The sequence below is a fragment of the Amaranthus tricolor genome, chromosome 9 (assembly GCF_026212465.1).
Source record: "Amaranthus tricolor cultivar Red isolate AtriRed21 chromosome 9, ASM2621246v1, whole genome shotgun sequence".
In the NCBI taxonomy this organism is placed as follows: domain Eukaryota; kingdom Viridiplantae; phylum Streptophyta; class Magnoliopsida; order Caryophyllales; family Amaranthaceae; genus Amaranthus; species Amaranthus tricolor.
In genome coordinates, this window is record NC_080055.1 from 20,939,262 (window position 1) to 21,005,751 (window position 66,490).

Consider the following 66,490-nt stretch of genomic DNA (forward strand, 5'->3'; position numbering starts at 1 on the left):
TAACAGGTGGGTGACTATTGCTTCAAATCTACCAGGAAGAACAGACAATGATGTGAAGAACTATTGGAACACCAAACTTAAAAAGAAGATTTCGTCAGGCGAATTCAAGAAGACTAGCATTCATAATCCCGTTTACAATACTATAAATTATAATTATTATTCTGAGATTTATAGGGCACAAACTAGACAAACTTTAGAAAATTATAATAATAATAATAATAATAATAATAATAATAATAATAATAATTGTCATGGTATTATTTATTTATTTATTTATTTAAATTATTCACGTTATATTACTTAAATACCCTTTGACCTTTCGGGTTGACTTTGACTTCCGGTCAATGGGCCTTTTTCTGAATCCCCCACCTTCCTTGAATGGCCCATGGGCTAGTTACTCCCAAATACCCTAACTTCCTGTACATAACCTCCTATATGACCTAACTTCCCACTCTCCCTCATTGGTTAGTTATCCTTCTTCCATGAGTAACAACTGCCCACTGACATACTTCCCATTCATCCCACATTCCATGGTTCTCCTTTCCTAGTGCTGATAACCGCTCACCACTACCCCCATGATAATCAACCTCCTCCCTGAAATAACTTCCCTTCCTCCACTATAAATAGAGACAGCCATCAAAAAGGGAGGGATCCATCGAATAACAGTCCTTAAAAAGTCCTCACGACCTTCTAGCCTACAAAAGATATCAGCAACTTTTACCCTCATACACCTATTCTGGTGGTTGCCATCTCATTCTTATTCATTAATTTCCTAATTTACGTTCTAACTTGAGCGTCGGAGGGGTTTTCCGGGAGATCATCCCCCGGACAAGGCTAACGTGTTGTCTTGCAGGAATTCGAGTCGCTACCTCTTGCGAATCGCCGTTCCCGATAACACTTCCAATCTAAGTATTACAGGTGATTTCCACCTCCTCGTTTCATCACCGAAACAGTTTGGCGCCGTCTGTGGGGAGAGAATAAAAAGTTATGGCTCCTAAAAGAAATCCCACACAAACCGCAACCGTGCATAGCACAGATACAGACACTTCCGCTGGTCACGCTAACAATCAAGCCGTGACTCGTCGTGATCTGGACATGCTAACGCGCAACCTCACTGCCGCCTTTTCCGAACAACTCCGCGCCTTCATGAATGGCGGACCAGATTAAAAATCTTCGTGAGAGAATCGAACCCCAAGAGTTGTCTAAATCCCGCGGATCTCAGGATGGAAACTCGAGGATGTCACATTCCAGCAGACGCAATAAGAAGAGGCGGGAGAGATCGAGATCCCGCACAAGTTTCAGCAGGAGTAATCCACAAGATCGCGTATCCAAGACCGCCTCCCAAGATGCCCGGACCTATCTAGAAAGCAAAAAGCAGAAGGCATCCGAAAGCGTCCAATCGCTGGTGGATAGAAGGAGGCAAGAGAGGAAGAAGGCGCAGCTCGCAGGATCTAGCCATCCCGGGAGTCCTGTCACCATGCCCCGGAATGAGGTCGAGGTAAATAACCTCCCTGAAGATCCTACGCTAATAATCTCCCCGTTGGCTCCAAAAATACTAAATACCCCCAACCCGAGGAGAATAAAAATCCCAAACATGACGGCATTCGACGGCACGTCATGCCCCGAAGAACACTTGATGGCTTACAAAAATTTGATGCTGCACACTACCAACCCATCCTTGTAGTGTAAATTCTTCCCAACTACTCTTACTGGAGTAGCCTTGACATGGTACACCTCCCTTCCGGGAGGAAGTATCCATAACTTTGCCTAATTAGAAGGCAAATTCCTAGGTCATTTTGTGGCATCCAGGAGGCAGGAGAAATCAAACTTCCATTTGCTTAGCATAACGCAACTGGAAGGGGAATCCATATCATCTTACTTGAAGAAATTCCATGAGGCAGTACTGGAGGTGACGAATTTGGAAGAATCAGTCGCCTTGAACGCCCTAATCAACGGAATGAAGGCTCAAAGACTGAAGTTCCAGTTGGTCGAAAGTCAGGTGAAGACATACGCGGAGGCCATGAAGCAATGTCAAAGTTATGTCACGGCCTCCGAGATATGTCAGGCACATGACCCAAAAAGGCGAAAGTCGGAAAATTAAGATGTCGCATCCTCCCATCAATCTTTATGGAACAGAGAGGAGCATTCGTCAAGGAGGGACAGGAATTACATGCCGCGTCGTCCAGAGCCCCCGTCAGACATGGGACCTCCACGATCCCGGCACGTATATATCGCGGAAGGGGAGTCCAGGACGCGGAATTTGCTAGACGGAGGTAACGACTCGATGTTCAATCGAAACAGGAAGGACATTTTCTTCGCTGTTCGAGATAAGTTGCCAACTCCACCTCCTACTACCACTCCTTCCGATAGACGCAACTACAATCTGTGGTGTGATTACCACAAAGAGCACGGCCATACTTTGGCCCAGTGCCGCGAACTCAAACGTATCCTACATCAATTGGCTGATGAAGGAAAACTGTCGAGGTTCGTTAACCGAAGGGACTATGACGCAAGAGGAGAAGCGGAAAGAAGGCAGTGGAATCAAAGACGCGGATCCCCCAAGAGGGATGAGGCAAGGCGTGAAAGTTCCAACACACAAGGAACTATCAACGTAATTTTCGGAGGATACACTGAAGAATATCCTACCATTCGAGCCGCGAAGGATAGCGTCCATACTCTGCTGAAAGGACCTCTAAAAACCGTATCAAAGGGACCGATCATGAGATTTGATGCCACTACTTCCCAACTGTTGCAACAACCACACACTGATCCTTTAGTGGTTACCATCAAGATTAGACAAATGATGGTGAGGCGAGTATTGGTGGATACCGGAAGCACAGCCGATCTTATAATGATGGAATGCCTAAGAAAAATGAAATTCGAAGAAAAACACCTGCAACCCCTTGATAAACCTTTGATTGGGTTTGGAGGAAACCAGGTCATTCCAATGGGAACAATCATACTCCCTGTGCGAGTAGGGGAAAGAAGCGGAAGCAGAACAATGCCCGTGCGATTCACGGTGGTAGATCTGGCGTTCCCCTACAACGCCATCATGGGACTCCCACTCATCAACAAGATCAAAGCGGCAATCTTCCCTCACCAACTCTTGTTACAGTTTGAGCAGGACGACGGACAAGTGGGCATCCTCAAGGGAGACCAGGTAATGACCCGCCGATGTCTCATCAACACCATGAAACGAGGAACTTCCGTCATCCCTTCTAAAAGAGGAAGGGGAGAAAAGTCTCCTTCCGTCATGAGTATAGATGGACTATAACCCTTATTCATCAGTCTCAATTTCAACTAAAAGCAGCGTTAGTCAAATTAGAAAATAGCTCTCATTCATTAGTTACAATCGTTTGTCCGTGACAATTTCAATTTCAATATAACAGAAGTTTCAACATTTTATTCATCATCCAATGTCAAGTTCCAACGTTTCCAATTATTCAGTGTTATATTCTACTTTCTCATAATTATCTAGTCTTCAAAATGAAGAGTTGTCAGACGTACTCGACATCCGTTCACACAGCCTTAAGTTATCAAGTATCCGACGCCTACTGAACTTCCTTATTGCAAATCTTGTTAAAATCAGTGTTTTCCATAGACTCGGCAGAAATCAGTGGCATCTGTAAAGTAGGATCCCAAAATAGGTCTTAAAAGCTAAGAACCTTGGGATAAATCCAAGTATGAAAGGATTGCTCATAATTCGTCTGACTTATAGACGTGACTGGTTAGTTGCCGCATCATCCATACTAGCTGTGGAATGTGTTGAGGTCACATCATCCTCGTTAACGTTGCACTTTATCACAATTCCTTCAAGCGCTGATCTAAGTCACGACCAACATGGTAGGCACCAACACGCCCAATCCGTGAAGTCGACAAATCGGGCCCCTTATATTTGCTAACGGAAGCGTTCACCACACATCCGCGGAAGTATTCTGTTTTCCACGAAGTGCCCGACAATTGCAAAAAGTAGTTGAGGCTTCTGAATTGAATCTTTAAAACTTGTAAAAGATATCACGAAGAAGCTGCAATGGCTATAGATTTTCGAGAATATTGGTCGTGTCTGCAGAGTCTATAAGTCGGACTCTATATATGACCAACTTTCTTGCAATTTTCCTAAGTTATGAAGATTCCGCAATGAATCCATGCAGGTATTATTTATTCCGCGGCAATGTTCTATATAGCTGAGATCAATTGCCTGGGTGTTGCCCTACAATTCTTATAAGGCATGAAAAATTATTGTGAAAGATGTCCGTGTCATCGATAAGTCGGACCCCCAAAGAAGGGTCAATATACATAATTTTTCTTATTTATTTAGCTGTATCCGTGGAGTCGATAAGTCAGATTCCGATTAGAATGGAAATATAGACAATTTTTCTAAGTACCTAGACACTTGAATGTGTCCGGGGAGTCAATAAGTCAGACTCCCAAGGTGTGTGAAGATGTCGATAATTTCTCTAAGTTATCAGGCTTCCTCATGAAGCCGGAGGGTCGATAAGTCGGACCCTAATTTAGACCCAAAAAGGTAAAAACGTTGGGAAAAATCTAAGCATGAGGATTGTTCATTCTACCATCTGACTTATAGATGTGGCGGATCTTTTGCCGCGTCACTCGTGATAGCCGCGGAATAAAAATGAAGCCGCGTCATCCTCCTCAGCGTTACAAACCCCTACATGATCAACTTCCAATTTTTCAAAGTTCCAATAAATCCGTGCTCATTGTGGAAAGATTTTCGTATTGTCCGTATGGGTGAAGACGTGGACCCTTACATTTATTCCGCGGCATAAATAATATGAGGCTTGTCAAGAAGAGAAATCTTTCAAAGTATTTGCTCATTTCGCGTCATAGAAGAATAAGGGACTTGTTAAGACGAGAAAAATTGTGAGTATTTTTATTGTTCCGCGATGTTGATAAGTCGGACACCCAAAGTGTGTGAAAATATTGATAATTTCTCTAAGTTATCAAATTTCCTATCGACGCCGTAGAGTCGATAAGTCGGACCCTAAATTACACTCCAAAGGAAATATAAAAAATTCTAAGTATGGAGATTACCCATTCTACCTTCCGACTTATAAATCTGGTGAATCCTTATTCCGCGTCATCCTCCTTAGCGTCATATGAGCAACTTCCAATTTTTCAAAGCATTCTTATTAATCCGTGATATCGATAAGTCGAACCCCCAGATGCTCCTAATAGATTTGGAAATATTCCAAGTATGGAAGGATTTTTTATGTCGAATGTGCAGTTGAAAACGCGGACTATTAGTTCGCGTCATGATTAAATCAAAGACGCAGAAATATTCTGAGCGAAAGTCTGAGCCGCGTCGTCAGTTGCTCACGTGATTTATTACTATGGATTTGAGACATATTTATGCCGCGACATATTACCCTCCTAAGACTCCACGACATAAAAATAGCGAGAAGGAAGATTTAACAATAAAGTTAGTATCTTGTCCGTGGGGTCGACAAGTCGGACCCTCCTAGGTGGTGATTTCGCGGCCTTAATTATAATATAATCCGAAACGGAAGGGAGGAAACCGTCATATTATCCGCAAGATAGACAAGTCGGACCCCCCTTTGGTAAGCAAATTCCAAAAAAATTCTAAGTCATGGGATAGCCGCAAAATTAAAGTAGCACAAACTGGGCTGGGAGCATCAAATTATAAAAATCCGCGACATGCTACATAAGTAGAAGGCTGTCTCTCTTGGTTCCAGGTGCTGCATGTTAAATTGGAGGTCGCGGCATCGAACCTCCACAACTTCATTTTTTGCTGCTGGAAGGTAGAAGCTAAACTGGAGGAATTGAAACATTAAATGTCCGTGCAAAATGTTACATGTTGGCAATGTTGTCTCAGTTGGTCCCAAGTACCGCACGTTGTATTGGAGGACGCGGATCAAGCCCTCATCTCTACATTTTTGCTGCTGTATGGTATGGACGGCTGGGGCTGTTATCCGTGGCTTGAGTTATTCTATTCGCTTTCCTCTTGGATTTATTAAAAAAAAAAGAAAAGAGAAAAAGAAAAATAATAATAATAATAATAATAAATAATAAAATAAAATAATAATAAAAAACAAAAATTGGTGTGATCCGCATAGTAAACAAGTCGGACCCCTATTGGGGGCGATCTTATCTCAAAAATTCTAAGTATTGGAGTTTCCACTTTCCACGGCATTATAGTATTATAGGCTGGGCTGGAGTTGCTGAAATATAAAAAGCACGCGCGAAATACTAGATATGGTTGACGCTGTCTCAGTTGGTTGGAATGCCTTTGCTATGCTTCTTTGGTCGCGGGATCGAACCTTCACCGTTACATTTTTGCTGCCTGGTGATATAAGACAGCTGGGCTACCTCATGGCACGCTACAAGCCGCGAACTTCGGGCGATTTATTCCGGGATGTCAGGTAAAGATTCTTCGTGTTAGTCGACAAGTCGACCCCATTGTGTGGGTCCAAACTCGAAATATTCTAAGTACTGAAAATAGTCACGTCATCCAAGTATTCAAAGCTAGGCGGGAAGCATCAATTTAATTATTAGTCCGTGCAAGTTATTACTTAATAGCAAGGATATCTCAGTTGATCTCAAGTGCTGTCCGCGCTACTAAGGGTTGCAGGATCAAACCTCCATAACTACATTTTTGCTAATTGTGTGATACGGATGAAGGGAGCTATTCCGCGGCATACGTCAAGCCGCGGCTCGGTTGGCATTACTCGTTCCTCTCTAATTCGGAGCGTTTTTCACGATGACTTTAAAAAGGCTATAACTTTTTCGTTATAACTCGAAATTCGACGTGTGAACTGTCGATTCGAAGCTTACGAGCCAAATTTTCCTAATCCGTCAGAAGGTCTGCCAGATTGTGGCCGTATTACTCCTCATGAGCTTTCGAGTATTCTCTACGATCATGTTTCTTCATTAAACCAAGTCCGACGGACACTTATTTTTTCCGCATAAAGGAAGATGTTTCTGATTGTTGGGGCTATTCCTCACATCATCCTTCATGCGTGGGGCTAAATGTCATGGTATTATTTATTTATTTATTTATTTAAATTATTCACGTTATATTATTTTAATACCCCTTGACCTTTCGGGTTGACTTTGACTTCTGGTCAATGGGCCTTTTTCTGAATCCCCCACCTTCCTTGAATGGCCCATGGGCTAGTTACTCCCAAATACCCTAACTTCCTGTACATAACCTCCTATATGACCTAACTTCCCACTCTCCCTCATTGGTTAGTTATCCTTCTTCCATGAGTAACAACTGCCCACTGACATACTTCCCATTCATCCCACATTCCATGGTTCTCCTTTCCTAGTGCTGATAACCGCTCACCACTACCCCCATGATAATCAACCTCCTCCCTGAAATAACTTCCCTTCCTCCACTATAAATAGAGACAGCCATCAAAAAGGGAGGGATCCATCGAATAACAGTCCTTAAAAAGTCCTCACGACCTTCTAGCCTACAAAAGATATCAGCAACTTTTACCCTCATACACCTATTCTGGTGGTTGCCATCTCATTCTTATTCATTAATTTCCTAATTTACGTTCTAACTTGAGCGTCGGAGGGGTTTTCCGGGAGATCATCCCCCGGACAAGGCTAACGTGTTGTCTTGCAGGAATTCGAGTCGCTACCTCTTGCGAATCGCCGTTCCCGATAACGATTCCAATCTAAGTATTACAGGTGATTTCTACCTCCTCGTTTCATCACCGAAACAATAATAATAATAATAACATAGAAAAAGCGGAAAAATCATATGTTAAGATAGACGAAAGCTTGATCATTAGCATGAATTCGTCATCAACTAATTCCGTAGATTTTAATGGAAGTAGCTCTTTTCCTCGTGGCGAAGAAAACGAGTTTTAGCTGGAGTTGTTGACTTATTTGTTTTTAGATGGTTTGATGGCGGATCATGTAGCTTAACACGATATTATATTTATTGTTATTAAGGATGAACTCAACCGAAAGCTTACAATCAGCTTGACTACTTAAAAATTATTTTATATAAAAGATAGATATGACTGTATGGGTTATTGAATTGAATTTTTAATATGATATTAAAAAATTATTTTAATAATAAAAAATTTTATGTTGAAAGTTGAAATAAGGTTATTATATATTCTCTCCGGTTTTAAATGTTCTTCCCATTTACTTTTTGCAAGTTTTCAAAATAAATTTTAAGCATTAATATCTCTAAATACGCATCATAAAAATTATAAAAAATCTATAATAAAAAGGTATACATTAAGACGAATCTAACAAGATCTCACATAAATATATTTTATCATAGATATATGTCTTAAAAATCTTAATCAAATTTCTCTCTCCAAAATAGAATATTCTAAACAGGAAGAATATTAGAAAACAGAAAGAGTATTATTTATTTTTGTAACAACCCGACTTAACGTTGACTGAGTAAACAGGGTCATCACGGGGTTTATTTCCCAAGAAAACTGAAATCACACTTACAAAACTTGAGTAAAGGGGTCACAAGCTCTTTAACATGACTAACTCAGTTAAATCTCAAAACAAACATCTAACTAAAACACAAGATAATCATACAATTCTCTACAAGTCGAATATAACCAACACAACTAAATCTAATATACATTTATCCAAAATTCTAATACAAATCTACAAATTCCTACGTGTTCAGCTCATTATACATCTTTGGAATGCTATTCAACACCGCTAACCCATCGTTCCCGAGCGGTTCTGATCTGTTAATCAAACTAAAAGATGAAAACAACAGAAGGTCAGATTAAACTGAATGAGAAGTAACAATCCAAAACGACAAAACACAGTAAATCAAATCATAGGTTTAAAAGCAACATCAATTTCCTAGATCTATGTGCGCACAGGGAGTCTAGTTGAGAGGAACACCCATAGCTCTAAGGCTATGTCACTCTCGGGTGAAGCTAGTCAATATCTGAATGACAATTCGCTTCAAAACAGGGAGTATGGAACAATGCTCCTCAACTCCGTCAATAACCAGTTCACAAGCCCGATCCATTGACCATATCATAATATCAACATAAGCAGTCACAACAACATTTGTCTCAATCAATTTTCAATTTCAAAAGAACTTTTATAAAACTATTTTACACGAAAAGTAGTCTGGCCAGACCCTTTGAGGGACTGCTACTACTCACCAACAAGACACTTCAAAGAGCCGTGATCAATTTGCAGCTATCAACTAGAAAGGTTCCTCAATGACGTCGCTTCCTGAAGCATAACAAACATAACATCAGAACAAAGCGTTCGATACTACAAATTAGGTTCATATAGCTCATTGTATCTCCTCGTAAGACCGCATCTTAGTTCCATCTTCTATTCTAATATTTCTAATTTCAAAGATTGCGCAAGTTATAACTCTAACCCCCAAAAATCATGAGAAAATATATAACCTTAATTAAAACTAGCTTATATTCTTGTAAAGATCGTACGTCTCCACAATTCCCTTTGTATTCCAATTCAAACACTTCCATGTTCATCTAAACTCAAAACCAAGAAACTAAACAAGATTAACAAACTATCCAAAAGAAAGATTCAGCTAGTTTATCCATTCAACTAATAATTTCCACACAAACCCTAAATACGCTCAAGCACAACCAATCATATAATCAAGAGTTATATCCAACACTTACATTTATCCAACTATTTGATTAATAAGAACAACAAGATTTATCCACTATTAGTAATTTCACGAGAATATCCTAATATTCAAGAACATCAAATTTCCATAATCTTTCTACATTTAACATCCTATCGATATTCTAATCTTTGTAAATTACGTACTAATTAATAATTCCAACAAATTGTTTCAATATTCCACAATCTACCATCTATACATCATAAAACCCAAATTACATTTGATTTTAGAATTCTTCCCCAAAATTCCTCAATCACAATCTCTTATATTCACATATCAATCATCACTAGATTCATTTAATTTAAAGTAAACACACACATATAATTATACTTGAGGTTTCCATTATTTTCATGGTGACAAGATTCTTGAATGTATTAACACAATAATAAGGTTCAAGGAAAGAACAATAGAAAATTGATTCAATAGAGTATTATAAAATGGCAAGGGAAAGGCACAATTTCAAGAAAAGCAAAGGTGTTACACCCGACTGATTTTGTGAAGGAGATATAGGTTAATTGGCTACGTTTTTCCCCAGAAAAAGGACACCAAAAATCGACCGGAAATGGCCTGCTGCCACGGCTATTGTCGCCTGTTTTGAGGAGAAGTAACCACCGAGAAATAGTGATGGTTCTTGGGCACACGATCTTAGGGACCAAGAGAGGAAAGATCGACTTCTTGCTTGCAGAATTTTAGTAAAAATCTGCCATTTTCAGAGGGAAATGGCAAGAGAAGGAGGAAAGTGTTTATGGAGTTCTGATTTGTTCAACTGTGAAGCATGGTTTTGCTGATTCATTGGGTTTATTCGAAATGAGAGAAAGAAGAAGAATTTTGGGTAGTTTAACCAAATTAAAAAAGAATTACATTCAGACTATATATTTATATTATGTATATTTAAGGTCATACACGTATTAATAATTCTCTTAAATTCACTCGTCTTAAATTATTAATTTCTCAAATGTTACAATTTTAATTAAATAAGATAAAGTTATTGAGGAATTAGTTTTTTTAATGTTTGTTCTTGGAGATACCATTTAATTAAACATGGCACACCCAAGGGTTTAATTGATGATTCAGATAAAATCTGATCTCTAATCTTGATCTAGTTATTTTTATTTTTCATCAATTATTCCACTTAATTAGGGTAGACTCTAACAACACTAAAAACTCTAACAATCTTTTACCAAGTCTATGAGTATTTAAAACATTTTAAATCTTATTTTCTAACACTCCCTCTTAAGTTTAGTAATGGGATTTTCAACATCCAACTTGCACAAATATCTTCAAAAACTTGTGCTCCAACTGCTTTTGTTAGAATGACATTTAGTTGATCTTCTGACTTGACAAAAAAAATATTCACAATCTTAGCTTATAACTTGTGTTTAATAAAGTGTCGATCTACCTCAACATGTTTAGTCTAATCATGTTTTACTGGATTCTCCAATATGGTAATTGCTGCTTTGTAATCACAAAAAGATCACAACCATCTTTGGAGGAAAACCAAGTTCAGATTAAAGTTTTCTTAACCACAAAATTTCAGTTATTTCCTTAGCTATTTCTTGAAATTCAGCTTCAACACTCGACAAAGCAACAACTTTCTGTTTTTTACTTCTCTAAGTCACAATATTTCCACCCACAAGAGTGAAATATTTTGATGTAGACTTTCTTCTGCCTTTGTTTCCTGCCCAATCTGTATAAGCTTTCATATCTAGATGACCATTATTCTTGTAGAGAATTCTTCTTTCAACAGTTCCTTTGAGATACCTCAAAATTCTATAAAACGCTTCCATATGTTCAATTGAGAGTTTGTGCATGAATCGACTAACAACTTCAACTGCATAAGCTATATCAGGACGTGTATGAGAAAGATAGATTAACTTCCCCACGATTCTTTGATATTGTCCATAATCTGCTAGTTTCCCACCATCAACCATTTGCAACCCATGATTAACTACCATTGGTGTCGCAACTAGTTTACAATTTAATAACCCAGTTTTAGTAAGTAAATCCAAAACATATTTCCTTTGAGAAAGCAAAACCTCTATTCTTTGGAAATATTTGAGTCTCCTAAGGTCTTTCATTTCAAACTCCTTGGATAATTTTGTTTCTCACAATTTTATTTCTTCTATATCATTACCAGTAATAATCATATTATATACATATATAATAAGACAGGTAATTAATTTACCATTCTGTTTCAGAAAGAGAGTATGATCAGAATTACTTTGATGATGCCCAAACGTTTCCATAGCAAAGGTAAATCTTCCAAACCACGCTTAAGGAGACTATTTTAACCTCATATAATGCCTTTTTTAACCTACACCCTTCTGTGGTCGAAAAACATTTGAAAAACCCAGTGGAGCTTCCATATAAACTTCCTCCTAAATTTCACCATGAAGAAACGCATTCTTTACATCAAGTAGATGAAGGGGCTAGTTTTGATTCGTTGCTATAGAAAATAAGACTCTGATAGTATCAATTTTAGTTACTGGAAAAACGTTTTCGAGTAATCAATTTCGTATGTTTAGGTATATCCTTTTGCCACCTCACGAGCTTTATATCTTTCAATAGTACCATCTGCTTTGTACTTTATTGTAAAGACCCATCTATACCCAACTGTTTTTTTACCTTTAGGAAGAACACATTTCTCCCAAGTTTTACTTTTTATAAGAGCATTAATTTCTTCTTGCATAGCTTTTTTCCAATTTTTATTGTTTACGGCTTCCTCAAATGTACTTGGTATTTTTGTTGAATATAAAGCAATATTGAACGTCTTAGCTACCCGTGACAAATTTTGGTGGTTTATCCTGTTGATTGGATATTTTGACCTTTGATTTTCATATGCTGGACCATATTTTCTAGGAGGAATTCCTCTTGTGCTACGTGGAGGAAACGAATATATTTTGTTAGAGTCTTCTATAATAGGCTCAGTACTAGAAACATCATTTATACCTTTATTACCTTCATTATCCAATATGAGCTCATCATTTATATTTAGCATATTCTGATTATTTCAGTTAGTAAATTTATCAGATATATTTGATTTGAAATTAGTAATATGATCAGATCTTAAGTGAATTACCCTTTCAGCTGCATGATGTTCAGACAAGATTTGTGGTAGATGAAAGATTTGATATATTTGATTTCTCGGAGAAGGTGTTTCAGTAGCATTGCCTACTTTTTCTTGTGGATCTAAGCAGTTTGGCACTAAAGGGCTAGTTGGACTGGTTAACCAACTTAGATTTTCATACTCACTCTCCCCCTGACATCTAAGGTGGTCATAATAAAATTCATTTTCAAAGAAATCACAATCCACAGTAGTATAAATCCTATTGGTTATAGGATCAAAACATCTATATCCTTTCTGGTTGACTCCATACCCAACAAATACACAATTAATAGCATGTGATTCAAGTTTGTTTCTTGTTCTTTTTAGACAATGAACATACACAGTACAACCAAATATTCTTAGCGGTAATGAGTGTGAAGACGGGATTTTCTGATGAGTTTTAAGAGTATCTAAAGGAGTTTCACAGTGAAGTGTTTTTGTGGGTAGTCTATTTATGAGATGATTAGTTGTGGCAATAGCTTCAGGCCAAAGATAAATAGGTACACACGATTCTAACATAAGAGCTCATGTTATTTCAAGTAGAGTTCTATTTTTCCTCTCAGCCACATTATTTTGTGTAATTATTGAGGTTTAATTTTTCGAATAGATATATTGTTTGGTTATTTTGTAGTTCGTTTATTGGTTTATTGAGTTTCTGCGGGATTTACAAGAAACCTTCCATGGTGAAGGGTATTTTGGTTATTTCTGTTTCAACTGGTGTTTCCATAGTAAACGAAGATAAGGTAAAGGAAACTTTACTGGTAAGAAAATTTGGATCTGATACCAAGAAAAACTCTGAACACTGATCTTGATCAGAGTATTTTTATTTTTCATTAATTATTCTGTGATACATGAGTACTATTTATATAGAAAAAGTTCCACTTAATTAGGGTTAACTATGACAACCTTTTACCAAGTCTAAGAGTAATTAAAACATTTTAAATCTCATTTTCTAATTTTCTAATAGATTCAATGTTTTGTAAACTGAGTAACATGATCTAGTAGTAGTATATATGTTAAATTGAAAAAAAATAGATGCATGGATCACTGATTCTACTACTTAAATATAGATTGCATGCAATGGATGAAGTCATGTAATATAGGAGTAATTAATAATATTATCGACCCATCAAAAAAGCACACTTAAGGAGTATTCTCTTTTTTTTTAGAATGAAAATTTTTCATTAATTTAGAACAAAATTGTACTATAAAAAACAAGAGAAACTGCTATCCTAAATTGCATCAGCATAAGAAAGGAGCACACCTTCTAGGAAGGGTTTCCCCAAACCCATTCTTCATTTGCATAAGGGGGAGCAGGAGTCCCAAAAAAAACCCAAAAAAGATAGCTATATAGTAGAATTACTAAACAAAATTAAAGATCCTCTTAATCCAAGGGTTATTAATGCTAACACCTTTAATTGGGATACGCATAACTCTGTTGCTGACTTCAATCTTTACTTGACGAGTTACTTCACTCACCATAGGTACTTTGAGGTGCCAAACAACATCATTTCTAACACTCCATACCCCATATGTAAGACTACATAGGGCTATATTTACAATCTTCCCTTTATAGATAGTACCCTTCCATTTCCTAGATGCAAAAACAAAAATAGAACCACCAATACAATGAATGCCCAACCAATTTAGTATGTCTTTAAGGCATTAAGAACTAAAGACACACAAGAAAAGAAGATGAACATTAGATCTGTATTCATTCCACACATAGGACATAAATCAGTAGCTATAAGACCCATGTAGAGGAGCTTATCTGTTGATTTCAATCGATGATTAACAGGTAAACACAAAATGAACCTAGGTCTCGGGATAAAACTTCTATTCAAAACAAATTTCACCCAAGTAATAGGATGTTTAGCCCCTAAGAGCTCATGATAGAATATTCTGATGGAATATGTTTCCTTATGCACCCATTGTTCAAGCAAGTCCTTAACTTTGCATATCTTTTTGAACGTCCAACTTGATGTAAATTTCCTCCCTTAATATAGACACCATGTATCCGTCGAACCTATATGGATTCTCTCATAACAGATATGTGCTAGACAAGTTTGCCCATAGCTGCCAAATTCCAAGCTTCCAAATTACAAATACTCAGACCACCCAACTTTTTTGGATTACAAACTCTAGCCCAATTCACTTTTCCAGGAGCACTAGAATCAGCCTCCCCCTGCCACATATAAGCTCTGCAAAAGGCATTGACCTGCTTAATCACCCTCTTAGGTAAAACAAAGATCTAGCACCAAAAATTAGTAATGTTCATCAATACAGCAGAGACAAGTTACAACCTAGCTGCATATGCGAGATTCTTAACTTGCCACGATCTAATCCTAGATGTCATTTTCATTGCAAGGTGTTCACATTCAGCAACAGAAAGACACATAGAAGATAATAGATTTCCTAAGTATCTATATATATATATATATATATATATATATATATATATATATATATATATATATATATATATATATATATATATATATATATATATATATATATATATAAATGTTTAAAAAAAAGAGAAACAAACGAAAAATGTATTCCAAAAGAAAACGACGAATCGTCGCCAAAAAGCCACGTCTTGTCGCTAATGTTCTGATCTAGTAGAATTTGTTCCAGAAGGAAGCGACGAGTCGCTGCTTATAACGACAACTCGCCGATAACCCTCCGGTTAGTTTTTTTGTCTCGTTTTGCATTTTAACTTCAACAATTATAAGACTTGGTACCTAAGGTAATTAGTACCCTCTGAACACAATGATGATGTCGAATTTTTCATTTGAAGTAATTAAATTTGCGTAAAAACCTAATTATGTAGAAGTCGTACATTGAACTTATAAACTATGGCATTGGTGTATAAACCCTTGTGTGTATGATGTCTTGAGATGTAATTAGTGTGGTATGAGACATGTATGTGTGCACGTTTTGATACGTGACTCTAATTTTGTTTGATAGGACCCCGGTTCATAAGAGGTCAACGCTTTGAATTGAAGCTTGTGTTTGTTGATTGTATCAATAAGGTACGTCACGCTTAGACTTTGTACGATTATGCAATTATTACTATTAAGTAATGTAATTTCATCCAACTGTGTGATGTTATATTTCACTTAAGGATTAGACACCCTGAATAATTGAAAATGAGTTAAATGGAAATTTGAGGACGGTTGTTATTATCGCCCACATGGGTTGTACATGGGATTTGAATACCCTTATGGGGTTGCTATTATGGAATTTTAGGCTCATGGCAGGGTCCTAATAAGGGCCACCATGGGGGTATGCATACTCTTACCTTGACGATCCTGTTAAATTGTCGGGCAACGGTCTAGGTCAGAAAATTGCCTTGGGACTAGCTCTCCCATGTGTATTCTTCCAAAATTTTACTTTGGCAACCCGTACGGGCCGGGCAACGTCATAAGTTGGGAATTTGGATAATTGGATAATCGAACGACGATTAGAGCCTTTGTATGCTAGGATGAATGCATTGCTTGTTTGACTATTCATTGTTCATGTATTATGTCTTTGACGTATACGTTGTTCTTTGAACTTGCGATGATGTTGTCGTGATGATAACTAGCAGAGTGATTGACAGGTTGGGAGTTAAGAGGTGTGTGTGAGATGGATCATAGGAAACCATCGTCCTTATTAATCTCTTATTATGTCGACAATTGGAACCTTTCGAACATTAGCTTTTATATTATCGAGGCCACAAGGCTCTCAAGTTGTAAGACTTTATATTTTCCGCTGAAAGTTGTTGAAAGATGGTGAAACCTTATTTCTTAATCCTTATAACGTAATCGATCCTTTGACTAAGTTTGACTTTTTTTTTGTCCGAATTACTACCGGAGTTTATGTTTTTATGTAAATATCTGGGTTGTCTTTTTACGGACTATTACAATTACACCTTGGATGAAATTTAAACTTTATATTATTTCCAACAGCTTTGAGTAATCTTAAAAAGATACTCCATACAAATCACAAAAACAAAGGAGACAATGAATCTCCTTGCCTTATACCTCTATTGGATTTGAATAAAGGCACATGGCTACTATTCAATATCAATGAGAATTTAGCTGAGCAAACACAATTCATGACAATTTTTATGAAATGGGAAGGAAAATTAAGTGTCATCATCATCTCTTTAATAAACTCCCACTCAAGGTATCATATGCTTTCTTAAATCAATCTTCAAAAGGCTACTAGGAATATTCTCTTTGTATCTTTAAAATATATTTATTAAATTTTGATTGGTGAGTAAGAAAAAAAAAAATCAAAGTCTCGACTTGTGTTCTTTTGATATTAGGCATGTCTGAATAAGTGGAGTAATTAGTTAGATGGCTTCGGAAAAAGTCAATTAATAGTGACTGCTCGTGGAAGAAAATATATGGATGATATGAATGGAAAAAATGACTTGTGGATGAGATTAAAAAAGAAAATGTTTAACAATTACTTATGTATAAAATATCAAAAAATCAAAGAGTCAACTTAATATATTTCTTTAGTTTTTAAACGTTGGTCTACATTACTATAATAAACTAGTACAGAAACTTGTGCAATGCACAACGTTGTTAGTATAAAAGTATGTATGATTATAAACTTTAGATAGAGATACAATTACAAATTATCTGTTTAAAGTTATAATATTTCTTATAAATTAGATAGAGAAATGTTAGAATATATAGTGCTTTGAATGAAAAAAAATTTAGTTGTTAAATTAAAGCTTTTTAAGGAAAATATGGGTAATCTTCCAATAACACTATCATAATGATTTTTTGTTATTCTCAAAATAACTTTGGATTATCATGTATCTTTTTCTTGATGAAATATTTTCAAAATTAATGAAATAACTTTATTAATTAACAAATATTTCAACATAAAGAAGCAAATATATATTTTAAGAAGCTTTAATTGGAAATTTTATATAACTTTTAAATTAAAAAATATATTATTCTAAGAAAATATTTAACTGAACATATTTGATTCTAATATACAACTCATATATTAAAGAAATAAGTTGATACTAACTTTGGTAAGAATTATTTTATATGGCAAATGATACGAGAATGACATGTAAAATTTTACGATCTTTTATTAGATTGTGTGATATGATAGTTTCGTATTGCTTGTCCTTAATTAAATGATATTCATTTTTGGAAAAGTTTTTTTGAGGGGAGTATAAATACCCATGTTTTGGACAACAATTATGCCTGATATAGTTTTCTCCGATGCAAATCTGAAATATTTCCCTTACAAAGTCATGGCAAAATATTCTTACCACAAATCAATTCCAGTTTTACGAGTAATTTTCAAACAATTAAAGCTTCTATCAATTGGCCAGTTTCAACTAAGTATTTCAAAGAAACTAATTTTTCTAAAGGCATACAAAATATCAAGGGAGGAATTTATGCAACTACATGCCTCTAACTACTCCTATCGCTTGTTAGGTTCTCAAAGAGTTACAGTTCACACAAGTCGATTTGTGATTGCTCCTCTCAAGTTCAATTAGATCTTCCCTAACTTCTTTACCCTTTAGATTTCCACCATTCACACGGATGTGTCACCAATATTCCTCTTTACATATCCAAACCATCTCAATATATTTTTGTGCAACTTCAATGATAATGAGGCTAACTCTTAGCCTTTCTTTCACTTTCTAATTCCTAATTTTATCTCCTTATAAGCCCAGACATCCACCTCAACGTACGCATCTCTGCTACATTCATCTTTTGTTCCACAAACTTCTTTAAGAGGCCAACATTTCGTCTCATATAGTAAAGTTAGCCAGATTGTAATTCGGTAAATTTACCTTTTAGTCTAGTGAAAATTTTCTATCAGACAACACCTTATTCTACTCTCCACTTAAGTCAACCTTCATGAATGAGATGAGTTACATCTAGGCATGGCCACGGGGCGGGTTACCCGGAACCGAACCGGTTCCGAACCGCTTGGAACCGGATCCGGAACCGGAACAGTTCGCGACAGGTTCCGAACCGCCCCGAACCGCGAAACCGTGAAACCGTGAAACTGTTGGAAAAAAGTTGCCGGAACCGTGAAACTGCCGGAAAAAATCGTCGTGAACCGGGTAAAAAACCCGCGTTTTGGAACCGGAACCGGTCCAACGGTTCCATGGAACCGGTACTGGAACCGGAACCGGAACCGGTCCGGTTGAACCGGCTCAACGGTTCCGTGGAACCAAAACCGGGACCGGTCCGGTTGAATCGGCCCACCGGTTCCATGGAACCGGTCCGCCAAAATATGACCGTTTGTTACCGTTAACTAGCCGTTGCATTCTTCTCTATATATACTCATCACTTTCAATCATTTTCATTCACAACTCATCTCTTCTCCTACTCTCTCTACTTAATTCTTTAATTACGCAATTATTCTCTTAATTACATAATTAGTCTTTTAATTATTTCTTAATTTAGTTAGTTACATAATTAATTATTTATTTATTTCTTAATTCTATATTTCTATTATTACTTCAATATTATCAATCATGTCTTCATTTTTGAAAAAAGCCACAAAAAAAGTTACTAAAGTGGCAAAATTATTGGGAGGTTCCAGTTCCTCCAAAAGAAAGGCCACTTCTACTCCGTCGGTATCTACAACACCTTCCATTAGTAATTATAATTATGAACATAATTATCCGGAAGGGTACGACCCAGAGTTACATAATTATGCAGAAGAAGTGGAAAGAGAAATACAAATTGATGAAGAAGAAGAACAAGAAGAAGAACTAACGACCCCAATTGAGATACATATATCTCGACAGTCATCAACAAGATCACATGAAGAACAAGGAGAACAACAACAACAAAGACAAGCTCGTGGTAAACGAGTCAATTTCCAAACTATCGGTTAGTTTTATAATTTTATTCTTCAAATTAATTAAACTTTAAATTATTTATTTATTTAATTATAGTTTTATAATTTTAAATTATTTATTTAGATGAAGATGAACCAGTAAGACAACCTTTTCCGGCAATGCCACCTCCTAGTGGTAGAGCTGTTTCACATGTGTGGTCGTATTTCACAAAAGAACCAACCGAGAATCCAGATATTTTCTTATGCACTTGTCAAATTTGTGAAAGTCAAGGAGTAAAGCCCTTAGTTTCATACAGTTTCGCCAGAGGTAAATACTTTTTAAATTTTTTATACATACATAATACATTCATACATTATATATTCATATTTTATAAACATTTATTTATTGTGTTTTGTGAATACGTGTTAGGTGGTGGTACGGGATCTTTTAACAAACATTTGGCAAAGAAGCATGGAATCACAAAAGAAACTCATGCAGCAAGCGGCAACGGGACCACAAGTGGAAGCCGACAGACACAATGGGACATTCCCAGCACAGGTATGCCTTTTAGATATAATCGTAATGACATGATTGATGAATTTTCTAGGTATGTAATTTGTGATGAATTGCCTTTTAACCACGGTGAAAGTAGGGCATACGAGCGTCTCACTAGAAAAACTTTGCAACCACAATATAGAGCAATCCCTAGGAGCACTCTTAAAAGACGCACAATTAAATTATACAAATCAATGCGCTATGAATTAGTTGAAATGTTTAAATCGTTTAATGGTAGGGTTAGCATAAGAACTGACATTTGGTCTGCTCCCCCACATTTAGAACCTTATATGTGTGTAACAGCACACTGGATAGATCGAAATTGGATTATTCAAAAAAGAATAATTGCTTTTGAGACAATGCCAGAAAGACATACCGGTGAAAACATAAAATATAGATTAGTAGAGATATGTAGAGAATGGAACTTATTAGATAAAATATTTTGTTGTTCAACTGATAATGCAACCGCGAACATTAAATGTATAGAACTTTTGTTTAACGAACCTGCTTTTAGTTTAATCCTTGGGGGTAGCTTATTACACATACGTTGTTGTGCGCATATAGTTAACTTATCTTGCCAAGCAGGCATAAAACAATTAAGTGATTTATTAGAACCAATTAGGGATATAGTGAAGTGGCTTAGGATCGGAAAGATAAAAAGACGATATAAACAATTATGTGACCAATACCAACTTAAAAAAGTGTATTGGTCATTAGATACTCCTACACGTTGGGGCTCAACCAACGATTTATTAAGAAAGGCGATTGCTTATCGTCTAGTAATAACACAACTATATAGTGAGTGCACAGATAGTTTCATAGCTGATGACACTTGGGAATTAGCTATAGGTGTACATAACATATTAGAAGCGTATGACCACGCGACTAAGATTTTTTCTTATATTTATGAACCGAACGTTCACTTAGTAATAAGTTAATGTATTACTATTTTTTATCATCTCCTTAAATATACACATGAAGATACTAACCCAAAATTGAGGCCGATTCTTGCAGATATGATGGGAAAATGGAAGACATATTTTACCGATTTTCCTTATATTTATGGAATCGCAACCATTTTGGACCCACGTTTTAAAACTGAGGTCCTTACTAAAGTAATAGAATTTTATTACCAATCGTTAGATCGCCCGTCTACTGATGTACATAATTATGTAGGAACATGTAAAAAATATTTAGCAGAACTCTATGATTTTTACGCTAGTGTATATAACCCGAAACGCGATATGTCTAGGCGTGCTAACGTTTCGGCACGTCCCTCTTACTATAATTCGGTAATAGCTAACATAATGAGTCAAGATGATAGTTTTGTAGGATCATCTTCTTCTTCCTCGACCTCATATTTAGAACTAGATAGTTATCTTAAACACCACTTTGAAATAGACCAAAGTATCTATAATATTTTGGAGTGGTGGAAAGAAAAATCTGTAAAATTTCCCATTTTATCGAGAATTGCAAAGGATATCCTTGCAATTCCCGCGTCAACAATTGCGTCGGAGTCTGCTTTTAGTGCAGGTAGAAGAGTTTTGGACGAAAAGCGATCTCGTCTTGCTCCACATAGTATTCAAATATGTGTTTGCAAGAAAGATTGGGATCAAGCGGAGATTCGAACACAAGGACTAAGGAATGATGATGATCAAGACGACGATGATGATCCATGGATGATGATGGATACATCTGCATCATCGTCAGGAGGAGAGTCAGCGGAAGTATCTAACCAACCACATGATGATGACGAAGACGAATAGGATCAATCCGACAAGCGACAACGATAAATCAACATTCAACAACTATAAATAAAAGGTATGACAAAGAACTACGTGGGCTTTGATTCCTTCGGGATACGTAGGCAGCTTAGTATTCGTTTGGGTACTAGGTTCAAGTCCATTTTCTCCCTCTTTTTTTATTAATCATCTTTATCGACATTATCATTAATTCGTTTCTTATTAATTTATTTTTTTCCATTCTTTTTAGTAAATATTTCAATAACGATGACAACTTGACATGCAATGAATTCGCTAATAATCAAGTAATCATCAAAGGTACGTCCGCGATATTATAGTATTTTTTTATTATACAAATATTTAAAGAAAAAATAAAAATGGAACCAATGGTCCGACCCGCCCGTCCCGTGAGTTGGAACCGCCGGAACCGCCTCATGAACCGCCAAGGAACCGTTTGGAACCACCCGAAACCGGAACCGTTCGCGACAGGTTCCATATGGAACCGGAACCGGAACCGGATGGAACCGGAACGGAACCGGACCAACCCGGACCGTGGCCATGCCTAGTTACATCCTAGCTGATCTCCCTATTGTTTTGTATTATAAATCCTAAATACTAAAAGCATTTCAAATATTCTATTTTAGTACGACTTATAAGCAATCTTTTGCTTTCTAGCACCATCCTCAACTCCTCTAATTTTTGTGTTAGCTTTCACGCTAAATTCTGCTGTTAGCACAATATCAGCAACAAGTATGCACCATTGTAGAATATATTTCAATTTTTAGTTGATAGAACGATAACAATATACTCCCTCCAATTACATCTATTGTCTCATATTCCTTGGACGCAAAGATTAAGAAATTGAAGGGATCACCCAACATACTGGGTCACTTGTGCAAGTAAGAGGAATTAATCAAAGCAATTGAATTTAATCATTTCTTCCATTTCTATTAAACACAAAAGGAGAACATCAGTTTGAAGGGAAATTTACCTCCATTACCATTTGATTTCATAAATTTAATTACATAAATTCAAATTAAAATAGAAAAAGTCATTACCATACTTTGAAGTTGTGTGTGAGTATGCGTGCCCATGAGAGGAACTACCAAACTAAATCAACAGAAAAAATGGTACTGAAAAGTTCTTTAAAAATGGTACAAAATCAATAATGTTAACTAATCAAAAAATCGATCAAAATGAAAAATAAACAATAGATCTTCAACATTATTCTCAAATCAAATCAACCTACACAAACATTCTTCAAGAAAAATGAAAATTCAGAACAAAACCAGAAGAAGAAGAAGAAGAAGAAAAAACCATCGCCATCTTTTTAAAAAAGTTAGGGCTTTTATTTAAAAATTGAAATTCTAGGGGTTAATAGTAAAATCGCCATTTACTTCTTACCCATAGAGTAGATCAAAGATTTTCTAGGACTTATGAGATGAAGAGAAGATGAAGATAAGATGAAAATAGCTGAAGGATGATACCCTCAGTGAAAATGAAGAACAGGTTGATGAAGTTTCATAGCCTGAGAGAGAACGAAGAACATGAACAAGCCAGATAAAGATGAAAAGTGAGGGAGAGTTAGGGTTTTAGAACAACCTAAAAAAGGTGAGGGAGAAATAAAATGAAAGGGAGTAGTTTATGGGTATTAGGGGGAACTAAATAGAGGTATTAACGGGTAGTTTAAAGGGTAGATGAAAATAAATGAGAGTAAATGGTAATTAAGGTAAAATTATAAAAAACTACTCCCTCCGTTCCTTTTTGATCTTCCACATTACTATAATGGGTAGTTTTAAAAGTTCTTCCACTTTAGAATACTTTCTATTTTTAGAAAGTTTTTATCTCACTTTTACCCCTTAAAATCCCCCTTTTCTTTTAATGTACCCATTTTCTTTTATTTATAATTATTTTCTCTCTCATACTTCCAATACAATCATTACTTCACACTACTATTTAATTAAAATAATACCCACTACAACCTCATACTTCCAATACAATCATTACTTCCCACTATTATATAATTAAAATAATACCCACTACCACCAAAGATTCTCTTTTTCTTAATCTTTGTGAAATACCCAAATAGGAAGAACAAATAGGAACGGAGGGAATACCTAATTTATACTCTTTTTTAAAAAAACTACTTTATGTAAAATTTTTTGTAAAAAATTACCTTATATAATACAAATCTTTGCAAATAACTATCTTTTAATGAATAACGTTTATTGACTGTTAATTTCACCCGTGGACCATCACGTGAGTCTTCAATACAACCACCACTACCTGCAAGGATCCCCATGAACAAAATCTTATCCATGGGAATATCAATAGTAACAACAATCCCTCACAAAACTTGTGAATTCAGTCATTGAAACAACACAAGGCACATAACTAACTTTTTAATTTCAAATACTGAAAGTACGCCAAAAAATCATCATCTTGATGATTCGAGTTTGTGCAATTCGACAAAACAATTAGCACTAGATTAATTCACCCAACAGATATAGAGAGATAACTTTCCTTGAATGGAACCCATAAAACACAAAAACAATATGGAATAGAAATCCCAAATCAAACCTGTCTTCGATATCGACACCATGTTCTTCATTTTCATACCAGAATAATACTATAGTCGACCAAAAAACTCCGAAAACAACCCCAAAACAAGTAGTTTGGGGGTGAATTGGCGGATTTGGATTTAGGATTGCCATTTTGTTTTTTCTCTTCACGCAATTTGATTCTGAAACCCAACTATGGTAATTCATAACTCATACATTGAATTTAAGGAGGTGCAGGCACCACGTAGTAAGTCGTTTTGCCTTCCTTTCTCGGTGGTCGACCTCTCCTCCTGCCTGATATGGTGGAGCACTGAAGATCGCTCAGCAGAGAGGAAAGTTTTTAGATAAGTGAAGAAGAAGAAGAAGAAGAAGAAGGACCATCGTTGAAGAAGAAGGACAGATTTAATAAGTCATGTGAGACTCATGTGATGGTCAATGGGTGAAATTACAGTCAACAAACGTTATTCGTTAAAAGGTAGTCATTTGCAAAAATTTGTATTATATAAGGTAGTTTTTTTAAAAAAGGGGTATAGATTAGATAATTTCTTATAATTTTGCCAAAAAATAATTATTATAAATAGAAATGAGACATTTGAGATAAATATTACTTAATAAGAAAATGAGATAATAGATGTGAATTCGAGGGAGTACTGCATTATTTGTCTTGATCGGTGTATTCCAATTTGGGTATATTACCATATCATAACAATTAAATTGCACATTTTTTAATCCTATTTTATTTTGACTAAAATTTCAAAGATAAAGACCTTTCAAAAATAAGCTCTACCCATTTGATTTTGATCACTTGGATAAATATTTGAAACTCCTAGTCTATTTGTTGGGTATCATTAAAATGTGATCAAATCAACTCTACTTTTTCTAAAAGATGGGGCTAGATGAACCATCCACTCTTTTAGAAATACTCGTGACATTATCTTTCCCACTTATTAGCATGAAAAATATGGTTCTCATGAAAATACTTCTTTTGAAGTACATTTGCATGCATGAATGAAAATTTGTATTAATTATCAATGAAATAAATTAACCACTTGAAAATTATATACAAAACACATTATAATAATACCACATTTCATTTCATAAAAAAAAAAAATAATTCTAAGATTTTAGATATTAGAATTAAGTTATCAAAACACAAAATTACATGATTACAATAAATCATCAATCTATCAAGAGCATAATTAATAACATAATCAATTTGCATGAATTTAAATTTCACGTTAACAATAGTTGTGATACTTCATAAATAAAAATGTATACTTTTGTATTTATCTCTTTGGGATAAGCCTAGAAATTTTCTATAGATAAGAGGGAAAGAAAATAAATAATTTTGTATGTAGGGAGAGTTGAAGCTTTGTCAATTGTCTCACCATTCACAAAAATGCATGACAATTATTAGTATGTGGAAGTTTTTATTAAAATAGTTTATTGGACAATAGCTTATTTGATACAAATAAAGGGTTGGGTGATCAAATCAGCTAATGCTAATGTGTGGTAAACTAACTAGTTGAAACAACTTATTGTTATGAATAAGCTGATTTTTGAACAAGTTGCTCAAAGCAGCGAGTTCAAAATCAGCTGATCAAATCATTGAATAAAATCAGTTGGTCAAATCAGTCATTGTAATCAGCTATCAGCCATTTGTGTAATACTCCCATATAAAATCATAACTTTCTTCTTGAGTATAAAATTGGGCATTTATATTTTGTACTTTGCAGCAAAGTATGGGTCGGGGAGAGATTTTTGAGATTGAAGATCAAATGAGGAGACTGAAGTTATTATTCTTAAAAGGCCAGGGAAAGAATGAAGGTGAGAAGGTGATGAGAAAAAGCTCCATTAACTTGAATCAAGTAGATTGGGTTAAAGCTAATGGTCAAGATAATAATGAAAATCAAATGTTAAAATTCAACTCAATAGGTCATTTAAAATACTGGCGACTAAAATTCAATTATATAATTAAACTTTATGATTATAATTAGAAAAAATTATCTAGAATAATCAAATTTTTTAATAAGTTACTATAATAATTTCAATTTTTGATTAACTATAAATAATTTCAATTTTAGGTCACTTATCCAAGAACATTGTTCCTCAAATGATAACCGAATTTTGCAGGTTAATTGCTATATAAAAAAAATTAAAATAAAAAATCAAAATATTAAAAGTAAAAAGTAAAAATTAAAAAATAAACTTACTTCATTTCTCCTTTTAATTTTTTGTAATTTTAAAATTTTTTTTAATTAAATTTTATATTTACTTTTTTAAAATTTTTTTTATGCAAAATGACTTATTGTATAGATAAGAGTTTACTTTAATGTAGTCTTAACAAGCACTCTTCATAATTAAAATAAAATTATTTATGGTCAAAGATTAAAATTATTATAAAAAAATATATTATTCTAAACAATTTTTTCAAACGTTTTATTAATGTTATGGGGTAATTTCAAAGAAACCTCCATAAGGCGGTTGTGCAATACGTAGCAGGTGTAAACACAAACGAATCCATGTGCTATGCCATTTTCTGCACTATAAATTTGTACTCCAAAATCCATATCCCTTCATATCATATCCTCATCAATTCCTCATTTTTCGATTCTCGATTCCCATTCCTCACCTAATCAATTAAAACCCTAATCATCTTCATTTTCCCCAAATTATTTCATCAATGGCGCGTCAATTATTCTCTCAAACCCTAACCAATCTCTCCTGCTCTTCCTCATCCTCATCCTCATCATCAACCTCCATTTTCAAACTTCTTACAAATTCTCTCTCCTACCGCTCTAGAAACCTCTCTAATAAAGCTCGTCTAATTGAAGTCGACCTTGATTCATCAAACTCCGATGGAGGAGGAGAGATTGAAGTGATGGGATTGAAAAAACTTGAAGATGCAATTCACTGTATTATAGCCAGGAGACTTGCACCTGATTGGCTTGTGTTTGTACCTGGTTCTTCTTACTGGGTCCCACCTAAGAAACCTTTTGATAATAGTATTGCTGAGATTGTTGAGAATCTTACTAATCCTCTGACCCCCGAAGAGTTTCTTTCTATCTCTTCTGGTAGGGGTTGGCCTTCTTCTTCCTTTTACTGTGGAGGTACTTTTTTTTTTTTTTGAGTTTAGGGTTTGATTGGGTGTATTAAATTTGGATGATTTTTATCGGTTTTGTGTATTTATTGATGATTGACGTTATTTAATTTGAATTTAATTGTTGGTATGATAAATTGATTTGAATGAATTGAAATGATATTAGGTCAATTAGAAAGTTACTGGATGGGAATTGGGTTTGAGCACAATCTGATTGCATTTGATGTATTGCTGTTATGTTTGGTCCTCGGTTGAGTTTTCTTTGATGTTGAAGTATCTTAAGTTAGTGATGATGTGATTTTTGATGGAGAGGAGAGGTATATGATGAGAAATTAGATGGAGAGGGTGAATATTATGAGAGGTCAGGACATCTTGTTTTAAGACCAAAAGAGCTGTATTATTATGATTGCTGTTTTTTCATGGAGGAAGTGTATATTTTGAGAGTTTGGTGTTGTCGGATGATTATACATTGATGTAGAGAGTGTACATTATAAGAGGTGTTGCTGGCAGATTGCAGTCTTAAAGCATTCATATAAGATTCTCAATTGTTCTATTTTCTTGAATTGGAAGTTTGGTGTCCACGGAAGTGTTTGGGCATGTTGTGCGCCTTTAGAAGTAGAGATTTTTTCTCTTGTAGTGATACATGTTAAATATCTTCCAATGTGATTGAGTTGAAGGCAAGTTAAATTGAGGTGATGACAATTGATGGTGAGTGAGGTATATGATCTTGATAATGTGGAACTTGAATTGTTTATCAATTATATATTCCACTCTAAGGGGATCTTTTCGGAGCTTTGGTTTAGAAGAAGTAGAACTTGAATTTTTTTCACATATTTCTTACACCTAGAAGGATTGTTTTCTAGATTAATTTTTTTAGTGGCACAAAGTTCAGTGACCTATCTCATATGGATCCATGACTCATTGATTAGTGCTGAAGCATTTACTGAAGAGTTACTTGAATTGATGTTGCGAGTACTCAATATCATTTTCTTTAAACAGTAAGGCTGTACGACTCTTTAAAATAAATTTCCCAGAAACAATTTATATCAGTTTTAAAATAGCTACTTCCCCTTTTAAAATTATATTACTATATCCTCCTTCAAATTCATTCCATTAACAAGGTGCTACTACTGCAATAAACATAGTGTTGCCGCCTAAGCTTTGTGGATTGGATGTATGCAACATTTTTTTGTAATAACAAAGTGGTTGTTTAATTATGCATTAAGAAAATACAACATTGCTCAAATCCTTCACCAACTAAAGTACCCCTTCCTTGAGCTAAATATTCATATTCTTACAACCCCTCGTAATTGTAATAGTTGTGTCCTTCCCATCCTCCACATTTTTAGGAGCATGTTTGATATCCAATCATAACCTAGTTCTATTTTAGGCCAATGTGGCAACTTATTTCCTAACATTTCAGAATAGTACGGTTGGCTTTTATTTCTGAATTGAGGAAGGTCAAGGAAACCCCTTTGAACTCATGGACTTCATAAATTGAAATCAAGATTAAAAAGTCCATTCCCATTTTTCTTTACTAGATTATAATATTATGTAATTGTTCAATACTGTACGCTTAGAAGCTGGTCAGTGTTCACGCATTCTAACTTTTTTTAGCATCACTAAGATTCAAACCCTTCTTGTCACTCTGAAACAACTTAACACTGAATTATTAAAGCTAATAGTTTGTGTGGCTGAATAGGCATCCACATTAAAATAACAAAACATAAAAAGTATCATGCAACCAAGAATGAGAGACCTTATGAGATAATGATTGGGATTATTTACCAGGAAAAAATGCTTCACAAGCCCACTAATGAAATTATCTGCATCTGGGTTTGGTACCAGGACAGAAAATCCAGCCTACAAATAAATTGCTTTTCATGTGCTAAAATGTTCTAGAAAATGAATCTTGAGTCTTGACTTACAAACATTATTGCTTATTATATTTAGAATTTCTAAGTGTCTAAATTTCTTGATTAGAATGAAGAAGTCCATATAGATATGACTGTTGTTGACAGAATGACTTTAAAGCTGACTTGTAACCTTTTGAGTTCTTCCTTTGAATGTTATGAGTGAGAGATCCAGCTTCAGGCTGCCGTAATTTTGTAAAGATTCAACTAGCTGGTTAGGAGTAAATTGAGAGGACAAAGATATTTTATGATACATTCCCCCGCCTCAATAGCATCTCTGTTATCAACTAGCAAGATTTTTTCAATACACTAACTTTCGTCACAACAATGGTGTATCCATGAAACATTTACAACGATATTATAATGCGTTTAAGGTTGAACAATTTAGAATGGTTTTTCTGATCTGATCTGATCTGTTACTAGTGTCAAATATGAATATGTGCCCAACATTCAATTGTAAATTTTCATGATTGTGGCCCAAAGTGAAGCATCAAAGTGATTATACGTATAGATCTGAGTATTTAACTCGGGGTACTTGAAGTCATATTAAGTGTCCAAGTAACATGTTCAGATCGAGCTTGAATTAACCTTGCAATTTGCTCAATCACTCAAGACTTTGCTTCTTGAGCAGATTGCAAAAATAGAATAGACGGCATGAGAATTTATGTGGACAATTTCACTGCTTGGGCAGATTGCAAGTTTTATTCAATCTTGTATTATGCGAGCATATTTTGCTTGTTATTACCCTTGATGCAAAGTACTTGTGTTGCTAGGATCTAATTGCTTGGAAGAAAGGAAGACGTTGATGAAAATAGACCAAATAAAATCACTAAAGTTCAGCCGTCCTGCTTGACTTGTTTAGTCCTTTCAACTTAGGGTTTTTTATGCTTGTGTTTTTATATGAACTAAGTATTAGGTTTTAGGCTTTGGGCTTTCTAGTGTTTTAAGCCCATTTTCATTCACAATTTTTTGGAAGGTATTTCCATCCACAATCCACATATTTAAAACCAAACAAATTACGTGAAATCTATACCTTGGTTTCTCCTTTTCTTTTTCTTTTCTTTTTTTTTCACTTGTAAATTATTTTGTTCATTTAAGTACATTATTTTAAAGTCATCAACCCCAAATCGTACCTTAACCCATAGTAAATCATTCCACGACCCACAAAATCTTGAACAAAATTGTTTCGTTCCCATTTTAAATTTTTAAATAGCGAATTGTGATCTGATCCCGTTCTGCCACCCTAAATGTACCTTGATCCTGGTAACATTGTGCTGGAGGGCCTTGCTAATTTGAGTTGGGTTTCTATTGTGTTGATGCTAGAAGCTAGATTATATCTCTAATTTAGGAAAGATGATATGTGTTGCTTAATGATCGATTCTTTTCCCTTTTGTCATTCATAACTAACAGTTATCTTGCTTGCTTACCAGGTTTAGTCCCAGATAATGTTCCTGTAAGAGTAGAGGTGCAGGTTCAGGTTCCTGAAAACTCTGGAAAGCCATCATTTTCTGAAGATGAGGACTAAGAAACTGTATCTATAGCCACTTTGCTTTGCCATGGCATGCCTGTGTCTTGAGGTAAGTAGTGTCCTGTTTTGCTTATCTCAAAATTAAGGTTGCAGGTATTGCAATTTTAGCATATTGTTGCTGAAATCTAATGCAAAGTTCTACTTTGATGAGCATGAGATTCTGTTTCTATTTAGTTCTGTTGATAGTTTTCTGCAATAACTCGGTCATATCTATGACGACCTGCGTCATGGTGCAACTAGGACTTTTGATTCATTTATGAAGTAAAATCCTTAAGTATTAAGCCTAGAGTTGGTTGTCTTGTGTTTCAAAAGCCTTAGAAGTTTTGGTAAAAAAATGAGGTTTCTTTTTTCCTATGTTCACACATTGTAATTGCTTTCACCTTTCTGTAGATCTATTTGTGGTCACTTGAACAATTGTTCAATGTTAATACCGATTATCTTTTTACTAAAACCATGAATATTAGACTCTCAAGTCTCGTTCCAGAAAAAAGTTCATCAACCCTGCACTTAGATTTGCTGATCATACTAGAGATGCGATTTCCCTTGAAAAGGGAAAGACTATCCCTCAACCCTTTTATGTATGACATTTTTGACCAAATTGAGGCTATGGAAAAAAAGACACCGATTTAGTTTGCGTATGCGGTTTTGCATTGTTTCTATAGTACTAATAATAGTTCGATTTTGAATTTGCAGGCTTCTGCTAGTGCTGGGATGAGATCATGAAGGCAGAAATAGCCTTTTACTGTTGATGGGTGTCGAGTTTACTGGCTTTTGTACATAATGTAACTTGGTAGTTTCCACAGCAAAAACGATTTACCGTCACTTTCACTGCTGTGTTGTCCATATTATCTAGCTAGGTTAGTTGTGGGAACTCATGCTTTACTTGTGCCGATGACTCGAGACGACAATAAATATTTATATTTGTATTTCGTATTCCGTTCTGAATATTGATCTAATTATGAGACATTGTTAAGTTGTGATTGAGATTGAATACTAGTTTGTTTTTCTTTATTTTAGTCAATGCAATTGTTTTGGTCCTTTGGATACTGCAGAGTTCAGAGTGGTGCCTTCAAATGAAGACCATTTCTAGTGTTCAAGCAACGAAGTTTAATAGATGTTGAGAATGGAAGGATTGTAAGGATGACTTTCTTTGCATTTGCGGAAAATACCATGTACAATAACGACGACGACTTTCATTGCATTTTGTGAGAACATATCTTTCCTGTAATGGATTGATTTTAATGGATAACTCTTCAATGCATCCTTGTATCGAGGGGAGGGAATTGAAATGGAAGTGATTTCCTTTACTTCAATTTATGAAGGGTTTTGTATTACTATTTAGATAGTAAAAGTTAACCGAAAAAGTTTTAGAATGTTTTTACATGAACAAGGCTCATGACCATTAAGCTCTACAATTGTAGTTTGATAATTGAACATGAATGAAAACTCGTTCCATCCTTGAGAACAGAATAATGACATTTTAGAGCCTAAGGTGCTAGTGACATAGGTGTCTTAATGAATTTAGGCTTTAGCAAACAATATAAAACCTGATACAATATTTTCTGTAAATTTGTTAGTTAGGCATGATAATGCACCGACAAGAAAGCATTGAAATTAGATGAAATATCTATTATTCATGGTTAATTAATAAGTAAAATTATTTTAGAAAATCAATAAAAAAAAATAATGGGGTTATTTAAATTTTTCTTATTTTTAAAAGCTAAACTAAGTAAATAAATCAATAATAATATTAAATATATGTGAAATATTAGAGTTCTAAGTCACATGACAATAGCTATATTGTTGTAGAAATTAATTAATATATGAAAATATGATCAATAATCAACAACAAACTCAAACACTTTATCAATAAATTAATAGTGAGAATAATAGAAATTTTGTGTAATTAATCATTTCATTCATTTACAAAACTCATTCAAATAAATTTGTGGAATCAAACGATGATGAAAATTTGTTGGAAAAACTTTTATATGATTAAGTTTCATTACTATCAGAATGCATGATATCGTTTACTTTATCAATGTTATTTAAGTATCAAACAACCAAAGGGGGAAATGTAAGTATATTTTTGCCTTTTTGTATATAAAAAATTGGAGTCTTTTTCCTATATATTGTTAATTTTATAACTATTTTTCACTTTGCATGAAAGGAAAAATTATTTCCCAATATACCATCCATGTGGCAATGTCCTTTTTTTTTTATTAATATGCTAGAGTAAACCGTCAAATGAGATGGCGGTTTTTATTACACAGTAAACCGCCACATGAAGTAGCGGTTTGGTTAGGGTAAATCGCCATCTCATGTGGCGGTTTTCTCTGGGCAAACCGCCATGTGGCAGTTTGCTCTGTGCCATTGCAACGATTTATTTTGTCCTTTCAATTCCCATAAATAGTTAGCACAACCTGCATTAAATTAGTTCGGTAACATCTATTCCATAATAATCAACTACGAACTAGCTTAATTTGTAAACATTAATTATGAAAATAATGCGCACATATATTGCAATCATCGAAAGTGATACAAGAAGTTCAAGACATATAAAGTGATACAAAGTGTATTAAACTACAATCCCCGACCTTTTTTGTTGTGCGCACCTGTGGATGAGGATGGTGTAGACTCGTCAACCTCTGCAATGACATTAAAAGCAGGAGCTCATCTTTGACTAGCACGCTGATATGTAATGATCGTATGCGGAGGCGACGGATGTGGCAGAGTGGTCATGGAAGCTGGAGGAACAAATGGCGACATAGCACCGGATGTTGATGGATATCTGGAAGACCAACCTAGAGTAGACGAACGCTCGCGACCTCTTGTGGACCGACTACTTGATCCTCCAAAAGAGCTACCTCGATGTCCCGAACCCTGAGGAGAAGGAGTCTGGAACGTCTGATCAACCTCATCATTGATGTGTGGAGTCAGAATGAGGTAATCATACCCCGCCTGACTCAATGCATCGGTCAATGACGTGTTAATGGAGCCAAGTGTCTGAGAACATAGCTGATACCCCACATCAACGGGCAATGTAGCGGCCCCGTGCATCGTGTCATTGCATTCTATAAGGACCGATCTGATGCGCTCAGCATGTATGTTATCATTAAATTGTTAAAAGAATCACATAAAAGTATTACTATATGTTATGATTTTTAAAGGAAGACGTACCAGTAATGTAGATGTAGGATGGTAATGTGATCCTGGCTGTGAAAATGTGGTGTTCGTGAGGCGTAGTATGGAGATACGCCTGTACCAATACATGTACGCACCAGAGCTTTGACCGGTGTAGTTCTCTCCCTGAACCAATCGAGATGCTCAGTCATTCCACGCATCTACATGCGATCTATGTCGTATTACGTAGTTCTTGTACCTAGTCCTCCTATCAATTGCATGTAGTTCAGGTTGGGTGTCACAGGCATCCAGAATAACCTGCTCCAAACCGAATTGACGCATGACACGATCCGGGAGATGCGACGATGTCAAAGCAAATTAGTGGACAACGCGATCTCCAAATCTCATGGCCCGATCTACATAAGTGTGACAAAGCGTCCATCTTAGCCGTTGTGTAAGGCTGCCATGTCATCTGTAATAGAAATCAATATACTCAGTAATATGAACAATTTATTGACAACTAATTTAAATAATAAATCTTAATAACCTGGTCGTCCCGTTGTTGATCAAGTGCGTCTCGGTAGTAGACTAGAGTATGTGGGGAGTGGGACCTCGAAAGATATACGCGAAGCCAGCAACGTACAAATGAACATTGTGTAATATTTTCATGTATCATAAAATAGTGAAATTTGAATTTGAATAGGGAATTGATTATTGCTACCTCACTGATAAACACTACAAAAAAGCTCGTTGCCTAATTTTCTGCATTTTTAGCTACAACTGTTTTCGTTGTTAAATATCTGTTTTTCACAACAATTCAAGTTATTGCAATACATGATAGTCAATCTTTTGCAACGACTTTACTGTAGGGAAAACAATTAAGTAAAATTTGTTATTAATGTTTTTAGCAACAACTATTACCGTTGCAAAAAACATACACATTTTTCACAATGACTTTGTTATCTTCTGAAACAACCTACAATCTATATATAAACTAGACAATTAAAATAATAAATGATTTATAACCAACTAAACTAATATCACAGATTATCATTATATATTAATTCGTATCCCAAAATATCACACGTCCCAAATATTATCGTGTGTCAAAAATATACGTAATTCATATACATGTAACGGATAACCAATTTTCCAAAATAATTCTCCTACCATATACAAGTTTTCATGCAAAAATTTACAAGTGAAAGGCACTTTGAAAAAGTCCAAAAATTTACAAGTGCACATACAACTACTTCATAACCTAAAACATCGCGCTTCCAAAATGCTTGTAGCTATCACCAACTTTGTCATTGACTACAAAAAATTTCCAACGAAGATATGTTTGCCTACACCAAATAATTTTGTTAGTAATTAAGAATCAAATAAGCCCCAATATTGAGTACTTTATAGGGAAAGCATTTAGCATGATATTCACAATCAAACCATCCATACACTTTTTGTTGAGACATAATAAGCAAAGCATTTAGCATGATATTCACTAACAAAAGCATTACGTGTATAGGGAAAGCATTTAGAATTTAGCATCAAATTCACAATCAAACCATCACAATTCCAACTCAAACATAGCATGAAGCATATGCCAAAGACCAGAACCCATGACAACAAAATCCAACATAAGCAGCAATACTTCTAATTGGACTAAAATGCCAACCAGCTAATGCCATTGTAACTAAAACCACAATACAAGCCGCCAATACTCCTAATTGGACTAAAATGCCAACCAGCTAATGCCATTGTAACTAAAACTACAACACAAGCCGTCAATACTCCTAATTGGACGCAAAAGAAAGGCCAAGTATATATTAAAAACATGTCTTTTTAGCATGTTGTAAGCCTAAGTATATGTTAAAAAAATGCAAAAGAAAGCATCATTTACCTAATAAGCATTCATGACAATCATTGAACTTCTTTATTCCGTAGCTGTCGTAAGATGCTTTGTTTCATTGATTCAATTGCTTCTTGTTGTTGTGCCTTATATTCTTCAAATTGTCGTTGTTGTAGCAACTGACTTTCCATCAAATCTTTAATTTGTTGTTGTTGCTCTTGAATTTTCTCTTGTTGTTGCTCTACAATCTTACGTTGTTCTATTTGTGCTTTGTCTTTAGAATATGCACGTACCTCTGTCCTTTTTCCACGTACATGCCCTGACTTTTGGTCCAGAACTCTAAGCAAAATTTCATCTTGTGTCATTGAATCCCCAACTGATGCAACAACATCTTTCAACTTCACCTATTACATGAACAAGATATATATAATTGCATATTATAATAAAAAAATCATACAAGGGTAACAAAAATATAGTTATAATGGGTTGTTGTACATACATGGATTTCTTTTGACCGCGTATCGAGCCATTCTAGTTTTCCTTGATCATTCTTACGAGTGTGTTGGATAAGCCAAAGTTTATCAGCAGTTAGCTTCACATTAGCATTCTCTTTTGTCTATTCAAATAATACAACGTTATTGATATTATTTCATACTACATTCAATAAACATAATAAAATAGGTTTGTCTTACCAATACATCTTCTAATTCAGGAAATGATAAATTTCCAGTCGTATGCTTAGTTCTCTTGTCAAAATTCCGATTTTTAGAGTTCCTCTCACTTATGACCTGCATGATGATTACAAAAGTTGATGCCAATCAAGTTCTTGCTATTATTGGTAATTCCTAAATGGCATCATTGACGAGAAGATACATCAAAAACATTTATGTTTAGACAAATGGATGTATCTATGCACGTTAGTTTTACATATACATCGGCTTAATGTTGAGTTGTTTACTTACATAAATAGTTCATAAATAGTACATAGTTTGATTAAAGAAATACCTTAAATTTGTCAGATCCGTAATACTTGACCAGATATTCCCATTGAGGTTGGGGTAAGTCAAGAGGAGGATTCTTTTTGCACTCCTCGTTAGTTTTTCCGCATCTCGCACTTTTGTAGTAATTGTGCAACCTACAATCGTACAATCTATATAAACGTTGCATGGTCTCTTAGACAAATGCATACATTCGGAAGTAGTCACTAGGCTTATCAATTTCAAACTTCTCCTGCACAAAGAAGGTAAGATGATAAGTACAACCAAAACCAGAAAACTATAGTGCTAAATAATTGATATTAATAAAGAAATTAGTAACTAACATAACCTGTATTTCCTTCAACATACTTTCTCCAGCTGCCTCAAATGCTTCTTTCCAACTTTTCACATTCAAGGGAGCTTTTGTCCTCACAACACGCCCACACTCATTAACCAAGTGACGAGTATTTTCTCCAATTGCTCAGTCAATTTCATCAGGTATTATGATCTTCAATTTCGATCCTCTCCCTTTAATTTTCATGTCAACCACATAACTCTTATACATTCCTCTCTTACCTCTTCCTTTGATCTTACTAGTTGCTAAGATAATACAAATGTTAAAACTTATCAAGTATGCCTACAATAATCAATAATCAATAATATCTAAAAAAGTTGCTCCATCTCTCTTAACTACCTGTATTTCTATCTATCGCATCACCATTAACTTGCTCCACCTCCTTTCGAGTGATAGTTTGCCTTGATTGTGGATCTAAAGCTTCATTCACTTGCAAGCCCACTTCAATTCTACTAACAAAGTTTCTTCTTTTCTTTCTCTTACCAAGTATGCCTACAATCATTCACTCTATATGTTTTAGTAGCATCCCTTTCTTTGTGCCAACGCATGTCTTTGGATGTCTTTCTACACATGTACAACCTTTGTAGCCTAGGCTTCAATGGAAAATATCTTAGCACTTTTCTAGAAACCTTTACCCCCTTAGAAGAGCCTTCCTTTTCTTGTTCCCACCTTGATAAACCACAAGTGGGACACTCAATCAATTTTTCATGCTCTTTCCAATAAAGAATACAATCATTTTCACAAGCATCAATCTTATAATAATCAAGGCCCAAGTCTTTAATGAGTTTCTTAGCCTCGTAATAAGAAGTTGGAAGGTAAGCGCCATAACCTTGACGTTCTAATTGGAGTAAACTATCAAAAGACTTATCAGACCAATTATTCAAAACCTTTAAATGTAATAATTTAACAATATATGACAACTTAGACATTGTTGTGCCATGCATTGTTAATGGTTCTTGGTACTCCTCTAAAAGTTTGAAAAACTTTTTTGCATTTGCATTAGGTTTCTCATACTCCTCACTTAAAGCCTCTTCAACACTCCCAACATTCACAGCACCAACTCCACATGCATCTTGCAACATTGTGAAACCACTATCAGTGTCATTGGACTCATTAACATCATCCCCATCACTTGATTCAACTAATTCTTCCCTGTGAAGTTCCCAAAAAATGTACTTCTCATACATTCCCCTCTAAAGCAAGTCTAATCTTACATCACATTTTGTTTTAAGAAATATATTGCGACAACAATTACAAGGACACCTAATAGTAGTACTATCTCGATCATCTTCTCTTACTTTGGAAAGAGAAAATTTTAGAAACTCATCAACACCATTTACATAATCAATAGATGAACGATCTTTTACTTTGACCCATGCCTTATTCAAAATCATTTCCTATATTTAAAGTTTATAATAATTAGGTTATATAACATTCAATAATATCACCAAGAACTCCTTATAATATTGTTAACAATTAATACAAGAACAAGAGAAACTTAACAACTTGTAGAACAATTTAATTTTGAGTTGTTTGAAGAACAATTTAACGATTCAAAAAGAACAAGAACAATTTAAATTTTTGAAAGAAACACAAGAACAATTTAACAACTTTAATATCAATTTAACAACTACGTGAAAGGGAATTTTAACTTTAAGTTGTTTGAAGAACAATTTAACAATAAAAACAAGAACAAAGATTACCATTTGTTCAATGTATGCGTGACAAATCAACTTAGAAAATATTTTCAACACATGACAAATCAACTTAGACAAATCAACTTGAATAAACAAGAACAATTTAACAAGTTCACATGAACCATTTTACTAGGCTTCATTATAATCTAAAACAAATAAACTAAAAATCTTTGCCCTCATCAAGTATGTATCATCACAATCGCAAATAATGAGTTCTTTTGCTTCAATTTGAAAAGAAAAATCTAATTCCACCATGACATCAAAACCTTACACCGTGAAATAATAGGCCATAAACTTACTTTTGCTTTAATCTTATCATCTAGAACTTCAATTTGAAGTAACTCCATCAATTTTTCTTAGCATTACTTTGGAAGAATCTCACATTTTAATAAATTATCCATATAAATCAAAAGCAATCTCACCTTATTCAAGAAACGGCGTTTTATCCCCCTAAAGCCACTGCTAGCTAATTCCACATGAATTGCACTGAGAAAATAATAGTAATAAAAAACCGCAAGTAATTTCCCAATACAAAAAAACACACAAACATAAACCCCTAAAAAACGCAAGTAATCAAGCCCTCAAGATCTAATTGTAAATCCTTAGTGGCAAAGAAAAAGGTTAATCTATGTCATGAAATATAACCCAACATTTCAAAATCATGAAATACGCATACATAAATTTGATAATTAGAACAAAGCCCAAGAAAAACACGAATTCTTGTTCCTTCACTGCCAAGAGGGTTAAAATTCGCACAACCCAACATTTCAAACTGACGAAATACACATACATTAATCTGATAATTACAACAAAGCTCAAGAAATTCAAAGAACAACCCATAAATTGAAAGCAATAAGAAACAAAAACAAGAAATTCAAAGAAACAAAAAGGAAAAAAAAACAAACAACTTGTCGTGGGTTATTTGAAAGGCGTATGTGCAGAAGGCGGTAGCACCGGTGTGCTGAAGGCGGCTGGAACTCCGGCGTGCAGGCGGCAGAAGCTCCGGTGTATAGGCGGCAATCGCTAAGCTTCAGTGTGCGGGAATAGGGTTTGTGAGGGAATCGGGTTTGTGAGAGAATGGGGTATGGGTTTCTGAAAATGCGAGGGAGGGAAATGGGGATTGTGAGGGATTGGGGTTCTGATTTGAGAGGGAAATGAAAAAAAAAAATTATTAGTATAAGGGTTTTTGCAACGAATTTATTGTATCTGTATATTTAAATATTTTTTGCAACAATATATACAGTTACGAATTATTTATTTAATTTTAACAACTAAATTGTTTGTTGCAAAAAATTGGGTTATACCGGGAAATTATTTTAAGGGGTGGGGAAGTTTATTTTTTTTTTATGGCAATGATTATTTAGTAACAACAACGGATTTTGCAACAACTTGTATTTTTCGCAACGAAAAAAATATAGTCGATGCTAAAACTTGTTGCTAAAAACAAGTTTTCTTGGAGCGAAAGGATCCTACCCACGACGATGCTTTGAACCTAAGACAGGTTCAAAATACTCTAGGTCATCGTCCTCAGCATGTTACCCAGCGGGTCAAATCGTCCGAATGATAGGCTTCCTTATATGAATATGCTCCCATGACCATATCTGTAACAATAAAAAGCAACCTCCAATGTCCTTGGCACCCTTACGAGATGCTCGACATAAATTACGATACAGATACGCAAGGGTAGCACTTCCCCAACTATACTCATTTAACCGCTCTAAGTCTTCTAGCAGAGGGAGATAGATCAATTGGACCAAGTCACCGCTCTTGTCTGGAAACAATATGCATCCAAACAGATACAAAATGTACCCGTGTGCATACCTCTCGACTGTAATATCATCCGCATTGTCTTCTAGCACGCTGAAATGCTCTCTGAGCCAAGTCAACTTCAACGAGGATCTAGTGATGATCTTCGTCTCCGTGGGGTCTTGAGGATTTTCTGGCAAAACCCCTAGCAGTTCAAGAACTAGGGCTGGCCAATGTCCCTCTCCATGACCAATCACTGTTTGTCCTTCAATCGACAGCCCTAGTATAACTGCAACATCTTGCAACGTAATTGTTGCCTCGCCAACCGTAAGGTGGAATGTATGAGTCTCCGGCCTCCACCTCTCCACTAATGCAGTGATAAGAGCTCGATCGAGCACCAAACCCCCACCCAACAACCTGTGAATGTAACTAAAACCAGCTAATTCCACTACCTCTAAAACTCTATCATCCACCTGCCAATGTAACGTACTCGCCTGGTAGTGTTGACGAGTAACCAACTGGGTAGTGGAGCCCTCCCACGCAGCTAAGCTTCTATGGGTAGCCTGAAGCGTAAGTACTGATGGATCAACTGGGACTGGCATCGTCATTATTCCTGTTACATACATACATTATTATCAGACTCAACATGATGACAAACTAGTATACAAGTAAAAAAACATACCTAGTTGACCTTTGACTAACCCTACGAGGACATGTTTGCTTATTATGACCACTAAATCCACAAATGCCACATGTGTTACGAGGACACGTCACCGGTGCATCCATTTCGTTCCTTATGCGATATGATCGCGGACGACCCTTTCCACGCTTAGTTGAGGCATCTGGAACAACTGTCGGACCATTCCAAGGATCACAGGTAAACATGTTTGGAACAGGCATAAAGGTCTTCTTATATGTGGATACGTATTCTGTAGTGCGAGAAGGGTCCACGAAAGCATTACATGAAATGTTACGAGCTCGAGATACTGCAAGAACATGTGAGCATGGTAACTTGAACATGGTTGGTTTCTGACAAGAGCATGATGTTGCTGTGAGGTCAACCATGTAACATTTCCCACCTCTTCCTGTTATCATGTTGCCATGACCAGTGGTGACCTCAAATATCCCACGTGATGTGTCATATATCCTAACATCATGAAAGCGAGCTTTTTAATATTCTTATCAATCGTATCAGTTGGTTTCTTGGCATACAAATGTCCATTTTCTAATCTCTTTCTCCCTAAATCCCTCCTTTTTGCAAAGTATTCGTTAACCCGGTAGAATGTCATCCTAACCAATGAAGTGATTGGGAGACACCTAGCCCCCTTCATTACCCCATTGAACGTTTCAGACATGTTTGTAGTTTTCACTCCATATCGATGACCATCGTCATGAATCAAAGTCCATTGGCAATCAGGAATAGAACCATCCACTAAGTACTTATATGCGTCCTCATGATACTCTTTAAAGCGATTCATATAGAAATTATATTTCTAAATCTTTGTTTGTTCAGAAGCTTTTCCAAATAAGTTTTTAACTGCTATGTTTTTTAACTTCTTATGCACATTCGAAGCAAGATGACATTTACAAAACCGATGGAATGCATATGGCTCGTCCCACCCTCTTCCAACTCTATTTATTGCATGCAAAATTCCGTTGTGACGATCAGATATGACACATAAGTCATCCCTCCTAGTGACATAATGCTTTCTACAATCCAAAAACCAACTCCATGTGTCGTTGCTTTCTCCCTCAACAATGGCAAAGGCAAGTGGGAACAACTGAGAATTTGCATCTATCGTCATAGCAATCATAAGTGTGCCTTTGTACTTTTCGTACAAATGTGTCCCGTCTATAGAAATAAAGGGACGACAGTAGGGAAAATCCTTAATGGATGGTCTGAAAGCCCAGAAAATTCTCTGAAAAATAACTCTGGTAGGATCCATTGTTGGTTGGACTTCCCAATGCACTACTGTTCCTCCATTAGATTGCATTAATGTCTGCAGGTACTTTGGAAGCTCCTCAAAAGACTTATCCCAATCCCCAAAGACTTTGGTTATAGCCTTATTTTTGGCCAACCAAGCTCTCTTGTATGTTATAACGAATCCGTATTTATTGTTAACAAAATTAACAATTGACTTCACCTTGAAAGCAGGATCAACTCTTATCATATCCACAATAAGATCAACAACAAAATCTGAAGTAAGGAGGGGATGGTCATCACTGTAATGTGCTGAGCAATCTTGATTATGACCCTTATATCGCACAATCTTAAATGAACCAGTGGCGGTCATGATAGCTCGCATCCTCTATTCACAACCTTTCTCCTCCGCATTAGTACATTGGATAACATACTTTGAAGGCTCCGACTCAATTACACGGAAGTTTCTATTGTTAGATATCGCTCATGCTTTAACATTCTTCTTAAGGTATTATAAGGAGCTAAACTCTTGCCCTATCCTAAAGTCACCATTTTTAGTCATGGAGTTGTCATTATTCTAGGTCATCCATGATCTTTGATCAACCTCATCAATTCTAAGCCAGTCTTGAGATGGAGGACCATCTCTAATTGCTGCATCTAGAGCTTCTCTTTTTTCATCATCCTCCTCTAAATCAGAATCAATATGCTCATCCTCTTGATCTAAAGAGTCAACTTCGTTGGCATTACGCCTACCCAAGTGAGTCGTGGAGAAGGTGTTCATTGTATCACAACCAATGGCACGTGAGTGAGTTGGAGAATTAAACTCATCTAAGTGCTCATTAACGTAATTTGGGTTTGTTAACATTTTTGTGAATGTATCATGGCGTACACTAGGACCTGATTCTGAAAGTTTCATACTAGTCATGACTTCCCTCGCATTACCCAAATTTGCAACCATTTCGACATAAACCTCCATTGCCGTTCCAGGAGCTTGTGATGTTGCATAAGCAAGAGCACTTATGCTATCATCATTCTTAACCGGGACTAACAAATTTTTCCCAGTCACCGGATATTTCATCTCTATTTTTAATATAAAAGAGTTGTAATCACAACCAATTACAACATAGACTTTGCTATGAAACAACTCAAAAGTAGTATTCTGACGATGGATAAACATCACTGCATTCAATCCTCCATTATACACAACGTCGGATCCAGTATAACTTACTTCCCCACCCCAATACACTATAATGGGATAATGATCCATATTCTGCACACACAAGCATGTTTTTCATGTGATTTCACATGCACCTTATTGTTCATTGTGAGTAAGGAAAGTATAAATGTGTATACAAGAATGTGTAATATTAAAGTATTATAAGACTTATTAGAAGGGTCAATTCAAATATAAAGCTAACAATACCATCAATATCTATTAAAACCATTAAACTAACCCTACAAAGTAGTAAACTTTCATTGAAGCATTTCATCGAACACTTTATATCCATACAAAACAAATCACAAAATTCAAATACAAATGTGTAAAATGTAATCTTAAATCATGAAATCAAGAGAATGTTACAAACAATCAGTCTATTATAACTTCAAATGACAACAATTATGAACAAAAAAATCAATTTGCAAATTGAAAAAATTTAGGGTTATATTCATACCTTAATTGAGGATGATAATAAACAAGTAACGAAGGAGAAGATGACAATGTAGTTGATTAATTTAGTTGAATGAGAGGAATTGTGAATAAGAAGTAAATAAGGAGAGTAGAAATTTTATTTTTTTAAAAAAAAACTGGCAACAATGAGGAACACATAGGATGAAGTGAAAAACGAGGCAACAGTTTTCGTTTTGTACAGCAATAAAACCGCCATCTCAATTGGTGGTTTGCCCAAATTTCTTTTTTTTTTAAAAAAAAAAAAATTCCATGCGCTGCAAATCGCTATTTCATCTAACAGTTTTGCTAAAACTCCTAAGAAAACCGCTATTTAAGGAAGCGATTTTATTAAAAAAAAAAAAAAAGGAATTCAAAAAAAACTTTTAACAGTTTTAAAAAAAAAAAATTTCCCCTACCTGTCCTACGTGGACAGTACTCAGGGAAATATTTTTCCCTTTAATGTACATTGAGAAATAATTTTATCTTTGGCACTATTTTGTGAAAAAATTCAAAAAATTCAACTTATTAATGTCGTATGTGTTGAAAAATAGTATGAAAGGTAATTAATGAATTTGTCCTAATATGAATGCATTCAATGTAATTGTGGATGAACTTGGATCTGTATCTTCTAAATTCTACTCCCTCCTTTAACTTTCTAAGTTTTAACAGTATGAAAATTATAAACGCCTCCCTTTTTTTAATTTCTTCGCTTTACCATCAGGGATATTCAGGAGTTCATAGAGTACTAGAGTTATAGTGATCGTCGAAGGAATTCAACAATGGCAGAAAATCTCGATACTCAATCTTCAATTTCCAGTTCTGCACCACCAAAACCATCTGAAGATGATCTCAAACGTTCTCAGGTACTCATTTCTCTCAATTTTTTTTGCTTAATAATATTTTTTGATTTCTTTCTTCGTTTTATGTTTCTAGGGTTTTACTAAATTTGATGAATCAAGTATACGATCTTGTCGATGTATGAAAATTGGATTTTTTGTTGCTCATGGTTTTACCTTTGAAGCCTTGGATCGTACTTTAATGAATGATCAGAAATTGGAGAAAATTTTCGATTGAGGTTTCTTATTTTAAATTGTTAATGTATACTGTGATAATTTTCAACTTTCTGACAGATTTTGAGATATTGTGAAAGCTATTAAACTATACATTTCATGGAATTAATCTTACTTATTGTTGAATCAGCGTACGTTTTGGGTTTTCATTGTTGTTATATTGCTTGAATAAATAATTGGGGTTGCCAAATGAGTTGTTTTTCACTATAGACTAATTTTCTTTTCAAGGAAGAGAACACAGAAAAAATGTTGTTTTACGTGGACCTTGTAGCCTTGTAGGTAAGAAACCCTGTTCATTCACAGATTCACTGAAAGAATTGGTGTAACATCGATGCAGAAGCGTCAAATATAAGTAAGAAAGTTGAGAGAGAAGAAGGATAGTTAATGATAACATACAAGGTTACGTGAAACGAAATTCGATCTGATACGAGAAACGAAAATATAAACAAAAAAACGTTAATTTTAGAATTTCGTTTACGTAGTTACACTTATATTTTGCTATAATAAATAAAATAAATAAATAAAGGTATGACATGAAAATGAGTAAACATAAAAAATAAAAGAAAAGATAGGCTTATGGAATTGGGTCTGGGCTTGAAACAAAAAAACATTTGAGGAATGTAGTTTCGAGAATGTTAATCTAGAGTTTCAAAAACAAAAGTTTTGAAACGGAATTCGACGGGAAGTTTTTGGATTCTGGTAACTATGGTACAATCAATGAACAAAACAATATGTAAATGGGATATAATTAAAACAATAACAAAGCAATAACAATAATGACACAAGGATTATGTGGTTCATCAAACTTAAGCTATATCTACATTTAGTTAGAGTTGTATTAATTATGTGTTTAAGGACAAAAGATCAAAACTTATAGGAATTACAATAAAGAATTATTTTGTGTGTAAGACAGGCTAATACATCATAGGGAAATATAAAGAGACAAGCACGGTAGCTTTTACTTAGAATTTTGGCATACTAAAATATCCTAGTGTATGTAGGTACATACAAGGAAGTTTATGGTAATGCACAAACTGCACAAAGAAGCATTAAAAATTACCAGAAGCTCGCAGTGGGGCCTGCTCGTTCGAGCCGACGGTGCAGGTGTGCAACAGCCTCTGAGTTCATTTCTTCACCTCTACACATGCTTTTGGTCCCCAAATGCTCTAACAACCTTCCTACACTTTTCATAATGTGATTCATGCCTTGCTAGTTGCTCCTCAAGGTGTACATCATTTAATAATTGTTCTTTAGTGTGTACCATGAAAATTCTTCCATGGCCAATCCCAAATACACATTTGGATCCTTCTTGTCCATATTGTAACATGATTCGCTAGCTAATTCGCTTTTAGAATCCACAATTCGTTGAAAATGACTCAAAATTAGCCCAAAACTGATCGTAATTCACTTTTTTCGATTCGTGATTCGCGAGGACATTGGCAAAGCATGTATTGATGAATTAAAGTCGCCCATTAACTTGACATCCACAAATATTAGGGAAAATGGTTCTTTTGTTAAGACAATTAGAATGTTGAAGAGACTTCCTTGATAGGAGATCTTTATTTAACTTCTTTATTATTCCATGGACGAGATTGTGTCACCCTGAAGTGGCAATCTAATCTTGTTTCAATACCACCTTGGTGGGATTAATTTTTGAGGATTACATGTTGTGCAAAGATTATTACTCCCTTTGTTCCTTTTTGTTTGTCCACTTTACTTTTTACACGCATTTCAAAGCAAATTTGGAGTCTTGATATCTCTTAGTACGCATAGTAAAAAATTATAAAAATTGTATTTTTAAATTCTGTGTATCAAGACGAATCTAACAGAATCTCACATGAATATATTTTGTCTTCAATATATACTTCAAAAATCAAATTTAAATTTCCCTCTCCTAAAATGAAAAAACTTATAGTGAACAAACAAAAAGGAATGGAGGGAGTAGTTTTTATGAATGGGATGTTAAATGAAGATTTCAATCCAAGTTAAAATTAATATGTTTTGAAATCAATGCTTTTCAGATGAAATATTAGTTTAATGCCCCTTTGAAATTATATCATACTTTTACTAAATACAAAGGAAAAACATAATAAATAATTTTACAACAATAATTTGTTGTTTAAATTAATATGTATAAAGTAAGAAAATTATTTAAAAGATTACCAAATCATAAGCACAAGTGATATAAACATTCAACATTGTTATTTTTACAACTTAACAAATTTTCTTTTGTTGATGAAGTGCAATTTTTTTGATATAAACAAAAGCATAGCCTATTTTCTCATTTTGTGCTCTCTATATTGGGATTTAAATAGTTGTTCTTTATGCCTACCCCCAGAACTACCAGCTTGAAATATTAAAACCCTTTTAGGAAAATACTTAAGAGTTTTAAATGTCATAAAAAATATAAGATTAATGTTCTTAGCATGTCGGGGACAAAACTGGTGGAGAGATCATGATTATTAAAAGAGAAAAAAAATTGTATATAGTGATGTTTAAGGAAAGATAAAAAGAGAAATTGAGTTAGTAATATGATGTATGAATAGCCACCAAATGATATAGTAAAGGTATTTAGAATAAATGATTGAATTATGAGGGTGAAATTTGTGTATGAAAGAGACATATTGGTTTACTCCATACCTATACATTCGTGTTAGTATTGTTAAGTATCATGGTGTGATGCAAACTGTAAATATCACATCAGTGATCTCAAAGCTTGTGATGGGTAGACATAAAGTAGTTTTAAGAGTATCGATAAAGGTGTTAGATATCAAACGAGAAATGAGGATGGGGTGTTATTTTTAGAGATGTATAAGAATATGATTTTTATTTCTTAACATATGAGATATAAAGTGTGAAACCATATGGTGACTTATAGAGGTGGATTGAATGCTATCCAAATTGATTACTTCTTAATCAGGAGAATTGAATAAGAAAGTTGTCTAAACTATAAGATTATACAAGATGAATGTATATGCTTCATTTTCATATGTAATCGAGCCCGTAGAAGAATAAAATTCAATGATAAAGAAGAATTAAATAGTGGTATCCAAAATTGTTAGTTTTAATAAAGTCATTTGAGTGGGCAATTGAGGAGTATACATATTTAACTTCGATGAAGATGAAGAATTGCATTATTCATGCCGGCTAAAGACTTTCTTAAAGAAAAAAAGGCAATATGATAGTGAAAAGGTTACAACATGGTGGAATAGGTGGTGAACATTACAATCAGCAAAAGAATGTTATTTAGCTTGGAAAATGTAGGGATGAGGAAAAAGTTGCAAAATATTAGGAAACCAAAACCATGACAAAGAAGTGGTAAGTGAGGCAAAGCTAAAAAGTATACGTAGGGCTATGCAAGTTTGACTCTGAGAAAGGAAGAAATATTTAGGGAAATTTATATGGAGACCCTGAGTTTTTGGCTTTTCCATAAATGCTTTTTAAATCCACGTGGGGACCTTGAGCTTCCAAGTTTTCCATGTGGTAGACAAAATGTTAAGTTTTTGGTAATATTAAGTACTTATTTCTACTTGATTTTGAAATATGTGGGTGATCACAACGTTTGTTTTTCGAAAAAAATGTCATTACGTTTGGTAAAATAGCGTAAAGTTAACAAAAAAACTTCTCTTTTGTCTGCCACATGGAAATGTTGAAAGGTCAAGGTCACCACATGGATTAAAAAAATGTAAGTCGAAAGTTCAGGGTTAGCACATGGAATTTCCCAATATTTTATATCATGCAAAAATTGAGATAAAACAGTTAGAAAGGATCTTTTTAAAGTTAGTGAGTTAAGGATTAAATAAAATAAAATGCTTGTAACTAGAGACATCTTTTGTGGGAAATTATAAGACTTATAAACAAAGTAGAAGTGAAATAGGTGTTAAAGAAAATGATCCAAAACAAAGTTGTGGTGACAGAATATTTAGGGTAGACAAGATTGAGTTGGTTAGATAACCTATTTAACTTACTAGATAAATATTATAATGCATATCTTAAAAAACAAAGTGGATGCACTAGACTCTTCAAACATTTACGGAATTAAGTTAAGAAGTCACACCATAAAGTTATAGGAGAGGACGCCTATTCAGAAATTAAGTAAGCTATTTCAAAACATAATTTGGATTTATGCTAGTATGATTCGCCTTGAAAGTCTTCCATCTAAAATGGCTACAAATGAAGCATTGTTGGCTATGATACCTGAACACAACAAAAGCCTCACCATACCATTTTTGAAGCACAAATTTGTTTTTTTTCTTGGTTTAAACACTAAAGAGGATAACATTAAAACGGGAGAAAGATATAATTTTTTCTTGTTAATTTTTTCTTCTATCTTCTCGTTTTTTCTGTTCTCCCATCCTTCTTTTAATTCTCTTGTCACGTGTGGCTCTTTTCTCCCCTCCTAACTCTTTTTACCAATTTTTAAAATTTTATTTACTTTTTAACTTTAGTCGCACTTGTGGCTAGTGTTATTTGTAATACATTTGAGCTTTAAATAGAATACTTACCTAGCATTTTTCATTTAGAATTATTTACTCAACTTTTATAAAATATAAATTATTTTTTAAGATATATATAACGGAAAAATTTAGTAAAAAGTTAATATATGTATATTTTTGTTGTTGTACAAGATGATATCCTCATATCCTATAGTTTCAAGTGTTGAATCGGAAAAAATCAAGTCATAGTGCAAAATACTAATTGTATTACCTTATCACAACCTTATTGTAAAAGATTTTGATCTTCTTGCCATCAAACTATAGGTTAAGACAAGTGTTTATTCATTTGGATTGAAACTTGGACTTAGGCTTGGACTTCGACCCAGGCAAGTCTTCTTCTTCAACTTTTATCTTCATCATCATCCCACAAAAAAATTTAAATCCCAAGTTCCGAATACAGTTAAACAAAGATCTGAGCAACACAAAACAATAACTATGAATAATCCCAACTTTAAAAGTTTGCTCAGAACATAATTTACCTTTTTGTCATCTGATAGCCAAAAACATAAAGAAAAATAGATTTAAAAAAACAAAATCAAGCTTTATCATCCTTCTCGCTAGTGCCCCAACCTCAACCCCCTCCCCCACCGTGCACAATACCTCAACCCCTTCCCCTACCGTGCCTCCAGCCCCAACCCCTCTCCCACCGTGCCCACCACCTACAACACAAGCCCACACCTCCTTCACCCCCTCGTTTCAAACGGTCAACTCAACATACGCGCAAGTATCACTGAGCCACCAAACAAAGTCAATTGAAAGTTCATCACCCATGCCTACCCTTTCCTTTTTCTAGCACCCCATAAACCCACCCAACCATGTTGGCAACATCACACCATAGCCGCCATTAATTTCAAGGTTGAAAGTGGGGTTTTCAAGATTGGAATAGGGTCTTCACAATGGTGGTGAAGACAGAAGAAAAGGATATGATGGTTGCAATGATGGTGTATTTGAATCCCTCCCCTACCTTACTTCTCTTCTACCTTGTTGTGGTAGCGTTCTTGAAGATGGGATGGCAAGGGTTTTCGTTGTTGGTGGCTCATAGGTTTTGGACAAATACGTGAGGGTGGTGAAGAGGTTGCACTATGTTCTGCGAGGTGGTTGTTGGGTGGAAAGGTTAGTGATTGTCGAGCTGGGGTAGTGTTGGTGGCCATTAGGAGGGGAGCGTGGGTGTTTCTTTTCTTTTTCGTTTTTTAATTAGTTTTAAAAGAAGTTATAAGAAAATAAAATTGGTTAACAGGTAACAAGTTAACATACCACGTTAGTGAAAAAACAACCTTATACTTGGGATTATTTATGGTCAATCAAAAGTTGAGATTGTTGTAGGAAAATCATGACAAGGTTGAATTTTGTAGGTAATTTTATCAAATATTTATTATCTACTACTGGATACCACTATCTGGCGAATCAAATCAACTACATACACTAATTAACAACTCAACCTAGGAACAACAAAATTGGCAACTACAGAATCACAAACTCGAATTCATACAACGAAGTGGAACCAAAGCAAACCGTGAATTATGTGACACTGAGTCAGCCTCATATAATTGAAAAATGTTTGGCATTGTTGTTGAGGTTGTTGTGCTTGATATTCATTATTACCATGCTTGTCATTTTTTTAAGATTCTCCTTGAGTGAAGCAATTCTTAATCAAATGTGTACTCCCATAATTAGAATTTTTTTTTTTTGTTGTTGCTCAACTCACTTTGATTTTAATGTGTTTTATCAGATACCAAATGTTCCTTATTTTCCAGCTTTTCAACATGGAGGTGTCAATATGTTACCGATCATGTACCCTGCACTGCTTCCAGGCCATGCTTCTGCGCAAAACCCAGAGAATCCTAACCGTGGACCTGGAATATATGCTGTCCCCATGCTTCCATTTATGGGAACTGTCACTGGGATTCCCACCAATTCTCTCATTCCTCTTACGTATAGTACACCAATGTGAGTATTAAATTGGAGGTGCTGCTAGCATCATAGAATTTGATTTACTCCCTCTATCCCAAATAGTTGCTACAAATTTCTTTTTGGACCATACCAAATTAAATTCTAAAATACAACCTAATAAAATCTATCCAATCTACTTCAATGAAGTTACACCATTTAATTCAATTGTCTCTATTTTGGTGCATTTAAACCATTTGACTCTAAGTTTCTTTTCCCATTCCTAAAATTTGAAAAATGTAACATAAAACCCTTTGTAGCAAGTAATTTGAGACAAAGGGAATACTAGTTTAAGTGTTTAAATATTTGTCTCTTGAGCTATTAAAATTTTCCAACTTTGTATAGTAGTGAGACTAATTATTCTCCTTTTCATGGTTCTAATGTATTAACTAGTTTTATGGGTGTCTGTAACTAAAACAATGGCCTGAATAGAAAGAGGGGGGCAGGGGGGGCTAAGGAATAATTTTCATGTTATCATCAATATGCTCAGATCACCAATAGCAAGACTCTTGGAATATCAACATTGAAAACCTTTGGATCATACAACAATTGGTTTTGGGACATTTAGTGGTTTGTCCAGTGCGAGTGTGTATACTCCTTAATAGTTAGTAATTCTACATATGAGAACAAGGGGCTTGCACTTCAAATAAAGATGGCTGAATTTGAGTTTACTTTGGGTTTACGTCGGGCATACCGGAGTTGATCATTAAAGAGCGATTAAGCTGAACAGTGAATCACTAATAATCTGTAGAATGATCAAGAGCAAGTTGGGAAAAATCCTACTTGTCCACTGATTCGCCCTCCCTCAGCAAGCATCCTAGATATATCAGACCAAAAAGCATACACTGGTCAACAGTGAATGAGTCATTACTCATTAATCTTACATTTTGTGTTTTTTGATGTACACTGTACCCATATCCGCCTTATGCCAAAGCTAGGTGTGGTATGTAATTACTCCGACCTATTATTTAACAAGTTATTATACCTTGAGATGTTCAAAAATACCCGACCTGTAATTGATCTTGTATAACCAACACAACTTCAAAAATGGATTTACAATGATGTAAAATCCAATGTGCACGCAAGACCCGATCTTGACATAATCCGAAAAATCTGACCCGAATGAACACCTCTAATCAGACTTGGTACTGTGGTCTTAACTGCTGCATGTTCCTGAAATTTTTTGTACTGGAGAATCATGTGCTCAGTTGGTTTGCCAAGTATACGGAAAAAATGTTGCATAACCTTGGTATTTAATCCACCCCGCTCAATTTTCTATTTTTAAGTTTGATAGCTCTCACTTCGAAAACCTTGATGTAGCAAATTGAGTGGTACAAAGGTGTAAATGTTAGACTCTTCATCAATTTGTGTATGACAATGAGAATGGGTCATGTCTTGTGGCATTGGGTATGTGAAAGTCAATAGAGATGATACAGCATGTCCTATTTCTTTTCTTAATGGTAACAGGAGATCAACATCTTCTGAGGCTGCAGCAGCCAGCGGGGAACAAAGCCAGGTGGGCCCACAACAGCCACAGCAGCAGCAAGCACAGCAAAATGGACCTCAAAGATTTGCTGTACGAGGAATTCAGATTGAATTTCAGTTTGACCCGCTGCTCTTAATAAAGTTGGCGGCTTTGATCTTCATATTTAATCAAGATGGTTCGAGGCACAGGCTTGCCGTGCTTGTGTTTTTTGCATTTATCATCTATCTGTAAGTATATAAAATATCTGTAAGTATACATTATGCTTTATCCTCCACTGTGTACCCTTCCCTGATACTCCCTTCATTCCAGTTGTTTCTATGAAGAATGTTCAAAGGAATTAAGAAAAATAGATTCTTTTAGATGGTGGATATATTATTTTAATGAATTGTAAATTTAATGGAGGAAAAATGAAAACCATAAGGATTAAAAAAAATTAAAATAAAGCTAGTGGAAAAAATTAGGAGACCACAACTATTAAAAAATGTTTAAATAAAGTTAGTGGGAAACATGTGGTGACCATAAATATTATAAAATTGTTAAAATGAAGTTAGTGGAAAATATGTGGGGATCATAAACAATATATAAATGTTATAATGAAGTTAGTAGAAAATACGTGGAGACCATAAACAATAAAAGATGAGGATGAACAAGGTTGATTATGTCCGAAATTTATGATATAAATAGAAAGAATCCTTAGGGGAACAACAAATGGAACGATTCAAAATAGAAAATATGAACAACTTTGAAGAACAGAGTGAGTATTTTTTATTGATGAACTCTTTATGCATCTGAGAAGTTTACAAATATGAAACATAAATGATGGGGTGATGCAGATACCAGACTGGATCTCTAACTCCGCTTGTGCGTTGGATTTCACAAGCAATGCACAGGGCAGCTGCTCCTCCTCGGCCACCAAGGCCTGCTGCCAGGGTTGAACCAATTGTTAGACAAGCAGATGATAATGGTGACGCAGCACCCGCTGGTAATTTATTCTCTTAGAAAACCATGTACATGCTATACATGTTGGGTGATGCTGAAGTTAATTGTTAGTCAGTATCACATGATTCCCTAATTTGCTCGCTAATCGTGAATCAGAAAAAGTGAATTATGATTGGTTTTGGGCTATTTGAGCGAATCGCAAATTCAAAATGTGAATTAGCCGACGAATTATGTTACATTAGTTGGCCTTGATAATTACGTGACCACCTATTTGGAGTAATGAAGTCAAAAATTAATGGTCTTAAATGGCGACCATGTGCCGAGTAATGAACTCAAGAATTGATGCTTTTGCTTAATAGAGCAGTGAGTGCCAAAAATAAATTTCAGAGCCTGCTGTTTTACAACAAATATTCAATTTACAGTGGAAGATAAGCAATCTATTCATTTTTCAGCTAAGGTTCTTTTTAGAGTGGGTGTTGAGTTGGAAAAGGGTGTTTGTACATAGGCATTCCACATTTGTACTTTATGGAGCATAAGCAATTAGCTGTGTCAAAGAGATGGAGAATGGAAGGTAGTGGATTAGACGGTATTTTTTTTGAAAGTTAAGAGATCAAGATTCATAGGAATAACTCATTTATTTAGTTAAATTGCATAGACGTAATATACTTTAAACTTTACAGTGGAGGACTGAAATTTGAATGCATGAATTACTGCGAAGATGAAAGACTGATTTGGTAGTCTGTTTTGGTAACCATAATGTTAGTTAAGAAGACTGAGATCTGGTTTCTTAATGTGTGGCAATTGGGATTATTGTTGGATCAAGGGACTATAATTGATTTTTGAGTGACCATGGATCTTCTTTTGATAAGCACTCCAGCTCTTCATCTTTGGCTGTCGTGACATTCCTTGTTAGTTCTGTCTTTTATCTAAACACCTAAATAAGTCTAATCTATGGGTAATTAGATCAAAAGAAACCTGTTGAAGGCCAAAAATTTTAACCAAAAATAGCCTGACATTTATCAATGTTGCATACAAAGTTTAGTAGTGATTAATCATATATGTACATATGTAATTACTTTTGATCTGGTATTGTATTTCGATGAACTTTTGGTGTGCTACTCACATTGTTTTCAATGTACAGATGCACAACCTGGAGCAGAGAGTGAGAGTCTACCAGCTGATGGTGCAGAACGTCTACTTGAAAACGAGGCTGCTCCAGAGGCAGGAGCTGAAGGCGTTAACCATTGGTGGGGTATAGTTAAAGAGATTCAGATGATAGTATTTGGCTTCATTACCTCTCTTCTCCCCGGATTTCACAACATTGATCATGCTTAAAAAGGGGTTTAAAGGATTAACCAATTTACCAAATATTATCACTCGGGGAAGTAAGACTACTTTATCTGTATATTGATGAATAGTTAGGATTGTGGTGGAGACTAGCTTTATATCTGTTGAAATAATATTGTAGAGCCTTGTCGTTTCACTTTTCTTGAGGTTTTAGTATTTTTTACTTCTCCTATCTTTTGAAGTCCTTAGGAAACTTTTGTTAAAGTTGGGATGTGTTTCTTTGGCATTATATTACGATGATCAATGCTATATGCTTTTGAAACCGATGAAAATTGTGTATATTCTAGACTGAGCTGGTCTACCATTACTTTGGCATCAATCACACTTCCTGGGTTGCTGGAGAGAGCCAGAGATGTGAGAATTTATGGCTCACTCAAGCCACAAAGACTTGGAAGTGATCAGCCTGTTGGGTTCAATTACAGACAAAACAAGCCAAAATCCAAGGATTTTCAAGCTGTGGGACTTTGGGTTTATGTGGGTTTGTTCAAGTTGGACTCTTTTGATCACTTAAGAAAAGTGGAAAATACAATAAATTGATCAATTAAAATTGTATAAATTACAAAAATGTGTTACTTTTATGAGAGTGGACGGAGCTTGCTCCAACTTCTAAGCTAGGCTTAAAACTTGGCATACTTGTTCATGAGCAATATGAAATTGGTAATTTCATTTAAGAGAACCTTTGGACACCTCCCCATTACAGACTTATGGAGCACAGAAAAATAGCCATATGAAAATCTATCCTTCAACGCAGTTGCATATTGTTTTTTGCGTGCCATGTAGGCAGTAAATGTAGCAAGCTAGGGCTGCCTTGTAGCTCCTCTACATCAAATTCAAGTGGAAGAATTATGATAATCAATATTAAATTATGATTGAAATGAAAAGTTAATGTATTTTTGACAAGATATTTCTTAATAAATTTAATAATCATGCTTATTCCGATGAACAATTTCTTTTTTACAAAACTCATTCTAATACGCCATTTAAAATATAGTATTTAGTAATAAAAAATTATAAATAAAAACACTTTTGTTGATCAAAATTTAATTATCATACATATAAAAATCTACACTACAAATTGAAAAATACCAACAGAAAGTATATTATCCAACAAGTACAAAATACAAAATTTTGAAGCGCCATAAGAAGCTCAAAGTGGGAGAGCACAAAACATCAAATGCATTAGTATAATAAAATAAAAGCAGAATCATATTGAAACAAAGACAAATCAACTTTGGTTCCATTGTGTCATTTCTGAAATTTATCATTGTACCTAACAAGTATCCGCACAACTGCAAAAATTCCCATAATTCAAGTAAAAGTCAACAACAAAACTTGATGTTCTTATGTCGAACAGCTGAAAACAAAAAAAAACCAACTTCCTAATCTTGATAACAAGGTTTTCATTCATCATCTTCATCCTCATCATCATCATCCGCGCCTGCAGCATTGTTTAGGTTATTCAACCGTAAAATCAACTCGTTCTTCCTCTCCTCGTATGTAAGCTTCTTCTTGTTGTACCTGTATCCACACATCAACAAACAAGACTCAGATAAGCCTTCCAGCCAAGGTACATGTTTAACTCGGTGAATTTCAACTAATTTTCCACTTCCTACTACAGAAGCTATCAAATAAATTTGATTATTCAGGAACCCACCTCTTGTGTGTCTTGGGTGGCTGTTTCTCAGATTTCTTGATACTTGGATCAGCACGAATGGCAGCATGAACCTTCTTGTATAGTGCCTCCATGTTATCAGGGTCAATACCTCTTTTGATATATTCACTGAAATGTGTCTGGTATTTCTCGGGCTCGTCCTCCATGAGAGTCTAAGGAATTGTACACAACAGTGAGTTAGCTCTGGATTCTCAGATGCATACAAACCTTATAAAAAAACAGTCTAGAACTTCTCTCCATCCTTACCCTCATGTAGCCAGCAACGTGCCCACCAAAGATGTACTTACGGTGGACGTCAGCATCAAGTTGCTTGTCATCCTTTGCGAATCCAGCAAATCTCTTTTCACTGTGAGGAATATCCAAGCCACCATCCAGTGCTCCCTGTAAAATAAAGTGCATCATTGAAGCTTTACATTTGCTGCAGCACGGGCATGCATTTACATTGCACAATCAAATTGTACAAATGAGCAGCAACACCAACATTAGCCTTTTTGAGGTAAGAGAAATATTGTAACCTCAAACAGTAAAGAGTTTGAAATTTGCAACTTCCATAAATTTTGAAGGAAAAAAAATATATTTCGTAAGAGACCAAGATGGCACTCAAAAACATTGAATGTACACATTACCTTAAGAGCACCAAAAACACGATTTCCGGTAGTTGTCCTAATAAGACCAACATCAAGAAGAGCACGGAAAGGCCTTCTGGTTTCACCTGGTTCAACAGAGTAATCTTCTCCTGAGGCCTGTTAAACAAAACCTTTAGTGACCAAAATAATCTAGCATTTAAATAGAATAAAAAATCCCTTAGCTACCTCAACGTTGCCTTCATATTCTTGGTCCATCTCAAGTTTCTGCAAAACCCTTCTTGCAAGGAGAAGACCAGTACAATATGCTGCAAAAACAATACACATAAACGTCAACACCAAAAAAAAGTAGCAAGGTTAGCAATAATAAAACTGCTAAAGACCCAGTGAAGAAACATGTATATACCAGCAGCATAGTTAGTGAGCCCCACTTCAAGACCATAGCGAGGTAACTCATGTGCATATGCTGAGCAAAGCACAAGGTCACCAGCAATGCTAGCAGAAATGATTTGTGCAATTACATCCTTGTTAGTCTGTATAAAGAATTAAGCTTGAACTCCAAAAGTTATAGACTAACTAACAAATTATCAAACATATATACAACATTGTAAAATATCAGTGCTCAGACTAAGAACATAAATCAAAGCAGCTGTATAACTATTCATCTTGAACTACAACTAGAGTGCTTTACCACAAAAAATTACCCAAACTGAACAGTTATTTATAGTGTAAGTTTTACAACATAACATAATGTGAGAAAGCCTGCACAGCAGCAAAGGATACAAATCGCACAACAAAGCGGTACTTGGGAGTGTTGTACTTGTTCTTATCCTGATTAATCAGTCGATTTCTGGCACGATAATCAGTCTTTCCGTCTGTTGATTCAAGAAAAAAAAATACTTTCAGAAAGGAAAGGACATATGTTAACACAAAATAGCAAGCTTTAGAAAACACAATGAAAAGCTCTTCGCTCCCACAACTAAATCAATAATCACCTCTTCTTCTCTTGAACTTTACTTGGTAACGTTTGAAATAAGCCCTTGTTTTTTGTGCCTTAACAAAGGCCTGCGACAAAAAAAAAAGAAAAAAAAAACATTTTCAGCAAAGTAACCTTAGAAATCATAGCTCCCCAGAAAAGAATCCACCATATATGATCCTCATTAACTTTATGTCTCTATGTTACACAATACAGATTGATTATAATACCTGTAAACCTATTCATAACATAGGTAGTATTGATTACTATCAAATGACAATCCAACATTACATTACGCCCGGTGCCACTAAAGAAGCACTCTGCTAGACAAGGTAAGAGGCAATTTTTTGGCAATTTTATCATTAACAACAAATGGTTTCACCCTAATCAATAACTATTTAACACCATAAACCCAGGAATGAATGAATAAAAAAAAAGTTAATTAAGCACTTGCATGATAAATATTTGACAATGTCGAAAAAATCATCATATATTCTTGATCTAAGAATACTTCCATCATTAGCTGCATCACCCACTTCTGCTTTTACCTCAAAAAATCTAATCTTTTGAAGGCCGAAGGAAAAAGAAGCAATATATAACCCTTTTCTCAATCATAGTAAAACCCTAAATCTCCTCAGATAATATTTCATCAAAATATGAACTTGTTGCGCATAAACATCGCAAAATCACAAAACCAAGAATGTACCAAAAAATGAAAACTTAAATCCATCTGAATAAAGCAATCAAGTTCAACAACAGATCCAGAAATGAATCTATCTTAACCCTTTATAAAAAAGAAAAGAACAAAACACAAAATAAATCACTTCAATAAAAATCAAAAAGAAACACGCAAAAGGAAAACGTTCAAAATTTGAATGGTCAAATCAGCAATCGGAAAGAATATCAATAAGTAGGAGAACGAAATAGAGAAAGTAAAGCTCACCATGGCCGAATGCAGAGGAGGAAAGAGAAAGGAGATGGAGAGAGAGAAGCACGAAAGTGCAGCAGAAGTAGAATGGTGATTATCAGAGGGAGAGTGAAGGAATGAATAAAAACCCTAGGGTTTCATTGTACCATTAGATTGACGGCCCTGATTTGTTTTGGGGTTCATCATATACTTTTTATTTTCGAACTAACAAGCCACTAAATTCTAAAATAAACTAGCAAGTGACGAGTCCATATAATTAACTCATTTATTTAATTGATAAATTAATATTTATAAATGAAACTATAAAACAATAAAAGTGATTATTTTAAAATTATAAGTGATCATTTTAAGTTTATAAGTGATCACTTAATGACTATAAAAGTGATCATTAAGAATTGTAAGTAAACGCTTTAAAATTGTAAATTTTCATTTTAAAGTTATAATGAATCAATTGTAAACAATAAGTATATATTGGACTAGCCCAATAAAGATAGTCTCACCGTGAGATCGTCTCATTTAAGAATTTGTGAAACTAAAGTTAAAATAATAATCTATAAAAAAAAATTAAAAATAGTTTATTTTCTTTGTCTAATCTAATTTAATCAGGTTTGAATTTATTAAGGTCTAATCTAATATAGTTTAGTCTTATCTTGTTAGATTTGCATATTAGAACAGATCTTATTTGATTTGATCTAATTTCAACTGGTTTGCTATGTTCTGATCTAATATCTATCTATTATCTATTTTATCTATCACATATAAAAAAAGAGCTATTGTGATTGATGGAACAACACATTGAATACATTGGATTGTGGGTTTTCTATCCTTTTCAATAGTAACACATTTGTTTCCTCTTATCATGTTGCACTATATATATGTGCAAGTTCTTGAATACTGATACAGATAATGAAATAGAAGATAAACCGATATAAGTTTATTTCTTATACTATTTTTCTCCTTATATTCTCCCTACCTTTTAATACCTACTTTTTAATATGTTATCAACACCATTTTTGGCTCTCAAAAATCCAAGAAGGTAATATTTTTTTTCAAAACAATATAATATTTTTTTAGCCACAATATGGACCAACAATTAAACGGTATCAATATTATTATTCAAGGTGTTACTAACACCGTTCTATACTTTATCCTTGAAGAAAATTGTATATCTGTTACTACCTACCCAGCTAATAGTGGTTCAAACCAACTGCGAAGACATAATCCAAATAATACCCACATAAATGAAAACTCAATGCAAGTCTCAATAATGCAACTAATCCACCAGCACAACCACCTACTAATCAGCCACCACAATCTACTGATAACCACCAGTCCAACCTACTAATGATCCTACAGTCCCACAAGAAAGTAATAAAAGAAAAAATGACGAAGGCGAAGAAAGTAGTAGTAAACGTTTTCATACTATTAACCCATAAAATAATTTACTTTAATAATGTCGTTTAATTTTTATGTTCGTTTTTACTTTTTCAGCCGCCTATATGGACTGGCTAATATTATTTTGTAATGACCGCCTTTATAGACTGGCTAATTTAGCATTGTTATCGCCTTTATGGACGGTATTATCTCTATTTATATGATCATGTCATCATATTATGTGCATATGCATTATAAAATTATATAATCACTTAATAAACTCATAAAATTTAATTTCACCTTCAAATAATAATAAATAACGATTTTATTTGATTCTATTTTGTTTAACAATATAATAATAAATTATCTTAATTTATCTATAACACAGATTTTTCAGCAGACATGACTACATTATTTCTACACAACATAAAATTTTTTTTAACTGTAAAAATATCACCCTGGGATGAATGCCATAGTAATCCGAAAATTATAATTTAAGTAAATCGTCAAAGGTTCGATTCTGAAAAATAATAAAAAAAAAAAAATTCAAATTTTTTTAATCTTGGAGATCAATTATGAAAATGGTCTTTTTACCCTCTATAAATAGGGAATTCTACCCGTCACAAACACACACACACCACTCACACCTTATCCCAAACACAATAAATAAATTTTTTTTCTCTTCATCTTCTTCTTTCAACCATCCATGGCAAACAATACATCTACAAACACCTACATCAATCCAATTGCCGACAATATAAGTAAAATACTAGAAGCATTCCTTATCATTATGGGTTTAATTGTATTACTCGTTGCACTAATGCTCTACCTGATTATCCAAAAATAAATTATAAATCTTGTATTTGTTTAGCAATTTGTATTTTTGTTTTATCATCCATTAATACTATCTACTTTATTTTTATTTATGATTATATTGTGCTTATTATATTTGAGATATTAAATTAGGGGGAGATAATATTAATATGCTTTAATATCTCTAATGATACACAAAATCATTAAATAACCTTGTCATTTTCTCAATTGTAGAAAATAATGGCTGATTTCAAAAAGAGCTGGAATTAATAGGAAACAATTTTATACAATGGGCTTCAGATGTCAAATTATATCTAAAAGGAAAAAGTTTATTATACACAATAATTGAACTTAATCCCCCCGACAAAGGAAAGAGTATTGAAAGAGATCCCATAAAAATTGAGGAAGATAAGGCAAAACCGCAAAAGCTGTATCAATTTTGAGATATCATTTAACCGACAGTCTCAAACACGAATACACCAATTATGAGGACCCAAAATTACTTTGGGAAGAGCTAAATGAATGATTTGGCCATAATAAAATTGTACTTCTCCCAAAGGCCATCGATGAATGGCGAGAGTTAAGATTTCAAGATTTCAAATCAATTAGTGATTATAATTCAGCCTTTCATCTTATAAAATCAAAATTAGTCTATTGTGGACAAATAATAACAGATGAAGAAATGATAGAAAAAACATTATCAACCTTTCACGTAAATAGCATTTTGTTACAACAATAATATCGTGAAAGGTATTTCAAGAAATATCATGAATTGCTGAAAACACTTCTTGTTGCGGAACAAAATAATGAACAATTATTGAAAAATCACAACAGGAGACCTGTTGGGACTATGCCCTTTACTGAGACAAATATGATTGAAAGGAATGTGCGCCATCGAGGTCGTGAGAACTATTTCATAAGAGGCAGAGGTCGTGGAAAATATCACGAAAAGAGCGGCATGAATACTTTTGAACAAGGAAATTTCTAAAGCCGTGGTCGTGGTCGTGGTCATGGACTTAGTCGTGGTCGCGGACGTAGCCACATTTATGAAAAAAATATATTTACCCCCGAAATGATAATTTTAAACAAGTCCAGAAACAAAAAAGAACATGTAATAGATGTGGCATGACTGGACATTGGGGGCAAACTTGCCGTACCGCCAAACATTTAGTGGATTTATATCAAGCTTCCTAGAAAAACAAAGGAAAAGGGGCATAAGCAAATTTTGTAAATGAAGCAAGTACATCTGGGCCCACCTTAGATGTCTCCGATTTCTTTAATGAGGATGTGAACCTCCACAAACTTGATCCCCAAGAAGAAGATAATTACATCTTTTGAGGTGACTAGATGCATTTTTTGTTTATCTAACTTGTTTTTCATTTGATAAGTTGTAATTCTCTACTTATGTTTTTTTTTTGTATTGAGTATTCTGGCTTTATATTAATAATATAAATTTTTTTTTCTTCTCTTGTCTAAGAAAAGGAAATGTCAGTAAATGGATCAACATTTCATTACCTCCTGAACAGTGGAGCAACACATACGATATTGAAAAATCGAGAATATTTTTCAAACCTAAAATTGCTTAAGGCAAATGTCAATACCATATCAGGAACAACAAAATTAATCGAAGGCACTGGAAAAGCATGCATCATACTCCCTATGGGGACAAAATTAGAAATAAATGATGCACTATACTCGAGTAAATCTCGAAGAAATCTTATCAGTTTCAAGGCAATACGGAAAAATGGTTACCATACGGAAACCAAAACCATAAAAGAAAAAGAATTCTTGTGCCTTACAGCAGAAAGTAATGGAACGAAAATTATCCTTGAAAGGATGCCAGCATATTCATCGGGGTTGTATCTCACTCATATACGCCCGATTGAAATAAATGTGATAAGTCTAGACAATAAGGAGCTATTCACTTTATGGCTGCTTAGGTCATCCTGGGCAGTGGGATGATGTATAAAATAATAGAAAATTCAGTCGGGCCTCCACTAAGAAATATTAAGATTCCCCAGTCAAATGAGCTCCTATGCACCTCTTGTTCTCTTGGAAAATTTATTACTGGACCATCAGTAAATAAGATTGTTACTGAATCTCCTATATTTCTTGAAAGAATTCAAGAAGATATATGTGGGCCAATTAATCCACCATGTGGACCTTTTAGGTACTTCATGGTCTTAATAGACGCTTCCACAAGATGGTCACATGTAAGCCTTCTATCAAGTAGAAACAATGCATTTGCAAAACTACTTGCACAAATCATCAAATTGAAAAATCATTTTCCTGATTATACAATAAAAGGTATTAGATTGGACAATGCCGGCGAATTTACATCTCAAACTTTTAATGATTATTGCATGTCAATTGGAATTAAAGTGGAACACTCTGTGCCACATGTTCACACAAAATGGTCTTGCTGAATCCTTAATTAAGAGATTGCAATTAATTGCAAGACCACTTCTAATGAAATCAAAATTACCATCATCGGCCTAGGGTTATGCAATATTACATGTAGCATTATTGATTAGGCTAAGACCTACAAGTTATCATAAATATTCACCAATGCAATTAGTAGCTGGTCATGAAACAAATATTTCACATTTGAAATTTTTTTGATGCGCTGTATATGTGCCCATTGCTTTCTCTCAACGTACAAAAATGGGTCCACAAAGAAGAATGGGAATATATGTCGGTTTTGAATCTCCATCAATCATTCGGTATCTTGAACCATTTACTGGTGATCAATTTCAAGCTAGATTTGCTGATTGCCACTTTAATGAGACAATATTCCCATCCTTAGGGGGAGAGAATGTGAACTTACAGAAAAAAAAATATTGAACTTATTTGGAAAGCTAACACATTTAGAATATTTTTAGACCCAAAAAACAAAATCATGTGAACAAGAAGTACAACGAATTGTTCATTTTCAAAGTGTTGCTAACCAATTACCTGATGCATTCACAGATACTAGAGAGTTACAAAATCACATATACCAGCAGCAAATACTCCTGCTCGAATAGAAATTCCTGATGAAAAGGCAAAAAGTGATGAAATTGTTGTGCAAAGAAAGCGTGGAAGGCCACTTGGTTCAAAAGATTTAAAACCAAGAAAATTGAGAAAACAATAAGGTGCACCAAATGATACTCAAAATGAAAATGAAAATAAAGGAGAAAATCAAGGCATCTTCGATAATGAAAAGGATGAAAATTACGAAACTTCAATAAATTATATTTTCTCCAAGAAAAAATGGAATCGAAAAAGGATCATTCCAAATGAATCTTTTGCTTATTACGTAGCTATTGAAATAATAAATGATGAAAATGATCTTGAGCCAATATCGATAGGTGAATGCAGAAAAAGACCTGATTGGCCAAGATGGAAAGAAGCAATTGAGGCAGAATTAAAATCATTAGAAAAAAGAGAAGTTTTTGGGCAAATTTTACAAACTCCAAAAGTAATAAAACCCGTAGGCTTCAAATGGGTATTTGTAAGAAAAAAAAATGAGAAAAATGAAATTGCCAGATACAAGGCAAGACTTGTAGCTCAAGGTTTTTCGCAAATGCCAGGAATTGATTATGAAGAAACATATTCCCCAGTAGTTGATGCAACCACACTCAGATTTTTGGTAAGTTTAACAGTTTCTCAAAGCCTACACATGAGATTGATGGATGTCGTAACTGCGTATTTATATGGGTCACTCTACACAGACATCTATATGAAGGTCCCTGAAGGACTAAACTTACCAATGAAGAATGTTACTAGAGAAATGTTTTCTATAAAATTAAAGAAATCATTGTATGGATTAAAGCAATCCGGGCGAATGTGGTATAATCGTTTGAGTGAATACCTAATGAAAGCAGGATTTAAAAACAACCAAATTAGCCCATGTGTATTCATCAAACGATTTCAATTCGGTTTCGTAATAATTTTTGTGTATGTAGATGACTTAAATCTAATTGGAACTCCAAGAGAAATTGAGATAACAGCTAAATATTTGATGAGGGAATTTGAGATGAAGGATTTAGGAAAAACTAAATTCTGTCTTGGACTACAAATTGAACATTTGAAAAGTGGAATATTTGTCCATCAGAGCAATTATACTGAGAAAGTTTTGAAACGATTTTACATGGACAAGGCTCATCCACTAAGTTCCCCAATGGTGATACGATCACTAAACATAAAGGATGAACCATTCCGCTCACAAGAAGAAGACGAAGAAATTTTAGGCCCGGAAGTGCCATACTTGAATGCCATTGGTGCTTTAATGTACTTAGCAAATAATACAAGACCTAATGTAGCATTTTTTGTAAATTTATTAGCTAGGTATAGTAATGCAACAACAGAAAGACATTGGAATGGGATAAAACATGTATTTCGATACCTAAAGGGAACTATAGAACTTGGATTATTTTTCCAGTCAGGAAATGATGCCATACTCACTGGATATGCTGATGCAGGATATCTATCTGATCCACATATGGCCAAGTCACAAACTGGATATGTATTTACATATGCAGGAACCATAATATCTTGGAAATCAACAA

The 66,490-nt window shown here is 34.7% G+C and overlaps 5 protein-coding genes across 5 annotated transcripts; 2 read left to right on the forward strand and 3 right to left on the reverse strand.

Moving 5' to 3' along the window:
• Positions 1-26,924: 26,924 nt before the first annotated feature.
• LOC130823799 (uncharacterized) lies at positions 26,925-32,020 on the forward strand. Its single transcript, XM_057688577.1, has 3 exons — positions 26,925-27,543; positions 30,877-31,023; positions 31,668-32,020. The coding sequence occupies exons 1-2, from the start codon at positions 27,117-27,119 to the stop codon at positions 30,969-30,971; spliced, it is 522 nt and encodes a 173-aa protein (XP_057544560.1). The 5' UTR covers positions 26,925-27,116; the 3' UTR covers positions 30,972-31,023; positions 31,668-32,020.
• Positions 32,021-39,603: 7,583 nt separating this feature from the next.
• LOC130823369 (protein MAIN-LIKE 1-like) lies at positions 39,604-41,326 on the reverse strand. The gene is made up of 4 exons (XM_057687988.1): positions 41,128-41,326; positions 40,663-41,085; positions 40,512-40,573; positions 39,604-39,744 (listed from the first exon to the last, which is right to left on the reverse strand). The coding sequence occupies exons 1-4, from the start codon at positions 41,324-41,326 to the stop codon at positions 39,604-39,606; spliced, it is 825 nt and encodes a 274-aa protein (XP_057543971.1).
• Positions 41,327-42,211: 885 nt separating this feature from the next.
• On the reverse strand, positions 42,212-43,717 carry LOC130823370 (uncharacterized). The gene is made up of 2 exons (XM_057687990.1): positions 43,610-43,717; positions 42,212-43,027 (listed from the first exon to the last, which is right to left on the reverse strand). The coding sequence occupies exons 1-2, from the start codon at positions 43,715-43,717 to the stop codon at positions 42,212-42,214; spliced, it is 924 nt and encodes a 307-aa protein (XP_057543973.1).
• A 1,264-nt stretch (positions 43,718-44,981) lies between these two features.
• On the forward strand, positions 44,982-55,859 carry LOC130823801 (uncharacterized). Its single transcript, XM_057688579.1, has 5 exons — positions 44,982-45,171; positions 51,604-51,821; positions 53,289-53,534; positions 54,141-54,289; positions 55,388-55,859. Exons 1-5 carry the CDS (start codon positions 45,088-45,090, stop codon positions 55,579-55,581), a joined length of 891 nt encoding a protein of 296 aa, XP_057544562.1. The 5' UTR covers positions 44,982-45,087; the 3' UTR covers positions 55,582-55,859.
• A 943-nt stretch (positions 55,860-56,802) lies between these two features.
• On the reverse strand, positions 56,803-59,925 carry LOC130823800 (60S ribosomal protein L5-like). The gene is made up of 9 exons (XM_057688578.1): positions 59,769-59,925; positions 58,845-58,914; positions 58,633-58,724; positions 58,256-58,382; positions 58,078-58,157; positions 57,892-58,008; positions 57,512-57,646; positions 57,248-57,417; positions 56,803-57,111 (listed from the first exon to the last, which is right to left on the reverse strand). Exons 1-9 carry the CDS (start codon positions 59,769-59,771, stop codon positions 56,994-56,996), a joined length of 912 nt encoding a protein of 303 aa, XP_057544561.1. The 5' UTR covers positions 59,772-59,925; the 3' UTR covers positions 56,803-56,993.
• Between the last annotated feature and the right edge of the window lie 6,565 nt (positions 59,926-66,490).

Bases quoted from the DNA above. Each gene is read 5' to 3' on its own strand.
- LOC130823799 (XM_057688577.1), top strand. From the start codon at position 27,117: ATGGCGCGTCAATTATTCTCTCAAACCCTAACCAATCTCTCCTGCTCT. The intron at 27,544-30,876 runs GTACTTTTTTTT...CTTGCTTACCAG, and splicing joins TTCTTCCTTTTACTGTGGAG to GTTTAGTCCCAGATAATGTT.
- LOC130823369 (XM_057687988.1), bottom strand. From the start codon at position 41,326: ATGACGATGCCAGTCCCAGTTGATCCATCAGTACTTACGCTTCAGGCT. The intron at 41,086-41,127 runs GTGGGGGTTTGG...TCACTGCATTAG, and splicing joins TTACATTCACAGGTTGTTGG to TGGAGAGGTGGAGGCCGGAG. The intron at 39,745-40,511 runs GTAACATGCTGA...GTATTTCGTCAG, and splicing joins CGGACGATTTGACCCGCTGG to TTTGAAATGTTGGGTTGTGC.
- LOC130823370 (XM_057687990.1), bottom strand. From the start codon at position 43,717: ATGAAATATCCGGTGACTGGGAAAAATTTGTTAGTCCCGGTTAAGAAT. The intron at 43,028-43,609 runs GTTTATGTCGAA...GGTTGTGAATAG, and splicing joins CTCCTGGAACGGCAATGGAG to AGGATGCGAGCTATCATGAC.
- LOC130823801 (XM_057688579.1), top strand. From the start codon at position 45,088: ATGGCAGAAAATCTCGATACTCAATCTTCAATTTCCAGTTCTGCACCA. The intron at 51,822-53,288 runs GTGAGTATTAAA...TAATGGTAACAG, and splicing joins CTTACGTATAGTACACCAAT to GAGATCAACATCTTCTGAGG. The intron at 53,535-54,140 runs GTAAGTATATAA...GGGGTGATGCAG, and splicing joins TTTGCATTTATCATCTATCT to ATACCAGACTGGATCTCTAA.
- LOC130823800 (XM_057688578.1), bottom strand. The intron at 58,383-58,632 runs GTATCCTTTGCT...TTCTTTATACAG, and splicing joins ACCGCTTTGTTGTGCGATTT to ACTAACAAGGATGTAATTGC. The intron at 58,158-58,255 runs GTATATACATGT...TTGTTTTTGCAG, and splicing joins GCTCACTAACTATGCTGCTG to CATATTGTACTGGTCTTCTC.